Source organism: Cupressus sempervirens, chromosome 6 (assembly GCF_028749045.1).
Source record: "Cupressus sempervirens isolate cs-2001-9-10 chromosome 6, ASM2874904v1, whole genome shotgun sequence".
NCBI lineage: Eukaryota > Viridiplantae > Streptophyta > Pinopsida > Cupressales > Cupressaceae > Cupressus > Cupressus sempervirens.
The window spans coordinates 101,860,987-101,933,075 of record NC_143123.1 but is presented as its reverse complement, the minus strand read 5'-3'; the positions used below and the strand labels follow the sequence as shown (position 1 = coordinate 101,933,075).

General features: G+C 31.1%; 2 pseudogenes; both read left to right on the top strand.

Annotated features, from left to right (window-relative positions):
• The first annotated feature begins 16,385 nt into the window (after positions 1-16,385).
• LOC149551445 (small nucleolar RNA SNORD36) lies at positions 16,386-16,456 on the top strand (annotated as a pseudogene).
• Positions 16,457-30,392: 13,936 nt separating this feature from the next.
• LOC149551444 (ketol-acid reductoisomerase, chloroplastic-like) lies at positions 30,393-69,365 on the top strand (annotated as a pseudogene).
• The last annotated feature ends 2,724 nt before the right edge of the window (positions 69,366-72,089 follow it).

Below are 72,089 nucleotides of genomic sequence, written 5' to 3'. Positions count from 1 at the left end.
TTTGACCGATTTGTTCAATTTAAAGCCCCAAAATAACCTTCAGCCGTGGTGATGTACTATCATTTCATGTGCATGAGCTCTGAAATCATTGTACTCCACGTCTCTCTTTCACAGCAGTCAAAAACAGAAACGACTGCAACCTCGATCACGATGACTTGCGCGACTCGAAAGCTTTTCATTCCTCTATACAGACTACATACACATTGAGTATACATCCTACACCTGTCATACACTACACATGTATACACATTGAATATACAATCCCACAATAAGTATACCTCCTCCACCTGCCATACTCTCTGTCCTCTGTCAATATACACATTGCGTATACATCCAGCACATGCCATACAGTCAGCCTTCTATACATATACACATTAAGTATACATCCTTAACCTGCCGGACTGTCAATCTTCTATATATACATACCCTCTTCCCTCAGCTTTCCTTCAAGGCTTTCATGGCTAAGCATTTGTTTCTCCGTTTGCTCTGCTTGTTTCTGGTAGTGTTTATGCTTGTAGGATTCTCTGAAGAGAGGGATGGAATGAGCCCAGAACCCGCAACTCAGAATTTCTACATTGTACCTCCCCCTTTACATTCTACCACTCCTGTTAATGGATGTCCTTTCAAATCTCCACCTCTTTCACCTCTTCTTCCCCCTTCTTCACTTCCTGCTCCTCCATTTTACCCACCGCCACCAATTGTGCATTCTTCAGGTGCATCTCCACGAGGTCAAGGGTTTGAATCGCCACCAATTCCACCATTCCCTTCAAACTATGTACCTGCTTCCGCTCCTTCCTCTTCTCCATCTCCATCATTATACCTTTCATCTCCCTGCCATAACTCGCCTTTTTTTATCTCTAAACAAGTGATTTCACATTTCAATCGAGAAAATAATTCCAAATTTTGTTTATGTTCCAAAACGTAGTATATATGACTACAGTTTATTGTTTGTTTGTTCAGGTGCTGCAGTTGGAAAGCAAATCATAGTTGGTTGTATTATGAAAATGTTAATACAAATGGTACAAGTTTTTTTTGTTAGGAATTATTCGTTACTATGTCAGAAGATTTTTGAGGCTTTTTCATATATTGGTTATATCAGTTTGTAACTAACTGTAAAGAACTCTTTATATATCGAAAACAGTGCCATGGAGGAGGGTTTCCTTACTCATTCCTTGGTTTTATTCACAAAGTTGATAGGTTTTGTTTCTATCAAGTATAACGGTGACTGTGTTTTTGAGATGATGGTTGAATGGGATGTTGAAACTGTGAAATTATTTTGGAACTGTTTGCCGTTCATTGCTATTATTATGAGTTGAAAAGGAAGAATATCAGTCAAGGTTCTTGTTAAAAAAATACACCTGTTCTGATGTCAAGTTGAGAAATCTAAATATGGCCTCTGTTGAAGCACCATTCCATTCCATTTATAAAAGATTATAAATTAAATTTTACATAAGCCAGGGACCAAAGCTTGTTGCTACATTATTCAAGAATAGGTGAAATAGTGCATATGAAAAGCATGGTCAAATTGGTTGTTGGATCGTGATAGTCTTTAATATTAAAAGAAAGGGAAAAAAAAGTAGAAATTATGTATTGCTTTTCTGAAAATAAATAAATAAAGCAATTTTACTTATTTTAAAAAATATATAAGAAAACAAAAGAAATTATTATTTTATTTTAGTTGAGTTATTTTCTTTTGTAAGTTTAGTCATTTTAAAAACTTTAGTTTTATTAGTTTTTATTTATTTATTTTTATTAAGAAGTCATTTTGGTCATTTCAAAGAAAAAGGAAGATTTTTGGAGAACAATAAGATAATTTAGAATAAAGATTTTAGAAGACAAGTTATAGATTATACATTCAAAATCTAAAAGATTTTTTTAAAGCTTGGGAGTAAAGACTACAATTGGGTTTTCTTCTTCTTCTTAATAGATCAGCTTTGTATTTGAAGGTAGGTTTTCCTAATTATGAATAAATTTGTTTGTAGTTACTTGTGTGTTAGTTTGAGAATTTGAAACATGTGATTTTGCTACAACTTTTATTTAGTATATTTTATAAAAAATGTAAAGATACTTTTAGACACCGATTTAGATTTTATTTAACATATTTAAAAATGATATATGATTATTTTCTACAGACATAGTCAAATATTGACTGTCATGCTAAAACTAGACCTATTTGGATTTTTAATTAGAGACATGAAGAGTCAGTTATAACTTTTGAAAAATATATATTTAGGAAAATATATTTTTTTGTGATTGTAAATAAGTCTATTTCTTAATTTTCATGAAGTTCCAATAGTTCAAACAAAAGTTATGCTCTTTCTTCTAAATTGGTAACCAACAAATCTGAATAGTGCTACTAGGAAGATTCATATTTTACACCATTGAAATGAACTTTTCTTTAGGACTGGTAATAATGAAAAATGTGTAAAATTAAATTATCATTCCATCATATAAGTTGCCGATCTATATCATTCCATATGAGATTATAATATTTAAATTACAAGTTGATTTACACAAAGAAAATGCATAAAAATTCAATGTTATGAACTTTGAAAATGTTTTATCTTTATTTTAAATATTAGTGATTTAACATATAATAATTAATTATAAATTTATTAGATAATTAACATATTAAATGTATGTAAACTTTTATAACCTTTATATAATCAAACAAAATTTCTGAAAATAATATAATGCAAATCATTTGACGAAACCTTGAATTATTTGATATGTGTTTATTTGAGGTTTTGTGGTATTTTTTTTGGTGGTGGGTTTTGGAAATTTTAATGTGATGTTTTATTTTGTGATGGCTTTTATGTGAACTATTTAGCTGGCCAAACTAGGTTGTACACTAGAGGCATCTTTTAAGATTTCTTATATGACAGTTATTTGACTAGATGTTAGGATGCACTTAACGATTCAAAATTGAGGCTTATGCTTATGAGATTTTTATTTGGTGAGCATATATGATGACTTGGGTTTTGAGAACCAACTTATTTTTGGGTTGCCTATTAAGGAATCAAATTTGATCATTATGAGTGTTGTGATATGGAACACGATTGTGGTTTATGTGCTTAGGGGAGGTTGTCTAGGTACATGTCTTTGGGAATGGCTTGCAATAGGGGTTCGAGACCCAAAGTGGCCAGTACTAGGGTAACCTATTGTAAGTTTTGTAATAAGTGATAACATAGTAATTAAAATATCTTGCCTAACCCTTTTTCCTAGAGATACATTAAAAAGATAAGTTAGAGATGTGCCTCGCTTATGCTTTGAGTGCTTGTATAGGCTAAGGATGGGAATGGGATGATACCTAGTGAGAGGTATGACTGGTTTTTCTCATCTTTATGAGAGGGTATTTTGGTTTCGCACATGTCACATTGAGGGTCTGAGGTCTAGAGTGACTAGTCTAGGGTAACTCAACACTTGAGGGTTCGAGGTCTAGTGAGACACTAGTCCAGGGTAACTCAAGTAGTTTGACCATGTGATGACACTCCCTAGTATGTAGCCCGAGTCTCCTCTATAGTTTATTTATTTGCCTTTGATGGTGGTGTACTTTTTGTGGTATAATTATTCTTGGATGCATATACATTCATGGTTATTTACTTTCATTGATGGTGATTGGTGACTCATGTTGATTGTACTTTTGACTCGAGGTGGATATCTTTTGTGGACTTTATCTCATGATTTTGGTACTTGATATATACTTGGTATATGTATGTTGACTTGGTATGTGGTGTTGGTATTGGATGAAGTATTCATTGATTTGATCATCTTTTCTTTTTGAGTAGTTTGTGTTACCTTTGAGATAGATTTGGTTATTAAGATTCCTTGCCTAGAAATTTTTTATAGTTTGATTAGTTGTATGTGGATTGTTCATTATCTTCCCTGCATGGTGGGAGTGGAAGCCTTACTAGGTAACCACATGGTTGGCAAATGGTGTCTTCTTACCATTTGGGTCCCTCTAAAATTGACAAATGTTGGATGCTCATGGTTGCAGTTGTACATTTATCATTCTTATTCTTATCTCAGAGACTAGTATTCAGTTGATGTATGTATGATATGATCACCCATGATCTAGCTAGAAAATCCAACAACGATTTCACATGAAATGGGGATCGAGGATGTGGAGAAGCGTTGGCTGCCGGCTGGGCTAGGGTTTTTCCCCTAGCCTGTTCTTGGTGTTTGATCTTTACTATTTTTCTGTTCTATTTGGATTGCTAGCTACTGGACATAATTTGCGTCGGTGTTTTTGGAAATCTTCTGCAGTCAATTTTGGATTGGGGTTTTATTGTTTGCATGGCAGGACCTGGGATTTCTTCTCCGTTGGTGAGAACAAATGGTTCTTCTCCAACTATGCATGCAATGCAATTTGAATCATTTTATTCAAGGGAGAGCTCCAAGCTGAAAAAAGTTAATGGTTGTTTTTCGCGTAGCCATGATCGCCCTGTTCTGGTTATTCCTCCAACAGCTATAATGGAGGACATTGATTATTGGACCAAGCATGCTTTGATATGCAAGTTTCTTGGAATCCAGATTTCCCTATCCACTCTTGAGGCATGGATCCGCCGCTCTTGGTAGGTGGAAGGCGATATGGAGATTATGTTGGCAGGGAATAGTTATTTTTTTGTTGTATTCTCTTGCATGTCTGATCGTGATAGTGTTTTTGAAGGAGGCCCTTATTTCTACAACCATGTGGGGTTATTTGTCAAACCTTGGCATTCAAGTTTTAATTCTGCTGAGGATCTCCCTTCAACAGTGCCAGTTTGGGTTCACTTGCCTTGTCTTCCCTTGGAGTTTTGGCGTGAAGACATCCTTCGACAAATTGCTGCTTTGTTGGGGAAGCCGGCTGCGATCGCACATCAATCCCTCGATAAAAAGGTTATTTCTTATGCTAGAATTTGTGTTGAAATTAATTTAAATAAACCATTACCAGATTCTTTGGAAATTTGTTTGGGGGATTCTTCTTGGGTGCAGCAGTTAGATTATGAATCCCTCCCTTTTCATTGCCAGATTTGTCATGAGTATGGTCATTTACAGCGTCAGTGCCCCCGTAACTTGAGTTTCAAAGGAGTGGATGGTTCTACAGTTGGCAATGCTGGTGGTTTGATAGATACTACAGGGAAAGGACAATCTCAAATGGTTAATACTACCAAGGGGATGAATCCGCAAGATGCTACAGGTAAGGGTAAGGCTCAAATGTAGGATAAGGATGGATTTACCCTTGTTTTCCCTCAAGCTAAGGGACATGGTCAAAAGAGGCCTTTGAAAGAAAGATTATCTGATTCAGGTTTTAACCGCTTTGAGGTGCTAGATAGTATGGTTCTAGAGGAGGGTATTCCTCCTCCTATCTCTTCTGATCTAGTTTGCCTAGATGAGAGATCTGTTCCTAATGATGCTTGTGGGGCATCTCAAGTTGTAGTATATCAAAACTGTGAGGTTCCTGTAGCTCCTGTGACAGAAGCTCTGGTGACTCTTGCAGTGTTGGAAGATAATGATGTTTTTTTGGCTGACTTGGTTAAGGATGTGCTACCATCAGGTAAGGGCAAGGGATCTCCTCTCCCCTTGGGGTTGCTGCCTTGACCCTTTAAGCAGGCTTCTTCTACTCCCCCTCTAAGGAGTGGGCGCAAAACAGACCAAGAGAAGATTAAACTCACAGGAGATATATTGATTGAGTCTAGTTCAGTGAAACCTTTGGATTCTCATTTTCCCAATTCTACCCAATGATGATTATTCTCTCATGGAATGTAAGGGGGTTGAATAACATCCCTAGACAAAAGGCTATTTATAACTTGGTGGTTGATCATAGTCCTGATGTTTTTTGTATCCAAGAGACTAAGCTCTCTGTGGAGTCTATGGTCCAACATGCCTCTAGTATTTGGTCTCGTGGCCAATGCCAGTGTGTTGGGGCAACAGGCAATGCTGGTGGTTTAGCTATATTTTGGGATCCTCAAAAAATTTCTCCTCTTGGCTGGATGTCTTCTCGCTCAGCTCTCTCTATGGTAGCTTCTGCTCTAGACTCAGGAGAGGTAATCATGGTTACTAATGTGAATGCACCTGTTGATCTTCTGGGAAAGGAGGAACTTTGGGAACATATTCAATATGTTAGAAATTGTCATCCTTATCATCCTTGGGTGTTAGCAGGGGACTTCAATTCAGTTTTAAGTCTGGAGGAGAAGCATGGTGGTTTGGCTAGATTGGGGCCTTCTTCTGCTCTTCTTCGGCAACACATATCTCTTTTACATCTCTCTGATGTTAAGCCTTCTAATGGTCTCTATACCTGGAATAATTGCAGGACTGGTGGTGCTACTATCTCAGAATGTCTGGATAGATTTCTTGTTTCTTGCTTCTGGGTTAGTGGCACCCTTACTATCTCTTCAAAAATCCTTGATTGGAGGGGTTCAGATCATTGGCCAATCAAATTTTTCGCTATAGGGGCTTATGTTCTGAAGCATCCTCCTTTTAAGTTCTAGTTGATGTGGCTTCGTGACTCCTCTCTTCATGATTTTGTTTTTTGTTGGTGGAAAGATGGTGCTCCTGCATATGGTACTGCAATGTTCTCATTTTCTAAAAGGCTTCAATATGTTAAAAGGCAGCTCAAGTATGGAATAGGGAATGCTTTGGGAACCTTCACTTTATGAAGAGACTTGCTCAAGAAGATCTTGATGTCATCACAAGGGAGATTAGAGATCAAGGTTTCTTAGAGGATCTTGGCAAGGCTGAATCCCTTGCTTCTAGAGCTCTAGAAGAATGGGAACTTCGAGAGGAAATTTTTTGGAAGCAAAAGGCTAGAGTTGATTGGCTCCAGGAAGGTGATCGAAACATTTCCTTTTTCCATAAAATAGTGCAATCTCGCCGGAATCAGAGCACTATCTCTTCTTTGGTTAATTCTCAAGGTATCCAACTGAATTCCTTGCCAGCTTTGTTCCAGGAGGCTATTTCATACTTCTCTACCCTCTTCTCTGAGGACTCTCCTCCTGCTGATAATGAAGAAAATATTATTTTGTCCTGTATTCCTTCCCTTATCACTCAAGAAATGAATGATTATCTCATGCGTCCTATCTCTTTGGAAGAGCTAGAGGAGGTGGTCTTTGGCATGCCTAAGGGGAAGGCTCTGGGTCTTGATGGCTTTCCAGTTGAATTCTTTCAGGAATTTTGGGACATCATTAATCATGATTTGTTGGAGGTGGTTAAAGAATCCTATGCTAGCAAGCAAATGCTTCGAGCTTTGAACTTTACATTCTTGATTCTTATTCCTAAGAGAGAGGGTGCTAATCAATTGGAGTTTTTTAGACCAATTGCCTTATGTAATGTGGTTTACAAAGTTATTACTAAGTTGATTGCTGAGAGACTGAAAAGGTGGCTTTCCATTATTATCTCAAAAGAATAAGGTGGTTTTGTTGTTGGCAGACAAATTTTGGATGGGGTGGTTATTGCTACTGAGGCTATTCACTCTATGGCTACTTCAAGGGAGAGAACCATCTTTGTTAAGCTGGATATGGCTAAGGCCTACGATAGAGTTAAATGAAGCTTCTTAAGGAGTATTCTTCTTTCTTTTGGATTTAGCTCTGATTGGGTGAGTTGGATTATGAGTTGTGTTACTTCTGCCTCTTTTTCTATTCTTATTAATGGTCAACCTTCTCAACTATTTGGTGCTTCTAGAGGCCTCCGCCAGGGTGACCCTCTCTCCCCATATCTATTCATCATCATGGCTGAAGTCTTGGGCAGATTCATTAAGCATCAGGTGTCCCAGAATTCTATTCAAGGCTGGCGGTGGGGTAATGGCTTACCTTCTCTTTCCCATCTTCAATTTGTTGATGATTTTTATCTTGCCGGTCTTGCTAGGATCAAGGAAGCTGAAGCCTTTCAACATGCTTTGGACGTTTATTTGGAAACTTCAGGCCAAAAAGTTAATGAGCACAAATCTTTCATTTACTTTTTTAACACTCTTGATTCTATTCAACACAGGATTGTTGGTATCCTACGGTTTCAGATAGGTTCACTTCCTTTGACTTATCTTGGCATTCCTATTGCTGTTTCTAGGCAGCCATGTCTCTTCTGGTAAAATTTGATTACCAAGCTTAAGGATAAGGTAAATCATTGGAGTCATATATGGCTTTCTACTGCTGCCCGGGTTACTCTTCTTCAAGCGATTATCCAAGCTCTTCCTACTTATAGAAGCATGGTTCACGCTGCACCTATTTACTTTCTCAAGGAGTTTGATGCTCTTTCTCAACAATTCCTTTGGAGTGGTAATTTGCGTAGTACTAAATGGAGCTTGGTTAATTGGGCAACTGCTTGTAGGCCTAAAAAGGAGGGTGGTCTTGGTCTTCGATCTGCTCTATTGAGTAGTCAAGCTTTGGCTGCTAAACTTTATTAGCGATGGTGCTCTAGACAACATCAACTTTGGGCTCGTATTATCACTCATAAATATTTTCATGGTGCTGATCCTTGATCTATTTTTGCACTTCCTCTTGAAGGTCGTGGCTCAATGGTTTGGCATACTTTGAAGATAGGTGCGATGTTGGTGAAGAGGGGTCTGTTATGGATATGTAAAGGAGGTTCTCAGGCTTTGTTTTGGTTTGACGCTTGGGATGGATTCCCTTCCATTTTATCCATATACCCTCATCTTTAGCCTCTTTGTGACTCTTTTCTTGCCGCTGGATGGGATAAAGTGGCTCATTACAAGACTCCTTATCAATTGGGACCTGTTGTTGGTTACAGATGGAAGCATTCTTCTGATTGGCTTCCTTGAGGTACATACATGGATCATTAGGAGCTTTCTCAAATTATGGCCTCTAGAGAGTGTTCTTCTGTGCTTGGTCCAGATGTTTTGGCTTGGGGCGGTACCTTGTCTGGTAAATATCATGTCTCTGCTGGGTATCAAGAGATAACTAGACAATTATTTGGGGATGCTGAGGTCCCTTGGTGGAAGCAAGTTTGGAATAAATTTTCTTGGTCCAAGTGCAATTTTTTCATGTGGCTAGTGGCTCACAACCGTTGTCTTACCTGGGATAATCTTTGTAAACGTGGATTTCAGGGCCCCTCTTATTGTGTTTTGTGTGGTAATGGAGAGGAGTCTGTCTCCCATCTGTTCTTCCATTGCTCCTATTCTACTCAGATATGGCACCTTTGGTGGAGCGCTTGGGGTTGCTCTGGTCGGCATGCTTCCTCTTTGCTTGAGTTCTGGGCCCACTTGGGTAGTGCTCCCTCCAAGTCTTCTTCTCTCCATGCTGCTTGGATTGCTGGCCCATCTTTCATGCTTTGGCATATCTGGTTGGAGAGGAATCGTCGCATATTCCAAGATGTTCAGCTTGGTGTTTTGCATCTTTGGTGGGAAATATCACATTCTCTTTAGGAAACTATTCTTGTGAAGTGTGAGCTTGATGGGGGTATGGATCCGGTTGATCTTGCTATCTGTAATCGCCTCAATTTTCATCTGCAGAATGGGGTTGCAGCTCATAGGTTTCCTTCTATGTCCAGGCAGCTTCACCATCAGAGGAAGGGTCGGGTTAACCGGGATGGGCACTGGAATCCTCCTCCCTGTGGAGTTCTAAAAATTAACACTGATGGTTCTTCCTGTGGGTATCCTGGTCCAGCTGGTATTGGCGGAGTGGCTCGTTGCAGTTCTGGGGATGTTAAATTTTTCTTTTTAGTTCATAGGGGTGATTATACTAACAATCTCATGGAAGCTCAGGCTATTTTATATGTTGTGGAACAGTGTTGCTTGCTAGGATGGAGTAAGATTATTTGTGAATCTGATTCCCAGGTGGTGGTGAACATGCTTTCTTCGCAAGAGCTTGAGGATGTTAGTTGGCAGCTGGCTACTGTTGTTAAGCAGATTCTTTTCTTCTCTTCCTCTTTTCAGTTCATTAGGTTCACGTATATTCCTCGTGAATGGAATAGAACTGCTGATTGTTTAGCCAAATGAGCTTCTAGTCATGATTCGGGTTGGAATATTAGGGATAGGAGGCAACTGTCCTTTGAGATGGTGCAAGAATTTGATGATCTTGTTGCTCAGGATCAATCTCCTTGTTGAGCTCTCCTTGTTATATTCCTTTCTGTCTTAATAAATTTTTACCCCTCTTTTTGTAGATGTATGTATGATATCATGTATCTCATATTCTAGTGTGCTTGTATGTATTCTCGCATACCCTAAGACATGTGCAGTAGATGCTATCCATTAGTTGTATTTCATTGTATCAATTGTATTTATGCATTTTCTTATGAGATTAATATGTTATATTTTTATGATTATGGACATTGTACTTAAGACTTAAATAATTAATTAAAAATTCTTAAATGTGACTCAACATGAAGCAACACTTGAGGAATGAAATCTATATTGTAATTGCATGTGTAAATATTTTTGTTTGTGTATATTTCTTTCCCACTTTTACTTTGATGTCATAAAAAATTTAGAAAAAAAAATAGTTTAGTAAACTTTGTAACATATTAGGTTTATTTATTTTGGGTTCTTGAGTGGGGCATTATAAAGTTTCAAGTGAAAATGTTTCTCTTTGGTAGGATTTTAATATTGTTACTTCTAATTTATGCAGGTTAATCAATAGAAAAATGTGAAGATGATCTTTGGCTTTATTACCGGGAAGAATAAGCTAAGGAAAACTACCCATAAATAAAAGTTGGATGATAAGGAAGAGAATGAAGCTTAGGAAACAAAAGAAGAAGAATGGAAAAAAGAGCTCTAATATCTTTCAAAGGATTGGGAGGCTATCTCCAATTAATCATGGTATTTTTATTTCACTTTTTTTGGGGATTGTTGCTACATATGAAACCAATATGAAAAACATATTATGCGTTTCATTTTCTATAGTAACATGGATAGAACTCTAATCTAAAACTTTACACTCTTTGTTGTGATGCATAAGATTTTTAGAACTTCAATTTTAGATAGAAGAAAGGATAGTATTAGTATTAACAATATTTTAGTGAGTAGATGGAAAAATTGGATACATGATTTTGATTAACTTTTCTCTTTGATGCCTTTAGTTGATTTTTTGTTGTAATGACCCAAAGTCAGTTCTTCTAGAAATATCTATAATGTGATATTTGATATTATCTAGGTTCATGACCCTCTCCCTTCCATCTTAATCAAAATGAATTAACATAGATACCACTAAAAAAAATTATACTTTACTTAAGATCTCTCTAAAATTATTCTAGTAACATGTCCTAGCTACAATCATCAATACCAACTCAAAATTTTTACCCTAATTTGAATTTGTTCTAAGATCACAATCCTAATGATGTATAATTCTCTCTTTTTTTGCATCCTCTTTCCTCCAATTTTTCCCCAACTTTTTCTTTGGTTCAAAGCTAAGGAGTAAGATATTAACTAAATATTCTCTATACTATCATTTCCTTATTTCTCCTCATACAAAGGTTTTTATTATAAAAAATACCTAAAATATCTGGTCATTAGTTTTTTATTAAATCATGAGGGAGAGGACCTTGATCCCATAATAACAAAATAAATGCTAAGAAACAATGAAGGAAATCCTACTCAATGTCATGAAAATTAAGAACAAGCTAGAATGACCCCACCCACAAAATTAATTAAAAAAAATCAAATCTATCTTTAGGGGGTTTTTACCACTACTATTAAATTTAACATTGTTAGAGTTATCATCATATATCTAGTTCAAAGAATTTAAACTAACAATATTATAGTAACTAATATAGAGCATCATCATCGAGTATGTAAAGTTCATCAAACATAAGACTTTCTATGATAGAAACATGATCTGTCATAATTTTAAAACAACCATAGAACCAAAATAAGAAAATAGAGAAAAAAAAACCATAAAAGACATAGCTTTCTTAAAAACTCCTAAGCATAGGACAAACTTTTAAGTGAGCAATGCTCATCTTCAATCACCTCCTCACAATGGTCCTAATCTTTGGTTTCATCCTCATGCCTTTTCCTCTCAACTTTTTTGAACCTTTTTCTTCTCATGATCATAAAAAATAGATCCCTATTCATGATCCCATCTATCATCTTATAGATAGAGTTAATTGTATCTTTAGACTTGTTCTTGAATTTTGTAGATAATATGAAAAATTACTCAATATCCTTGTCATTAGTTAATGATGTAACCATGACCATGTATTTTAATTTCTAATAATTTGAAGGAAATGATTAAAAAATATGCTGTGTAGGATAACTTATTTTTTATATTAGTACTAAGAACTATGTAGACTAGGGAAGGTGACCCAACAATTAGAGCCCTAACTTTGTGCTTCTCAAAATCCTATATGGAAGTTTTGAGTCACTCTTAATCTATAAAGTATCTTACTTGACAAGTTCCTACTTATAACTAGGATTTAAAACCACATCATCAAATGTTATTCCATATCAACATGACTTTTGCCAAGGTTTCCAAATAGGTCCCAAAAATGTATGACCAATACTTGTGCACTAAGTCATATTTTATTAGTGTACTGATGTGACATCAAATGATTTAGTCCTTTATAGATCTACGCAATATATTCTATTCAATTATGAGTAATCATAATTAACAATAATAACTTTAAAGTCACAACTATTGATGCATTATTATAACAATAATATTGTGAAAGAATATTAACAACTTTTATTACAACTATTAGAATATGTTCAAATATTAAATGCTCTTCCCTACATGATCTTTAAAACCTAAAAACCTGCATAAGTTAAATATAATTCATAATCATGTTCTAATAGTTGCACACATATTAGTGGCAAGGGAGATGACTTAGTAGTAGAGAACTATAACTTCACACAAGTCTCAAAATATTATGTGGAAATTTAGAATCACTCCTTATGTTTTACACTAGCTTACATGAAAGTTCCCCCACTTGTAACCAAGATAACCAAATAAGAAATTGTATCAAGATGCTCTTTGTCAAGGTATTCTAAAAAGCCCCCAAAAAGTGAGACCAATACTTGTACACTAAACTATGTTTCATTGGTATATTGATGCATAGTATCACATGATTTGTTGCTTTTTAGATCTAAGGAATCCATAAATCATTAAATTATGAGTAATCATTATTAAAAATATAACTTTAAAGTCACAAAAATACTAGGTGTTAAACCAACAAGTATCGTCATAACCATTGGAACATTCTCAACTAGTAGGTACTCTTGCCTATTCCTTGACTATTAGGCCAGCTATAAAAATAATCTTTTTATAGATTTTAATCCATTATAATTGAATTATGATAGTGAAAGAGCATTGCAAATCTCTATCAAAGAAGTCTTCACCAATATCTTGAGTTGATTTTTCATCAGTATTAAATGCCTCACACAATTAAAAAAGTAGATGTAGAAAGACATTTAAAAATAAATATTATAAGTACTACACATTAATTAATGAAAAATCTTAATGAAATAATTTTACTAAAAATAAATTGTAGATGCTATCCAAGATATCTATTTTACTCTTATTTGATTTTAAGGGAAAAAACACATTTTTATAGTGGAATTATTAGTAGTTGAACAAAATAATATGATTATCATAAACAACATGACACTGTTGTTCAAAAAAATAGTTTACATGTGTGACACGAACACTTTTAGTTAACAACACATATTGTTATCTTTAATAGTTGTATACAACACAAATAAGTACATAACTAGACATACAATATTATTGATTGATTTCTACTAGAGTAACAAGAAACAAATACTATCATTGACAATTACGAAAAATAAAGTCTTATTTAGTAAAGAATTTATTTCATATTGTACATTTATTAAGTCTACTTGACCTTAATACATAATTATAAAATTTTTGATAAATAATAATAACTAATCATCTTATAACAAAATAAAACAAAATCAATATTAAGCCATTTAAAATATTCCAAACATAGTTAAAATAAAATTGAAATTGATTCCATTATAGATTGTAATTGCCTTTCAAGGTGTTCGTAGAATAAAGGTTTCATAAATTACTTTTATCAAAACTAATTAAAAATAAATAAATTCAAATTGGTATTTAGGAAGTGTCTACCACTACTATTAACTTTAACATTGTCAATGCTATCATCCTCTATCTAGTTCAAAGCATTTATGATAACACTACTACAATAACTAATATAGACCATCATTGTAGAGTATGTAACGTTCATAAAACATAAGACTTTCTATCATAAACACATGATTTATAATAATTTTAAAATAGCCATACAAAATAAGTAGATAGAGAAAAAAAACAACAATAAAAAGACATAGCTTTCATAAAATCTAGCTATCTTATCCCAATCATAGGACAAACTTTTTAAGGGACGAATGTTGGTCTTCAATCACATCCTCTCAATGCTCCTACTCGTTGGTCTGGTCCTCATGCCTTTTCTCTCGACTTTCTTCATCTTCCTCCTCATAACCATAAAAAGCAAAGCCCTAATCATGATCCCATCCATTACCTTATCATTCTTGAAAATTTTAGATAAAATGACAAAGTACTCAATATCCAGGTCATTAACTAATGATGTAAGCACTAATAGATAATATAATTGCCAATGATTTGATAGATTCCAAAAATGAAAGACCATTACTCGTGCACTAAGTTATATGTAATTAGAATTATCATATTTCTACATTAAGTTTTAAATTGTATTCTATAAGATAATTTTTAGATTACTTGTGCACTAAGTTATATGTAATTAGAATTATCATATTTCTACATTAAGTTTTAAATTGTATTCTATAAGATCATTTTTAGTCCCTGCCTTATAGGTAGGAGACTATAGTTTTTGCCCACCTTATTCTATTAGTATTTTTTTTGAAAGATGTAAGAACATTAATGAATGTTAATTTGTTTAGCCTGAAAATAGAAATTTTTATATTTTAATACTTTTTAAAAATTGGTCATACCAAATTTCGCCAGTGATTTTAAACAATTTAATAAAAAAGAAAATTTGATTAATATTATTGTTTAGCCATTGCTAAAAATTTGCATTGAAAATTGATTGTTATTAATGTTTACCTGTCTATTAAAATAAAGTGATTTAAATGGAGAGGCCACGTTCATTGAATAAAATGTAGTCTTAAATGTATTTTGTTGAGTTGTACATCATGTTTCTACATCCACACCTGCCAGTACAGACTTTCTTCACCAATACTTAGGTGATCTCCTTATTAAACTCTATTCTTAAATGCATTTTGTTATCTAACTCCGCACTTTGTTGAGGAATACTTCACCGTTCTCTTGATTAAGCTCTGATCTTAAATGCGTTCTGTTTTGGTTGTAGCATATGCTTACTAGTGCATCATGCATCCGAGAAATTGGCCATTCCCAAAATTTTATCATTTGTCATTAATATTTTGTAATATCTCAGTGTTTACCTTTCAAAAATCTTTAAATACCTTTGTTCTTTCATTGTTGCTATGTAACATTTCATTTTCTATTATGCGTATTTGAATTCTCAAGCTGTCGGCTGCTACATTCAGAAATATTGCCTTTTTTAATTCTCGACTCTTGGTTGGTGTATTTAGAAATAGTGCTTTCCTGGATCTATGCAATGGTACCAGGTATGAGAGATTAATGTTTCTACACTTCTGTTCATTTCTAGCTGAAGCCCTAAACTCTGCATTTTTATTTTGGGATAAGTGTTTGTTTTTCCTATGAATAATTGCTTATCTATTCCATTTTTTGATCTTACACTGTAAAGGTCTTTACCTCAAAAAGACCAATTTTGCAAATGAATTTTTGAATTTGAAACCTAGGTTTTTCTCTTTGCAAATTTAATCACAAAATTTTTGTTTACATAAACTTTTCCAAGGGTTTGAGCAATCTATTTCAGTGTTTCCTCTCAATTTCTCAGTAGAGGAGTGGCCCGTCTCTTAAGCCTGAGTGAAAAATGTAGCATTCTCGTAACACAAGAAGCATCCATAGACATAAACTCCACTTTCCCCACCTTCTCAGATATTTTCCTCCTCTTTCCTTCTGTCCTTATTCCATATTTATTATTGTCTCTCTCCACAACTACACCTACTCATCTTCCACAAATATGTCTTGAACTTGCTCTCCATCTATTGATTTCTTTGTTTCTAGGTAAAACGCTATTTTTTTTTATTGTTATCTGCTCCTCTGATAAGGTTACAAGACCCACCACAAACACTGGAACTATGACATAAATCATGTTACATGGTCAACCTATATTTTTTATGGCTATGTTGGGATTGTGCCTCTAGCTGCCTGCTTTGCGCTAAAGTATCTTTCCGTACCATCGGGCATTGTACAACTCTGATGCTTGTATAGCTATTCTCTCTTTGTATTTATCCTTGCTTTAGTGAGTATTCCATGTTCCTTCTAGTAAAGTCAAAGATGTCTAGCTTTTACTAACTTGACTTGATGTCTTTATGTATAGTTTTTACTAGCTTGATTTGATGTCTTTTTACCATTAAATTTAACTTTGAAGTACCAATATGAATATTGTAATACTGATTGAAGTGCTTATCAGTCATTCCGTTGGAAATATTTAGATGGGTGATAGTTGGCTATGCAAGGTTGATGTCAACAACATTTCTTGCCCTTAATCTTACAAGTCACATCAAAACTGCCAGTGAAAGATGGTTTCTTATAGTGGTTGGAATTTTTTTGTTGCAGTTGGACCTTTCTGTCCTACTAAAACTATATTTCTTCACAATTCTATTGGAGAAAAAATGATCTACTTTGGTTATAGTGCATTTAGTGCTACAATTCAGTAGAGGCTAGATGGGTTTTAATTACTCCCCTGGCAGTGTAGCTGATTGTTTAGGGCATATTTTTTATTATACACAATGGAAATGCCATTTTTAAATTCATGCTCTTATTTTTTCTGGTAAACAATAAGTGCTCCTTAAAATACACCTACAATATTTCCTACTAGGCACACCTGTTATTGCATAATTTTTTCTCGGTGTGTGGATCTTGTATTATCCTTGGATTGAATATTTAGATAAGCCCACATTATATATAATCAACATCATTCTTATCACATATAGATCATGCCAGCTTGTGTGAAGAACTATGGAATTAAACTAACGGTGTTAGAGACTAGTTCTATTTAATAATAGCATAAGAATGCAAAAATCTAAAATGGAGAAGTTGTGTGGAAGCTAATTTGGCATTACAAGCATTGTATGCTATTATTGATGTAGCATTGAGGGGTTAAAAGATAAAAAGTTACTATGTAGGTAGGATATTTGATCCTGTGATGATAGCTAAACAGTCCATGTTAAGGTTACTGAAATGGTGAAATCTTTTTTCCTTTGCCACTTAAGTAAGTAGAATTTATCTTGGTAAACGTCCTCTATAAGAAAAAGTCATAGCAAAAGTTTTACCAAAACATTTGCCCTCATATTATTGTGAATGCAATGGAAGGATAAGTTGAATTCATTGTTAAAGGCCTAGTTGTAAATAAATATTAAAATTTAATGTGTTGCTCCACAAATGAGCAAGATTGAAACATGTGTCTAAGAAATATTAACAAAGTTTCTGAAGTGTATGGTGTATTTTTTTTTATTTTAAAGATTTTCAAATATTATCTTTTTTCTAATTGGTCTTTCATAATTTTATTTAGATTTTAATTTATTTTTTCATTTCACAAATTAATAATTTTTCTAGAACCAATAAAAAAAAATAGAACAAAATATTTGTGCAATGTTAATGTTTTTAAATGCCATCATTACATGATAAGTGGATAAGTGGTTTCCTCCATGAGATTAATATTTTTTGATTAAATTATTACTAATATTCATTTTATTTTATTATATTAATATAATAAACTAATTCTCTTGTGCATTTAGATTAAATATTTATTTACTTTATATTATACATTCTATCTTATATATATATATATATATATATATATATATATATATATATATATATATATATATCATAATTATAAAATTATGTTATATTTTATTTGATATTTAGATTTATATATTTTAAATTAAATTAACTAATTAATAATATATTAAATTTTTTAAGTTATATTTGTCATCATATACTATTTTTTTTTTAATAATATATATTATTATTTTTAATTGTAGATAAACATTTTCATATTTTAATTTCTTTCTCTCTTCATTTGGTGATTTTTTTTCTCCAAAGTGTAATATATAATTAATATGATAGAATGTGCAACAATCTTATACATCATAATTATGGTAATTTATTTTGAAACATAAAAATAAGGAGTATAAAAAATAAACCTTTCAAATCTTGAATTCTCTTCATTCCTTCAAAACCCCAATAGGTTAAATCTCCATTGAATATAGGAGAACCACAGAAAGCACTACACATGGCTTACTATTTCATTATCAAACCAATATGAAATCAAGTTCATACTTTACAATAAGCAATTGCACCTTCGAAAAAAACATTTACTTCTGAAACAATAAATTCAAATCAATGACTTACTATTTCACCAAGAGGGAGGGACTCTAGTAGGGACTCTAGCTCCAACAGAGCCCTTTATTTTAATAAATTAGTTAAAATAATTTAATTGAGAAAAATACGTATATAATATTTTAAACATATTTAAAATAAAATTGAAATCGATTCCATTATAGATGGTAATTACCTTTCAAAATTGTTCGTATAATAAAGCTGGTTTCACAAGTTACTTTTCTTTATTCAGTCTTCTTTGGATTTTTTGTTTTATGCAATGCTGTGAGAGTATGTAAAAGTTACTTTTCTATTTTTTTTGTTTTCGATAGATGTAAAAATACACAGAATTGTACTTCGTTTAACAAGAGATCCCAAACCAATTTCTGGAATGGCCTTGTGGAACGTCTGCAAAGAAAGCTGGCAGGCTGGAAAGGGAAAATATTGAGTAATGCTGGGAACTTCAACTCCTCTCAGCCTCCTTGCAAGGCATCCCGGTGTATTTCCTATCTATTTTTCAAAGTCCCAAGCAGATTCAGAGATATCATTGAGAAAATTCAGTGTCTAATTTCCTATAGTCCGGAATTGAAGAAAAGGGTAAAATGAACCGGATTAGCTGGGAGAAAGTTTGCAAACCTAAAAGCTGATGGATTAACTTTACGAGTAACGAAAAATACCCGTCTCTATGAATAATAAAAAGACATCTGGCGAACTCCATTAAAAGGTCAAAACCCTAGGAACTTCAGTTTTCCAAAATCAGTCGCATAAAAAAAGTCACAAAGATTCTGCAACGTGCTGTGTGCATCTAAAGTAGTCCCTTAAACGGCAAACAAGAAGCTATTTCCTGAAGAAAAAACAGAGGCCAATAATAAAGAACAAAATGCTGTACATGATAGGATAAAGAGGCCTACAAATTTGAAAGAGCGAAAGGACAATGACGAGGAGAAAGACGCGAACAAGTACGCCGAGCACAATTTTGTCCAATGGAAGCTGCCAGGTCTGAAATTCATCAAATACAGACTCCATGAGAGCCTCAGGGTCCTCCGCATCTGTTAAATTTTGCTTTTCAGAGCTGCTCACTGCATCCACACAGCACGCCACGATCACCAGCAATAACAACAAGATCTTCACATATTTCACCATGGTAGCCAAACCCTAGAAAGTGAAGATTTTGAAGAAATGAAAACAACATAGATAATTAGGTCTAGCGGTAGAGGAGGATAGTATATAAAATAATTATTATATATAGAGGAGTATGGCGCGTTCCGTAACAAACTTCACAGGTTAAATAATCTGTATTTCATTGTAACAATATTTGACGTGTAAATGGCAAAAGCTGTCAAAGTGATAGTGGGATAAAGCCGTTTAGACATGTCACTATCATTTTGTTGTGGATGGATAAAACAGCCACGCTTTTCTTCATTGGAAGTTGGGACTGTTGTAAGAATATAATCATGTTTCAGAGAGATTTTTCTTTCTGAAAGTTTCAAGAATCTTAGGGTTTGTTTGGTTGCTTGCGGGATATTCATTCTCGAGTAGAAAATGGGTTACGTATTATTCTTGTTCGGTTCACATGCAGAATTCACCAACTCAATTTTTTTTTGTGTTTTCTAAAATAAAAAAATTTGGAATAGGAAGTATTCCAATTTCACCTATTTAGATGGAATAGCAAATGTTCATTTTTGGGCAAAACTTGGAATAAATATTCCATTTTTATTCCTATTCCAATTCCGATTTGATGCATTCAAATACAAAATTCAAAATTTTAAATTCCATTTGTATTGTCGTTGCCAAACATGGCCTTAATTAAGTCGTAATCTTAAATATAATTAAGTTGTAATTTTTTATTGAAATCTAACTATTTTAGTGTAGATTTTGATCATTAGATTTATTGCTCAATTAATTTTCTTTTGACATTTTAACAAGACGGATCTTCATTTTTTGTTTCATTGATTCTAAGTATTCTTTGCCATCATGCCATCATAGTAGTTGGAACTATTGATATGAAATGAACAGACAACTTCAAATCGACTTTTCTTTATATTAATCTTTATTAGTTCTATGTAATATTTAATATTTGATTAAAATCTATTTTTTTTATATATAATTAATTAAAAATTATTATTTGAATAGTCATAAAAGTGAGGATGATAATTTTTTTTTAATGGATCTTTCAAATTATATAATTAGAAATAGTTATTATATCTTTGTGTGCAATTAGTATGTAAAGAGATGTAGAAGATAATTTGTGAATATTCAGTCTTTTAAACTAAACAAATTTAATTACTATTGGAGTTCAATTAGAATTCAAGATTAGTGTGTGAGTTTATACAACATTCAATAAGTGTTAGAAATGCTATTAGAGTTCAACTATTTCTATTTAATTTTAAGCAACATAAGATTTTGTGTTGGTGAAGTAAATCATGTTTAAGGGATTATGAATGATTTGAAACTATTTATAATTGAAAATCAAGTTTCATAAATTTTATCTCATATTTACTTTTTCACTTGTTTAAAATCATTGAATTAAAGTTCAAAAAATTACTAATATTAAAATTGCATAGTAGTTCTAGATTTTTTATGGATAAGTAGGAGATAACAACTCAAATTGTGATATTGCTATCAATATTTAACTATGTTTTCTTTAGTCAAACTCATTGACCCATAACATGAATCCATCTCTCATGAGAATAAATAGCAACACTTCACATTCATTGGATCTAGGAGGTGAAGCACTTCCCCATCCATTCATTAGAAAGCCCCTTAAAGCTCATTACTTGATATATAGGAGATATTTTCTACAAGAAGTCAAATTGTGATATAGGTCATTTTTTATATTTTTATGTAGTAATCATGTACACGTTGTTGTGAGTTCTTTTAAATAAATGTCGTGAGTTCTTACTTGAGACTTGAAATAAATGTTGCCAGTTCTTAAGTAAGACTTTTGAAATAAATAATTTAGATAATGTTAAAAAAATTAGAGCTCTGAAGCACAAAGTTTGACCGATTTGTTCAATTTAAAGCCCCAAAATAACCTTCAGTGGAGATGTACTATCATTTCATATGCATGAGCTCTGAAATCATTGTACTCCACGTCTCTCTTTCCCAGCAGTAAAAAAAAAAATGACTGCAAGCTCGATCACGATGATCGATGACTCGCGTGACTCGAAAGCTTCTCGTTCCTCTATACAGACTACATACACATTAAGTATACATCCTGCACCTATCATACACTATACATATATACACATTGAGTATACAATCCCACAATAAGTATACCTCCTCCACCTCCATACTCTCAGTCCTCTGTATATACACATTGCGTATACATCCAGTACATGCCATAAAGTCAGTATTCTATACATATACACATTAAGTATACACCCTTAACCTGCCGGACCGTCAATCTTCTATATATACATGCCCTCTTCCCTCAGCTTTCCTTCAAGGCTTTCATGGCTAAGCATTTGTTTCTCCGTTTGCTCTGCTTGTTTCTAGTAGCGTTTATGCTTGTGGGATTCTCTGAAGAGAGGGATGGAATGAGCCCAGAACCTGCAACTCAGAATTTCTACATAACACCTCCCCCATTACATTCTACCACTCCTGTTAATGGCCATCCTTTCAAATCTCCACCTCTCTCACCTCTTCTTCCCCCTTCTTCACTTCCTGCTCCTCCATTTTACCCACCACCACCGATTGTGCATTCTTCAGGTGCATCTCCACCAGGTCTAGGGTTTGAATCCCCACCAGTTCCACCCTTCCCTTCAAACTATGCACCTGCTTCTGCCCCCTCCCCTTCGCCATCTCCATCTTTATTCCTTTCGTCTCCCCGCCATAACTCGCCTTTTTTTCTCTAAACAGGTCACTTCACATCTGAATCGAGAAAAAAAATTCTAAATTTTGTTTATGTTGATAAACGTATTATACATGGCTACAGTTTATTGTTTGTTTGTTCAGGCGCTGCAATTTGAAAGAAAATCATAGTCAGTTGTATTATGAAAAAGTTCATACAAATGGTAGATGATTTTTTTGTTAGGAATTATACGTTACTACGTCGGAAGATTTTTGAGCCTTTTTCATATACTGGTTATATCAGTTTGTAACTAAAAGACCTCTTTATGTATTGAAAACAATGCCATGGCAGAGGTTTTCCTTACTCATTCCTTGGTTTTATTCACAAATTTGATAGGTTTTGTTATTTCCTTTTCAATATTTGAAACATATTCGTAACTTAGCATGCAATAAAATTTAAATTTAGTCTTCAACAACCTTCTGCATTGAGTTTCTATCAAGTATAATGGTGTCTGTGTTTTTGAGATGATGGTTGAATGAGATATTGAAATTGTGAAATGATTTTGAAACTGTTTGTCGTTCATTTCTATTATCACGATTTGAGCTGAAGGTTAAGAATATCAGTCAAGTTCATGTTCTATAAAAAAAGATCTGATATGAGTTGAGAAATCTAAATATGGGCTTTGCTGAAGCACTCCATTCAATTTGTAGAAGATTATTAATTAAATTCTACATAAGCCAAAGTTTGTTGCCGCATTAATGAAGAATAGGTGCATTAATAAAGAATAGGTAAAATAGTGTATATGAAAAGGAAGGTCAAACTTGTGGTTGGATTGGTGACGGTCATTACGTTTTTACTTTTAATATTGAAAAATAAAAATAACAAATTTTACATGCATAAATAGTTGTTTGTTTGTATTCTAATAATTACAATTTTTTAATTTAAAGTGGAGCTATGCAAGTATATTGGTATCTGTAGAGCATAACTAGTAAACACTGCTTGAACAGAAGTATTGGCAATCATTAAGGTGTTTGTAATGTACAGATATCAAGACATTCATAGATGGGAATATAACAAAAAGTTATAGTAGCTACTTTTAGACACAAAATAAATCACACTTACAGTAAAATGACTCATAAAGATGGAAAGAATATCAAATAGATTTACTGAAACTTTAAATTTTTTTTTTATTGAATGTTTGATAATCACAATTTTACATATTATGTAAATTAATTAAAAGTTATGCCTCGGAAGCTAACTGCACGCATCGAGATGCATGACTTGAGCGCTGAACCGGTTGTTGAACGCATGAATGCAACACATGCGTTCTTGAGCGGAGTTGCGCATGCCTTCAATAATAGCATAGTTTAATTGCGATCATGCATGGTTTTGTCCAACTATTTCAGTCTATCAAAATATGTTTCTCTTCACAAAAATGAAAATAATGTATGTCAAGAATCATGCAAGGAATTAGTTTTGAGATCTCAGTATATCTGATAAAGGAAAGCATATCAAATTATCATTAACAAATATAGTTAAATTTGTACAAGCCAAACCAAAAGCTTCACAAGTGAGATTACAATTTTGAATTTCGCAGCTCATGGAACTAACCGCAGAAGAATATCGTCATAGAACAAAGAAAAGAAAAAGCAGCAGGAACAGAAAAAAGGACAACTCTCAACAGCAGTTGATCTGCATCTCTCTCCATTACAAGGTTAAAATCCCTAAAACCCTAGATTTCTATGATTATACAAAATAAGATCGGAACTTTGCATGAAAAGGTTACAATATTTCAAACTCTAGATTTCCCTAAACAACGAACAACGAGCTTATATTAATTTGAATTTTCTATTTAAATAATCTGCATGTAGCAGCTTTGAATTGAAGGTCACATGTTGCAGTAAAAATAGGTGGATAATGAAATAAATAAAGCGTAGTAAATAATGAGGTATGGTGGCTTGAGACCATTGACAGCAAACAAAAAGAAAATGGTTGAGAGAAGGACGCAACACACAAATTCATCCAATGGAGGTAGCAGATTCCAAAATTCTTGAAATGCATCAAAATCTACCGCCTTTGTTGAATTCTGATTTGTATTTTCAGATCTGCTCACTGCTATAACATATGCTGCTGCTTATAATAATAAGATTACCTTCACCCATTTAGCCATGACAGAATAATAAAATAACAGAGATTGGAGTAAGAATATAAAATATGTAATAAACTCTACATGCTCTTCTTCTCTATTCTCATTTGTAATGCGTAGGCCCCGGTAAACAAGGAAGTCTTAATTAATTATTATTATTTATTAAAATTAATTATTATTATGTTAAATTCAAGTAATCTTAGATAAGCTAAGGGTACTTTATGATAATTTTACATTTATGTGTTAATTTGTGATTTATTTTTTTCTTTGATTAATATATTTTTATATTATACAATTTTTTTTGCTGGTAGGTCATAATTTCTACCACCAAATTATCGATAGTAAGACTATATTAAAAACAATGAAAGTTGTTTTCTATCGGCCACTGCCAACCATGGAGATTCCCAACTACCATTAAATATGGAAGTTTCTAGCACCATCTGCCATATTATTTACATGTAATTTGAATAATAGTTTACAATAGATTGTTCCTAGTACTCTATAAATAGAGGCATTGTGTAAGGATTTAGGCATCGGATGTTTATCTGATCATTGTGGATCATGAGTGGATAGAATACTGTAACATTCTATGGATTTGTAATAGATTTTAGTTATGTTAATGAGTATGATGAGTCTTTGTGTTTTGCTTATTGATTTGAATGTTTATTGTTGCATTCGTGTTTGTCTTTCCACCTCCTACAAGTGGTATCAGAGAAGATTAAGATCTTAGGTGGTCTTGTATAATTAGAACTTTTGAAACCCATGATTGCATTTTGAAGTTGCTGGAGCAATCATTACTAGATATCACTAAGGTTTTACTGGATAGTAGATTGGATATCACTAAGGTTTTACTGGATAGTAGATTGTAGAAGGCCACAACCTAGAATGCCCCCAAAAAAATTGCTGATTATTACAGTAAGAAGACTAGAAGGTTTGCAAACATCATAAGAATATAGTTGCAATTATTAAGTTTGAAGATTTGCATATTTAATCATGAAGGCATTATGGTCAACACAAAAAATTGAATATTTAAGTGATAAAATAAATATTGTGAAGTTTGATGTAATTTGTGGTAGAAATTAGAGGGGAATGTTGGTAGGTCATAATTTCTACCACCAAACTATCAGCAGTTAGACTATATTAAAAACAATGAAAGCTATTCTCTGAAAGCTGTTCTCTACCGACCACTGCCAACCATGTAGATTTTGAACTACCATATTTAATATGGAAGTTTCCAACACCATCTACCATATTATTCACATGTAATTTGAATAATAGTTTACAATCTAGATTGTTCCTAGTACTCTATAAATAGAGGCATTATGTAAGGATTTAGGCATCAGATGTTTATCTAATGGATAAAATGCTGCATTCTAAGGATTTGTAATAGATTTTAACTATGTTAATGAGTATGAAGTGTTGTAGCACAATTTGATGAGTCTTTGTGTTTTGCTTATTGATTTGAATGTTTATCTTGCATTTGTGTTTGTCTTTTATCCACTCCACCCACCTCCTACATTTATAAAAATATATTATAATATTATAAAAATATTATATATATTATATTTTATAAAAATATATTATAATATTATAAAAATATTATATATATTATATTTTATAAAAATATTATATAATATTTTTATTAATTTAAATATTCTATATACTATAATAAATTTATTAAAGAAAAACTAAATTTATACTAACGGAAGTACTAAGGCATTATATTAATACTATATTTAGTTTCTAATATTTTTCATTATATTCCTCAATGTAATAATATAATTACATAAAGTATTTCTAACTAAATCAAATTCTATTATAAATAGTGAACAAGTACAATAGTAAATTAGGGTCATGTAAGATTAGAAGAGTAACTAAAGAACATCTAAAATTTCACAATCAATAAAGTTTATTCTAAAATTCCACAAAATATTTCTTAATATAGAAAAACTCTCATAATTATAAGAATTAAAACAATATATTTCTAACCAAAATAAAACCCAATGTAAATTGGGAACATCTAAAATCTAAAACAAATCATAAAACCCACCTAAAAGGAAAACATTCAACCATCTAACCTTATTACAATGACCACAAAATATTTTTAATTGAAGCAAAATCAGACTTACATCACAACTTCTTTCAATTTTTTTAAAATTAATTCTTTTAATGTAATTCATCATTTTTGACCAAACAAAAATCTAGGGCCAATACACAAGTTCAACTATAGAAAACTCTTACACATCATCTAAAATTATGAAGAAATTTCTACAACCTGATTTACCCTTTGTTTAGCTCCATTCTATCTTTGGTTACTTGTTCTAGCTATTGCTATAGTTCTTTTACCTGTTGTTTGTAGTTCTGAGCAACAAGAAACATATACGTGGGTGGAGTTGCTGAAGTAGAAAGATGCTATTCTATTTGTACTCTTAGAATCTTGTAGTTTTTGTCTTAACATCTCTATCTATTCATCATACCCAATTTCAACTTCTACATTTTCTTGTCTGATGAGGATTACACCTTGTTGCAAGTTTAGTTTTTCTTTCTTGGACTTACTTTTAGCTTCCAAATTCTCTAACTATTGATGCAATTTTTTCTCTTTATCCAACATCTAGACATACATCTCATTTCTCATATTCTTTTCTTCCTCAATGTATTTTTCTTTGTGAGAGAAGAGAAGATGAGCTTCTCTTAGTTGCATTTCTTCTTTTGTAAGAAATCTTCTTACTGGCCTCTCTACTATTTCTTCTTCTTCCAAAATCTCCTTCCCTTCTCTTCTATGAAATACTTAGAAGATGTTGGTGCCTCAAATTCTTTTTCTACCTTCACTTCCTTTGAGTGAAACTACTACCATTAGAAACTTCAATTGCCTTTGAGATTTTATGAAGAGGAGAACTATGGATAGAACCATAATTCATGCAAAGTATCATCTTCGTTACCACTACCATGGACATGAACTTGAGTGGCTTATGTCTATGAGGATTCTTGTGGATTCCTGAGGGACCTATGAGGTTTCTTCTTGAATTGGCTTCATTCTGCCCTAGATAAGGTTTTCTTTATATTCTTCTTCAAGAATAGGTTGTCACAATTTTTTTTTTTTTTTGTTATAGAAGTTTTAATTTTCTTTTTAGATAGAGTAGCTAGTTCATTAGGCTTTGGCACAGTTTGAAGAAATCTAGGGGAAAGTCTGGTAATAGTAGGTACATTTTCTTTCAATGTTTATTTTTGCTTCTCCTAAGCTCTAGGTATTTTCTTCTTCTTATCCATAGATTACCATTTATTTTTTTAAACCTTAGGACCACTATTGCTCCCTACCCGAGTTAAAAATTTATACCATGACTCTTCCCCTTCTTCACTTTGCATAAAATGGTGTTTCAGAATTGGAAAAGAGATTAGTACCTTACTTCCTTTTATTTTTTCCTTATATTATGAATTATTGTTGATAAGTAATGGAATTAAAATTGTGACAGCTTGACTCTAGCTTTGACCTTCATTTCCCATAATGAATATGATAGAATATTTTCAAACTAGGTTCGAGTATCATCACACACTATTCAATCACAAGTGAAATTATTAGGCCTCTCATCTTTTTAAGCATTATAAATTTTTACAATCAATAGATTTGAGGTTCCCCTAGTAATTATTTCACCTTCTATTGAAATTATTGAAAGTTGGCTTATAATCTTTGTGCTAACATGAAATATTCTTCCACAAACCCGAGTAACATTGACATGAAAATTTTGAACAAATTCATCCACTAACTCTTCATCAAATCCCTTGTACATGCTGATGAAATCCAACCATCCAAGTCTCTATAATCACTATCCAACTCCAATATCTCTAACTTTTCTTTCCTCTTCCTACCCATTTTAGTAGTATTCAAAAAAAATAATTTTAGAAACTTGACATAAACACTAAGAAAAAAACCCTTTAGTTTTCATTATGATTCCTTTTAATAGATTAGAGCATTTCCTCAATTAAGTTGTCTTTTATGAATGAAATAAATCTTGACAACTCATCATCAAATCTATTTTCTCAGAGTTTGGTGGTGCTAAAAATAAGAGAGTACCTAATGATGTGACATTTACCTTTCCCCAATGCATTTTCATTTCACTTCAAATATTGATTGCACTTTATTTTGTTATTAAATTGCTCAAAGCATACTTATTAATGATAAATACAATGAATTGTACTAAGATTCACACTATGTTTATCAATGACATACAAATTAAAATTAATAATGGAAAATGAATAATGAATGCTTAACTCATCTTGTACAGCCTGAGTTGGCCTAGTGGTGGAGAACTTGTACTCTTGAAAGAGAGGTCACAAGTTCAAATCCCATTGAGGAGTGCCTCTCGAAAAAGAGTATAAGGTAGTCCCATATCTTGTCACCATACGTAAACCCAAAAACTATGGCATAGTGTCGTGGACTATAAAACCCCCTTTCCTTTCTTTTCCTTTCTTAATAAATGCACATCTTCCTAAATATTACCAAATCTTGTCTTCTACCTAAACATTCACTTGAGGATGGTAGGGAGATGATTTCCTATGAGTGATTTGATATTTCGTCATGAATAACTCTATCATGTTTGACATAGATTGAGGCCCTTGATTAGACACTATAATTTTGGGTGCTCCAAACCTTTGGAATATATTCTTGTAGAGAAAATCTGCAACTTTGTCCTCATGAGCTATTGGCAATGCTTTGACTTCTGACCATTTAGTTACATAGTCTATAATCACCAAAATATGATGATTCACTTTAGAAGGTGGATCTATTGGTCCAATAAAGTCAATACCTAATTTAACGACATTCATCATAATGCTTTACATAAGATGAGACATCCCTAGTCAAGGTAGGCTAGAAAAATAACCCAATTCTAAGATTTTCTACACTGCTCAGACAACTGAATAATGACCTCCTCCTTAAGTATTGTGGCACTGAATAATGACCTCCTCCTTGAGTATTGTGGCACGCGTGGATAACATCATAGTACTCATTGGTTCATGTTGTAAATTTATTGTTTATTATTTGTTCATTATTAAAGTTTAGTTATTGATTTTAGATAAATAAAAAATAACATTCAAGTATATTAATAAATTTTAAATTTATAAATAGTTATTTGTTTGTATTCAACTTTATTAATTTCTCTAGGATACAATTATTAGAACATTTGAATATAAGTTTTAACAATTATTTTAAAATGACATATTTAAGAGAACGTATAACAGTCATTTTTAGACACATAATAAATCAAATTAAATTTGAATAAATTAATAAAGATTAAAAGAATATCAAATTGATTTATTCCTTAAAATAAGAAGTTACACAATTAAATTAGTCATAATATTTACTATACTTCCCTTGTGAAAATTCATTCTACATTATCATCATAAGACTGAAAAACTCTTTTGCTTGATTCAATTTAAAAGTCTTATGAAAATCAAATGATATTATCTGAACTATCATATGGAAAATACTTATATACACAAATTAAATTATGTCAAAATACAACTAAAAATTGCATTCATGCATAATTTTGTCCAAATATTTTAATCTATCAAAATATTTTTGTCTTCACAAGAAATGAATATTTCAAGGAATAAAAGAATAAATTATGTCATTAGCAGTTATGAGACCATTGACCATTGTACGCTACAAATATCGTTTAATTTGTAGAATTTGTAGAAGCCAAACAAAGCTTTACGAGTGAGATTACAAATTTTTGATGCTCACAGAGCTAAAAATCTAACAATCGCAGAAAAATATCGTTACAGATCGAGGAAAAGAAAAGCAGCAGGAACTGAAGAACAACTCCCACGGCTGCGTCTAACTCTCTCCATTACAATGTTAGAACCCCTGAAACCCTAGCTTTCTGTAACAATACAGAACAAGATCTGGACTTTGCATGAAAATATTTAAAATCTTTCAAACCCTAGCTTTCCCTAAATAATGACATAATAAACTTGAATTAACCTGATTTTTCTAAACGAAGCGGCATGCAGCAGCTTTAAAGGTCACATATTGCAGTAAAAATAGGTAGATAATGAAATAAACAAAGCGCTGTAAATGACGATGCACGGTGTCTGGAGACAATTGACGGCAAAGAAAACGAAAGCGATTAAGAGAAGGACGCAGGACACAAGCTCATCAAATGGAAGCAGCAGATTCCAACCTTCTAGAAATGTTCCGAAATCGTCTGCCTCTGTTGAAATTCGACTTATATTTTCAGATCTGCTCACTGCAACCACGAATGCTGTTAGTAATAATAACAAGATCGTCTTCACATATTTAGCCATGGCAGAATAAAAACATAAAAACGGTAGAGATTTAAGAAAGGTAGAATATGAAATAAATAAGTATTTTCTATTCTCTGTTTTTTTTGTTTTTTTGGTAGAGACGCTTTTATAGGTGCCTTGGCCCTGCATGTCTCTCCTACTTAACGTTTACTGGGGGAGAGGAAGTGAGGGCTAGCTTGCAGTCCTTATATTCTAAGACCTTCTTTTTTATCAACTATCAAAGGTTAATTTAATGATTAACTAACATGTCATATGAAATTCAAGTAAAATGATTAACTAACATGTCATATAAATAATAACGAACAGTTATAATTTTTTTCATAAAGGAAGATTTCAAATAATGTTGGTCCTAAAAAAGACTCACAAGAATACTTATAGCTTTTTACGAAGTTTCAGAAATCAATAGATTTAAATTTAAATATAATCTAATACTCTAAATAGAAGCTGAAGTTGAACCTCTTTTCTCAATTTAAAAAATCCCCCACCTCAGTTCAGACTTTAAACAATATTTCTTGGAGTTCTTAAATGATATTGATTGGTTCAATTTGAAAGTAATCAAATGATATTGCATTTTCTGATCTATCACCTCAACTAAATCTTCTAGTTATTATGGCATAAGTTAATCTTTCATCCTTGAATCCTTATAGTATGGAAAAATATGTTTAAAGGAAAAATCATGTAAAGAATAAATAAAGTGGACAAGAATCAGACATGAGGAATCACCTTGGTATTTTTATGAAGGAAAGTATATCAAATTATCATCAAGCCACAAAACTAAAAGCTTCAAAAGTGAGATTACAAATTTTGCTGCTTAAGGAGCTAAAAATCCAACTACAACGCAATGAGAAGATCATCATAGCTCTAGCTTTCTACAACAATAAGTTCTCTGCAATATAGATTAAACTTTTTGCAACAATATAGAATAAGCTTAAGATAAGTGAGGGCGACCAAAATGAAAGTGATTAAATTAATTCATCTTTTACTTTCTATTCATTTTTGGGGTGGCTTAAATATCACACTCTTATTAAACTAAAAATATTTTTTCAAACTTAATTTCTTCCTCAGTGTGATGTTTAAGAATTTTTAATGTACTAAAATCTTCAACTTATACTTGCATCCTCGTAGTAATAATAATAATATCATTTTCACATGTTTAGCCATAGAAAAATAAAAAACAACGTAGATTGAAGTAAGATTAAATATAAAATAAGAAAAAATTTCTATTTTCTATTCTTTGTTTTCAATATGGAGGGAGGTTTTTATAGGTGCTATAGCTGGCTTTACTATAGATAAACTACCATTATATATATGTGTGATATGAAAAATATTAAAAACTAAATATAATATTAATAGTAATTATCAACTATATTATATTAAATATGATAGAAATAGAGTTAACATTAATATAAATATTAAATATAATAAAAATAGTAGTATAATGAATTAATATGAATATTATATTTAGTTTTAAATATTTTTCATTTTAATATATATAGTATTATCTAATTAATAGTATAATCATCTGAAGTATTTGTAACTAAATAAGATTTTTTTATAAATAGTGGACAAGTAAAATTAATTAAAAATTAAGAACATTTGAGATTAGAGGAGATCGTAGAGAATATTTGAAATTATACAATTTTCTAACATTTAAAATTATAAGAATAGTCACAAAATAGTTTTCAATAAAGAAAAATATACTATAATTATAAAAATCATTGTAATATATTTTTAATGAAGTAAAATCTCAAAACCTATCTTAAATGGAAAACATCCAAACATAAATTACAAACATCTAAACTAATTATTAGAATGATTACCAAATACTTTAACAAAGAAAAAATAATCTTAAATGTCAAACATCTAAAATTACAAGAATGGCTAAAGTATTCTTAAACAAATAAAATACTAGCAATTGCAAGCTTTTGTCCTTGCAAAAATGATGCAAGAAGGAAGAGGGAACTAGGGCCAATGGCACACCCAGCTCTCTGAACCACCCTACAAGAGTTAACACTACATAAGAAAACACAAAGAATAGCAGCCAAAGGAGGAAGAAAAGGAAAATACTCTCATTGATTCTTTAAATATTCAACATACATGCCCAGCTATAAGGCTTTCTGGGTTACAGCCAAATGTAAATAATACAACTTCAAATTCACACTTCCAAACCTCTTCGTAATCCTCTTCTTTTTCTTCTTGTCCCCCCCTTTTTTAAAAACTCAATCCTAGCCTTTCTTAAATACTTGTCAAAATGTCTTATAGAAGCTTCTAGAACATAGAAAATCTACAAGTTAGTTCTCAACAAATATTAACTACTTATACCAAAATTAAATGTGAGCAAAGTTAGCCCAAATAGGAACTAGACATAGATAACTCAGCAAATGAAAGCATTTTAAAAATGGCACTCAACATTCATACAAACTTGGCACCCAAACGAATCACTTGGCAGTAACTCCAAACTCAGCATCCAAAGAAATCACTCGGTAGCCAAAGGAGCTCAACAAACAAAGGAATCGCTCAGCACCCAAAGGATCACTTGGCAAACAAAAAAGATTAGTAACTAAAGGAATCGATTGGCACCCAAAGGATCACTCAGCAACAACTAATAGAATGAACAAAAGTGCAGGATTAAAGGAAACCCATGATGCTCTTGCATCAGACAACCAGGGTTGGAGAAATGATTCTCTTGAATCATGCAAGTGTCACAACTTGAGTTGCATCCAACTCAGATTTAGAAATCCATGTAACATCTTCAAGTAGTCTATTCTTCCACTTCACCAAATATTCATAGTAATCTCTTCCTCTTGTGCTCTTGCCAACTCTCTAATTCAATATCTATTCAACTTCTTCAATATGCTTCTTAGGATAATCATCTATTACAAAAACTTTGTCATGTAACTTATGATACTTATATAGATTAGCAACAGTGAATATATGAGATATATCCATGTCATCAGGTAACTCAACTTCATAAGCATTATCACTATCAAACTTCTTCAAGATTTTATAGGGTCCAAACTTCTTCATCTTTAGCTTACTGTATGTTCCATTAGGAAATCTTCCTTTCTTCAAATGAACCATCACTCATCATCGACTTGAAAATCATGATGTCTTCTAGATTGATCAACATTCTCCTTATACTTTTGATTACTTTGTTCTATCCTCAACTTCACTTCCTTATGCAAAGATTCCATAAAATTAGCAAATTCTTCTCTTGCAAACTTCTCTTTTCTTCACCAGTAATATCTCTCAAATCTGATACTCTTTTAGGCTTCATTCCAGTAATAATTTCAAAAGGTGTCTTTCCTATATTCCTACTCACAGAATTATTATATGCAAACTTAGCTTGTGCCAACACTATTTCCCAATTACTTGTCTTATCTCCAACTAAACATCTCAGCGAATTATCCAAGCTTCTATTCAAAACCTCTATCTATCCATTTGTCCGTGGATGGAATGTAGAACTAAATTTCAACTTAGTACCCATCTTCTTCCACAAAGTCTTCCAAAAATAACCAACAAACTTACTGTCTCTATCAGAAATAATACTTCTTGGTAATCCGTGCAATCTTACAATCTCCTTAAAATTTTTTTTAGCAACATGCTCAACATCTAATTTCCAACCTATAGAATTCCTCAGTATACTCCTTCACAATCATGTCCTTTTGTCTCAAATTTTGCATCTTTCTCAGTAAGCTAACTTGGTAATTAGCAAGAATGATTTTGTTCTTTACATTGTTCACCATCTTTAGCCAAGTTTTGATCTTCTCCTTTCCTCTCCTTTGTCTATCAATTTGCAAATGCTCCCACCATAGTGATGCATGATCTTTCAACCTAGTATCTGCAATATTCACCTTTCTATTATCAGGAGTATTCATACTCAAAGAACTTCTCCATATCTAAGATCCAATCTAACACAACATTGGTATCCAATTTTCCATCATAAGAAACAACTTCTATAGTAGGCTTTGAATTTCTGTAGACAACACTCGCAACAATCTTTCCTTATCTTGATCTTCTTCAAGTTTCAGATTCAAGTTTGGTGCTACTACTTCATCATCACTTACATTAGCAAGATGTGCTCCTCTAAAAGTTATTCCCATAAAATATCTATTATGAAAAACTAATAAGAAGCGAACATGAAAAAAATAACATGTATAAAGTGAAGAAAAAAATATAAACTAAAATAATTATAAAAACTAAAAATTTAGATAATGGAAGTCTCAATGCTTCACCTCTGTGAGCATCGCCTATATCTAATGACTACTAAGTGTTCTATTTATTATCATGAGAGATAGATTCTTGTAAATCACTACTCATTAAACATGAGTCAATGAGTTTGACTCAAAAACTACATAGTTAAACCGTGATAACAATATTGCAATTTAACTTGTTGCAAAAAAAATCTCCTACTTATTAATTTAAAGTCTATTAGTTTAAATATATGAATAAAATCATTTTAAAAATAAAAATAAGCTAATTTAAAATTTAGTGACTTAAATATATATTGAAAAAATCATTTAAAAATTAAAAAAGCTATTATGAAAAAATTAAAATGAGAAATATTAAAAAATAGCAACTCAAAATATTAAAATATTGACTAAAATAAAAATCAATATTTTAAATGAAAAACTATAATAATTTAAAAATAAATTAAGACAATTTAAAAACTAAAACTTGAATCATACAAATATCTTAATTGCTAATCTATTTGCTAAACTCAAAATCAATATTTAAAATGAAAAACTAAATTAGTTTAAAAATAAATTGAAACTAAAAAAATTATAAAAACTAAAAAATTAAGTAATATAAACTTTATTAACTTAAATATATGAATAAAATATTTATTTTAAAAAATCTAAAAAATTTAATATATAAAATTAATATGAGAAATATAAAACTAGGTTATAGATACCTCTATATATATTATGTCGAGAGTAATCGTTCTTGAGGCGCATATTTTTATTTAATCCCAAAGTTATTTTAATCAAAGTTGAGATTTATGAAAATAAAAATAGGCACCTCGAGAACGATTACTCTCGGCGTAATATATATAGAGGTATATATAAGCTAGTGGTAGTCGTGGCGCAATAGGAAAAATATTTACTTTTTATTTTTTATTTTGATAAGGTTACTATAAAATTGTTAATTAATTTTTAATTAGAGTTGTATGAAGTTACTATAAAATTATGCTTCAAAATATTTTTAAAAATTTAATATAAGGAGTTTAATATAGATTAAAAAAATATTTTTTATTTTTGGAATATTGTAATGTAAAATGTTATAGTCATACATAGATATATGGTTAGGGACAAAGTTACCATTATAGTTAATGTTAACCTTAGGGATAGAATTAGGGTTAGGGTTAGCATTAAAGTTAGGGTTGGAGTTAGGGTTAGGGTTTGAGCTATGGTTAAGGTTAGGGATAGAGTTATGGTTATGGTTATTGTTAGAGTTATGGTTAAGGTTTAGATTAGAGTTATGTTTATGGTTAAGGTTAGGGTTAATGTTATGGTCATGGTTAAGGTTAGGGTTAGAGTTATGGTTATGGTTATGATTAGGGTTAGTGTTAGGGCTATAGTAAGGCTAAGGTTAGGGTTAGGGTTAAGGTTTGAGTCAAGGTTAAGGTTAGAGTTTAAAGGGTTAGGGTTTGAGTTAGGATCAAAATTAAGGTTAGGGTTAAGGTTAGAGTGCAATTATGGTAGAGTCAAATCCAAAGTTAGAGTTATGCTCATGGTTAAGGCGAGGGTTAGACTTATGCTTATAGTTAGGGTTAGGGATAGGGTTAGAATCCAATTATGGTAGAGTTAGAATTAGGGTTAGAGTTAGGGGTAGAGTTATGCTTATGGTTAATGTTAGGGTTAAGAGTAATGCTCATGGTTAAGGTTAGGGTTAGAGTTATCATTATGGTTATGGTTAGGGTTATAGTGGGGATAGGGTTAGGGTTAGGGTTTGAGTCAAATATATCTTTTAATTTAATATAAGGAATTTAATTTAGATAAAAAAATATTTTTTTGGGATATTGTAATGTAAAATGTTATAGTCATACATAGATATATGGTTAGGGACAAAGTTAACATTACAGTTAATGTTAACCTTAGGGATAGAATTAGGGTTAGGGTTAGCATTAGGGTTAGGGTTGGAGTTAGGGTTAGGGTTTGAGCTATGGTTAAGGTCAAGGATAGAATTATGGTTATGGTTATCGTTAGAGTTATGGTTAAGGTTCAAAATAGAGTTATGTTTATGGTTAAGGTTAGTGTTAGAGTTATGGTCATGGTTAAGGTTAGGGTTAGAGTTATGGTTATGGTTATGATTAGGGTTAGGGTTATAGTAAGGCTAGGGTTAGGGTTAGGGTTAAGGTTTGAATCAAGGTTAAGGTTAGAGTTAGGGTTAGGGTTTGAGTTAGGATCAAAATTAAGGTTAGGGTTAGGGTTAGTGTCCAATTATGGTAGAGTCAGATCTAGAGTTAGAGTTATGCTCATGGTTAAGGCTAGGGTTAGAGTTATGCTTATAGTTAGGGTTAGGGATAGGATTAGAGTCCAATTATGGTAGAGTTAGACTTAGGGTTAGAGTTAGGCGTAGACTTATGTTTATGGTTAAGGTTAGGGTTAGAGTAATGCTCATGGTTAAGGTTAGGGTTCGAGTTATCATTATGGTTATAATTAGGGTTATAGTGGGGATAAGGTTAGGGTTAGGGTTAAGGTTTGAGTCAAATATTATTTTAAATTTAATATAAGGAGTTTAATTTAGATAAAAATATATATTTTATTTTTGGGATATTGTAATGTAAAATGTTATAGTCATATGTAGATATATGGTTAGGGACAAAGTTAGGGTAAGGGTTTGAGCTAGGGTTAAGGTTAGGGTTAGGGTTAGATTCTAATTATGGTAGAGTTAGATTTATAGTTAGAGTTAGGGGTAGGGTTAAGGTTAGTGTTAGGATTAGAATTAGGGTTAAGATTAGGATTAGAGTTAGGGTTAGGGTTAGGGTTATAGATAGGGTTAGGGTAAGGTTTTGGGTTAGGGTTAGGGCTAGGGTCAGGTTTAGGGTTAGAGTATGAGTTAGGGTTAGGGTTATAGTTTGAGTTAGGGGTAGACAGAGCATTATAATTTGGGTTAGGATTAGGGTTAGGTTTAGGGTTTGAGTTTGAGTTATGGTTAGAGTTAGGGTTAGAGCTAGAGCTAGAGTTAGAGTTAGGGTTAGAATTAGGGTTAGGTTTAGGGTTTGAGTTACCAATAGAGTTAATTTTATAGTTGGGTTAATGTTAGAGTTAGGGTTAGGGTTAGAGTTTTGAGTCAGTGTTAAGGTTAGAGTTAGGGTTAGGGTTAAAATTAAAATCCAATTATGGTAGAGTTAGATTTACAGTTAGAGTTATGGTTAGGGGTAGGGTTACACTTATAGTTAGGGTTAGAGTTAGATTTAGGGTTAGGGTTAGAGTTAGGGTTAGGTTTATATTTAGAGTTAGGGTTATATATATAGAGAGAGTTATATCAATGTTAAGGTTAGGGTAAGGGGATTGAGTCAGGGTTAAGGTTAGAGTTAGGGTTAGTGTTAGGGTTTCAGTTAGGATTAAAGTTAGGGTTAGGGTTAGAGTCTAATAATGGTAGAGTTAGATTTACAACAAGAGTTAGATTTAGGGTTAGAGTTAGGGGTAGGGTTAGGGTTAGGGTTAGAGATAACGGTAGACAAAGGGTTAGGCTTAGGGTTAGGGTTAGGGTTAGGGTCAAGGATAGGGTTAGGTTTAGGGTTAGAATATGAGTTAGGGTTAGAGTTAGAGTTATAGTTAGGGTTATAGTTTGAGTTAGGGGTAGACAAAGTATTAGAATTCTAGCTAGGATTAGGGTTAGGTTTCGAGTTATGGTTATGGTTACGGTTAAGGTTAGAGTTAGGTTTAGGGTTACAGTTATAGTTAGGGTTAAAGTCCAATTATGGTAGAGTTAGATTCAGGGTTACAGTTAGTGGTAGGGATAGGGTTACAGTTATAGTTAGGGTTAGGGTTAGGGTAAGAGTTAGAGGAAGGGTTATATTTAGGAGTTTTCTTATGGTCACAGTTATAGTTAGGAGGGGAGTAAGGGTTGGGATTTTAGATTATATTTATTATTATATAAGGTGCCCTATATAATAATATGTATATTCTCATGCTCATGGATAAGGTTAGGGAAAGAAGTAGGACCATGGTTATTAGTGTTACATTTAGAATTTCATTTAGGAGGGCATTGTTGGCTATTTTTTCCCCCTATTCAACCCATCACTGATGTCTGATCTGAGAGACCTTAAATGGGATAGGTTCTTTGCAGAGGGTTAACATCGCTAAAGTTGGCGGCTAACATTTTGTGTTGGCTCAGTATCTTCATTGACCAAGCTGGATCATTTTTTCTTGGTCAGGTTGATTCATGCTGTGAGATTCGACAACTCTTGTTTCTTCGTGAGGTATCTTCCCATCTTCCCAAAAGTGCAAGATGTTGCCATGCATTCCCATTCTAATGTTTCTTTATACGCTAGTGTCTTCGAAACACTCTAAAGCCTAGAATTGCACCAGATGCTGCCATGCATCTCCATTCTGATGCCTCGTCATGCTACATTGTTTCTTCAATTCTCTGAAGCCCAGAATTACATCATGCTACCACACATTGCCTTTCCAACATTTCCTCACTCCACAATGCTTTCATGAGTCTCTGAGACCAAAAATTGTGCCACATGGAGGGGGTTCACACCTTTTGTGCTATTTGCTTCGTTCGTTGGGAGGAATCTCTTCACTACATCTTAGTCATCCATTGGAAATAAAGCCAATCTTGATCGATGAATGTGACTTAATCCTTCATTGGGAGGAGTTTCCTCGTTGCATCTCAGTCATCCTTTTTGAGGGGAGAATTTACATCGATGGTTGCGACTTAATCCTTTATTGGTGAGGATTCACGATGCATCTATGCCGTCTATTTCGAGAGGAAGACCTTCATCGATGACCATCATTTGTTTTTTGAGAAACCAAATTCCCCCCTATGGTCAACCTTGCATTTTTTGTGGGAGGTTAACACATCATGTTATCCCTTTTTGCAATTTTCTACCAGTGACATGAAAGTCTTTCCTCTTCTTTCCACGAGTCTCCATTCTAGCGCCTCCTTACGCTGCATTGTTTCTTCAATGCTCTAAAGCCCAGAATTGCATCATGCTACCACATGTCACCTTTCTGATATTTCCTCACTCTGTAGTGCTTTCGCAAGGCTCCAAGACCCAAAATTGTGCCACGTAGCAGGGGTCCCCACCTTTCATGCTATGGTTACAATTTAGATTTTAGGGTTATGGTTAGAATCAAGGTCAATTCTAGAGTTTATAGAATATTTAGAGTTAAGATTAGGAATTAAATATACATGAGGGTTAGCATTGGGTTGTATGATAGTTACAGTTAGGATTATAGTTAGATGTATCATTTAGATTAGGTTTTAGTCAGGGTTTAATTAGACTTAAGATTAGGGTGAGGATCAAGGTGAAGTCTATATTAGGGTTCATATCATGGTAGGATTGAAACTAATGTTAGGGTTAACATTGAAATTATGATTAGGGGTAAGGTGAAGATTTATATTTGGTCATGATTGTGGTTTGTGCTAGGATTAGGGTCTAAGCTATGATTAATTTTATGATTGTACCTTTAGGGTTAGGGTTTTGTTTAAGTTTATGATTATGTTTACAACTATGGTTTATGGTTCAAGTTTAAAGGTGGGAATGTGATTAGGATCAGGGATTAGTAAATTTTTTAAGAGTTCGGTTATAGGTTTACACCATGGTTAGGACCTTGGGACTGGATTTAGAGTTTAATATCATGGTTATCCCTATAGTTAGGTTTAGGATTTTGATCAATATTTTGGAGTTTGTTTTTACATTATGGTTAAGGGTTAGATTTTAGGGTTAGGACTATAACCAATATTAGTGTGTAGGTTTTTGGTTTAGATTATGGTTTGGGCTGAGATTTTCGTTATGATTAGAGTTTAGAATATCAATAGGGATATGTTTTAATGCTATAATTATAGTTTAATGTTGGATTATAGTTAGATTGTACATCATTGTTGGGGCTAGGGCTAAGGTAGGGGTTGCTGTTAGGGTTAACTAAGGATGACAATTAGGATGATTTATCTTTTCAAGTAGAAAAAAAAATCATATTGATTGAAAAACAAAGAAATTATACTTCAAAAATATTTTTCTATGTCATAATAGATTCATTTATTTTAATTATTCTATTAGTTAATTAGTTGTTTGATGTTTCAAAGTAAACATGGCTTATTTTATTTAAATTTAAATAATATTATTATTTTGAACTGAATTTAGCTTAATTGATAATGATCATATTTATATTTCTAATATTAACTCCAATTTGATCATAGACCAAATATATTTTTGGTATTTTTGTAAATGAACTTGCATAACACTTCCCTATTTCAAAGTTAATAAAATATCATTTCTATTGTCTTAGATTTGAGATTAAGTATATTAAATAAGTAATAATAAATGAACATTATGATTAATACATTTCTAAAATAAAAATGTATTACTTAAAAACTTGTTTACTTTAAATGAATAAAGTACTCATTTACTTGTAAATTTTAAAAATAGAAATTAATCTACATATATATAAAATATTTATTCTTTTTCCTATTTGCATACAAATTCATTAAAATCTAAACTTTAAACTACATAAATATTTTTAAAATATATATCCATCAACAATTAGTTTAGAATAAAGTAAAATCTAAAAATTAGACACATATAGACTCTTTTTAATTTCTAGATACATGTTTTTCTAATTTATTTCTACAAACATGCAACTGATATTTCTATTATCCATTTTTTTCCATTCTAAAAAAATCTAGATGTAAATAGTTTTTTTTTAGATGCATGCAATCTTTCTAATTTTTTCTACATACATATATTAACGTTTCTATTTTATATTTTTTTTTACATTATGGTTATTTCAATCAAAATATCTAGATGTAAATAGAATTCTTTTCAAAAAATCTAGATGTATATAGAATTCTTTTAATTTTTTACATACATAAAATCTTTCTAATTTGTTTCTACATACATAAAAGAATAATTTCTATTTTCTATTTTTTATTTTCTATTTAAAAAAAAAAGCTATCATAAAGATTGATAAAAAAATTGATTGCATATGCATTCTTTATTTTGTGCACTAAATGCATTAATTTTTTTCATTTATCTAATGGTTTTGAACGAACTTTGTCTCATCTTGGCATTGCATCTTCCAAAGTAAGCAATATCAAGATATAAAATATCAAAGTTGAAAATATTAAAATGAATGACTAAAATATCAAATGCTCAGGATGCAAGGCAAAAATAAACTGTGTTGAAGTGTATTTCATTGATTAAATGATGACTTTTATATTGAATTACTAAATTACCAAATCTACCCACCCCATTGTAAAACTTAATTGCTCTATTTCAAACGTGATTAAATTAAAAATAGAAAATCTACACAACATAGATCTGTTTTGCATAATGTAAATTTTAAAACTATGTAAAAGATTTGTTGTTCTGCATAATATAGATTTTAAAACTATGTAACAACAATTTATTCCTGACTTCCAACTATTTGTATCTTCTCTAATATAAATTATTTTGTTCATATCATACATTATATAATGAAAGTAAATCCATACCAATTAATATTAATGTAAGTGGGAAATAATTTTTTTTCACATTGATAGAAGAGTATGACAGAATCCAAAATGGGTTTGCCGTTGATTTGCATTCTTGCATCAATAGTTTAAACTGATTCTGTACTCATGAATCACACCGGCTAAAATACACTGAAAAACAATCCATTGCAGGGAGGCGATAAATATTAGTAAAGAACTTAAAGAAGACACACGGGTATACTACGAAGTGTTTTCAGAAGTGATCATCTTATTAGCTCCAAGCTGGAACCTCACAAAACAATCTATCATAGAAAAATCTAATATTCATTTAGGTTTTTTTTATAAAAACATTACAAATACTATATTTTCAAAACAGAGAGATTGATCCTATCAACACTCAAATGAACAAGACTCATTCTTATTAACAACATTTACAGAGAAATAAAATAAATAAAATCTGAGAAGACCGAGCAACTCTGAAATTTTGTCCAAATACAATGACCCAAATCAAAGTCAAATAGAAATTGAAATCAAAAGGCTCCAAAAATTCAATGTTTCAATTTCTCATGGATCTTTTGAATTTTGCAAAGATTTTAGTGCGCTTAGAGACTGGAAGATCTATAAAAGAAATCCTTCTCCTCAAATTTGTCATACCCATCTCCAAAACCAAAAAAATTGTCTTCATATTCCATCTGCACAAATCGTCAATATTTCACTATAGTCACGAATTAGCTCTGTATTAGCCAAAGATTAAATTACAATAAAGAAATCCATAGCAGAACCCACTAAAAATTATAATAAAGTATAAAATAATTTTGGTAGAATATATGATTCGACCACTGCAATTGTATGTGTTAACTTTATCAACCTTGCACATTCTTGAAAAACCTCTCTTTGTCATTTGTGTCTCTCCCTATCAAACAGTGAACAGAAATCATCAACCTCATTGCACATTATAACAAATGTATCGAATCTCCTATTGCTTCACCTTCAGAATGAGTTCCACAATGAAAGATATATTGGCACAATCGTAACGGAAGACTCCCCACTCCCTTACATTTCATATTTTTCAATTCGACTGCAATTATAACCGATGATTCTTCACCTTCTAAGGAATGCAATGAGATTAATATTTTATTCCAAACCATGCAGTTGGCATTCTATTTCAATTGTAATGACAATTTCTGTTATGGAATATCAAATATTTCTAATATCAATTTGTGTTGGGCCCTATTTTTTTGGGTCCTACTTTTTCAGGCCCTATTATTTCGGCCTCCATTTCAATTGTATAGAACGCCTCTCGGTGTAAATATAGTAAAAAATATTCTATTCGCTAAACTAAAAATTAATATTTAAAATAAAAAACTAAAACTTCAATCAATTTTAAAAATTAAAATTAAATAAAAAGAAACAAAAATGGAGATAACAACTAATTAATTTTTTAAATAAATAAAAAAAGAGAGAGTTAAAACTATAGATAAATTAATTTATAAATTAAATACAAGAGTAAAAAATGAAATAAATAAATAAATAAATAAATAAATAAGAAAAAAACAAGAGTTAATTAAATTAAATAAATAGGAAAAAGAATGAGTTAAAGTTGGAAGAAGATAAATTGGTCAGAAAATAATTAACACCACAATTTTCCAATAAAAAATTATAACACCAAAAATTTCCCGAATTGCCCCAAAATATTTTAAACCAAATCTATTAAAATTCATCCGAAAATAATTCTATTAGATTCAAGATCATAAAATACTTTGAACAAAAGATAAACCTACCGTAAATTGGAAACAACTAAAATGAGAAAAATTAATCTATAAAATTATAAAAGTTTTGACAAAATACTTTTAACCAAAGGAAAACACACCCTAGTGTAACCACACGGCTTAAACATGCAAGCTACACACTAAGCTGTGAGATAAAGACAACCGCCACTATTTAAGTTTTAAATTGTATTACAGTCAGCAATTCTTCATTAAATCATTTAATAGCCTCTCTATTTGGCGGTGACCAAATATGTGTTTTTTAAATTTAATTTTTTTCAATGTAAAATCAATTTCTTTGACAATGGCACTGTTCAATTTTAAAACCATGAAATCCAATTTATGGCTGTTCTTCATTTAAACCATTTAATTTATGTTTTGAAACAAAGTGAATGGACATTGTAGTTACTACAATATTTCAATTTGACTTGCATATTTAAAAAAAACTTTTATCGGTAATGATATAAAATTTTGGGAGGGTAGATTAAACAAATGGGTTCTCATTCAGTTCACTAATATTTATTCATTATAACAAACATATAACAAGTACTACGTAGTGACATGTACTTACCATTTAGTTATAGTTAATATAGTTAACTAGCTTTTATATATATATATATATATATATATATATATATATATATATATATATATATATATATATATATATATATATATATATATATATATATATATATATATATATATATAAGCTAGTAGCAATCACGGCGCAACAGATAAATTATTTTTTAATTTTTCTTTTTTTGATCTGGTTAGTATTGATTTATTTTTTTCTTTTTAAATTTAGTTGTATAAACTTACTATAAAATTGTAGTCATATAAACTTAGTATAAAATCATTCTTCAACATTTTAAAAAAAAATTCTATATATATTGTTTATTTGCATCACTTTGATTCAATCTTATTTTAAGGATATTATTAGGTAAATTGTTATATTTAAGAGTAGAGTTATGGTTATGGTTAGGGTTAGAAACAGGGTTAGGGTTAGCATTAAGATTTAAATTAGGGTTAGGTTTACAATTAGAGCTAGAGTTAGGGTCAGGATTAGAGTTACAATTAGAGTTAGAGTTATGGTTAGGGCTAGGGCAAGGGCTATTTTAGGATTATGACTATTTTTAGGGTTAGAGTTAGGGTTAGGTTTAGAATTAGAGTTTTGAATCAGGGTTAAGGTTAGAGTTAGGGTTAAGGTTTTAATGAAGACTAAAGTAAAGGTTAGGGTTAGCATTAATATTTAAATTAGGGTTAGGGTTAGGATTTTAATTAGAATTAGGGTTAGGGTTACAATTAGAGCCAGAGTTAGGGCCAGGATTAGAGTTACAAATAGAGTTAGAGTTGTGGTTAGGGTTATTTTAGGATTATGACTATTGTTAGGGTTAGAGTTAGGGTTAGGTTTAGAATTAGAGTTTTGAATTAGGGTTAAGGTTAGAGTTAGGGTTAGGATTTTTGTCAAGATTAAAGTAAGCGTTAAGGTTAAAGTTAGAGTTTTGAGTTAGGGTTAAGGTTAGAGTTAGAGTTTTGAGTCAGGGTTAAGGTTAGAGTTAGGGTTTTAGTGAAGATTAAACAAAGGGATACTGTTGGGATTAGAGTCTAATTATGGTAGAGTTAGATTTATAGTTAGAATTAGAGTTAGGGGTATGATTGGGTTAAGGATTAGGGTCAGTGTTAGTGTTAGGGTTGGAATTAGAGTTAGGGTCAGGGTTGGAGATAGGTGTATAGAAAGGGTTAGGTTAGAGTTAGCTTTAGGGTTAAAATAATTTTTAGGGGTAGAGTTAAAGTCCAATTATGGTAGAGTTAGATTTAGGACCACAATTAGAGGTAGAGGCAGGCTTATAGTTAGGGTTAGGGTTAGGGTTGGAGTTACAAAGACATTTAATATTATGATTAGGGTTAAAATAATTGCTAGGGTTAGAGTTAAAGTCCAATTATGGTAGAGTTAGATTTAGGGCTACAATTAGAGGTAGGGGGAGGGTTATAGTCAGGGTTAGGGTTAGGGTTAGAGTTTCAAAAAGATTAAATATTATGATTAGGGTTAATGTTAGAGTTAGGGTTAACGTTAGAGTTTTGAGTCAACTTTAAGGATAGATTTAGGGTTAGGGCTAGGGCTAATATTAAAGTACAATTATGGTAGAGTTAGATTCGCGGTTAGAGTTTGGGGTACGGTAGGGTTTTGGTTATGGTTATGATTATGGTTGGAGTTAGAGAAAGGGGTAGAGAAAGGATTAGATTTAGGGTTATGGTTAGTGTTAGTTTTACATATTGAGTTAGGGATATGTATAGAGTTACATCAGGGTTAAGGTTAAGATATGAGTTTGAGTCAAGGTTAAGTTTAGAATTAAGGTTAGGGTTAGGGTTAGGGTTAGGGTTTCAGTCAGCATTAAAGTTAGGGTTAGGGTTAGGGTTATATTATAATTATGGTAGAGTTATATTTAGAGTTAGAGTTAGGGGTAGGGGTAGGGTTAGTGTTAGTGTTAGGATTAGAGTTAGGGTTAAGGTTAGGGTTAGGGTTGGGGTTAGGGTTAGGGTTAGGGTTAGAGATAGGGTCAAGGTTAAGTTTAGCATTACAAATAGGGTTAGAGATAAGGGTACATAAAAGGTTAGGGTAGGGGTTAGGGTTAGGATTAGGTTTATGGTTAGAATCTGAGTTAGGGTTATAGTTTGAGTTAGGGGTAGACAAAGCATTAGAATTATGGTTAGGATTAGAGTTAGGTGAGAAGTAGGACCATGGTCAAAGTTACAGTTATTGTTATGTTTAGAATTACATTTAGGAGGGTAGCTCGTTCTCCTTACACATGCCTATTAGTATAATATAACAATATAAGGATTAAAATGTTCCTTATGTAGTTTTATAAATTTATTAGTTACATTTATAAATATACAATTAATTAATGTTAATTATGCTTAGCATGAATAGTGTACAATGAAGGAGTACTAAACATTATTGAGGTAATGATTACACTTAAAATGAGTATAAAATGAATATTATGCTTTAGAGTGGGTTAATAGTTAGAAATAACACATCAATTTTATACATAATTTAATGATCAACATATTAATGATATATCTCATGTAAAATCTTTAATAATACAAAAACAAAGGTCAACAAAAAGCATTTCAAATATTTGGAAGTATAGTTGAGAAGAATTTGAGATAAAAAGTTAAATCGTTTATTTATTATTTCGATACATAGATGGAAGGAGAATAATATCTCCTAGTACAATTATCTGGATAAAGTAATAAGTGAAGATTTGAAAAATGTGAAATCATCATATGGACCATGTGTATAGCTCTCCATAATGATGTAAGTACATCACATATTCTTCAGATATTAAAATTGTATTACGACCTTTGTTTGTAATATGATCATCATAGACGTCTTTCATCATGGATAGAAACGCATCTACTTTTGTAGATGTGTTGCGTACATATTTGGCAACATCTTCCATCTCCATTATCTCTATCTCTTGTACATGATCAATAGATAAAGCTGCATTCTAAAGTGCTTCTACCATAGTTGTACAACACTGTTTAATTATGCATGCACACTTCTGAAACTCTGTCTCAAAAAAATCATTTGACTGTACAGAAGAAGTTGGGCTAGTATCGACAATGCTTGATTGTGTATTAGAGGCTTCCATGCCTGAAAAAATGATGGAAAACAATTTAGATAGCATCATCACGAATAAAAGAAGAAGAACAAATGTATAAAGATTAATGCCTAAAATTTAATATTTGTTCTTTTAAAATTGCATATAGAAAAGAAACATAAATTAAAATAAATATATGGTTATGCAACAAAATTAAAAGTATAAGTCTCATTTTTCTTATTTAAAAATAAATAAATTGGTATTTTAATAAAATATTTGGAAAATGGCGGCATTGCCATCCACTTTTCAAATGTTAATATGTAAAGATTAATTTTAATCTAGATGTAAATTACAAAACTGTTATAATTGAAATAGTAATCTAATTTAGAATGATACTCTAAATCAATATACTACTCTTAATGAAAACATTAGAAATATGTTGAGATATAGTTAACATTATAATAAATTGCTTACTATTATAATATTTAAAAAATGGCGGCATTGCCTTCCATTCTTTAAAGATTGATGCCTAAAAGTTAATATTTATTATTTAAAAATTGCATGAAAAAATAAGCATAAATTAAAATAAAATATATGGCTACTCTAATTTTCAAGTAACAAAATTAAAATTATAAAATTAAGTTTTTATATTTAAAAATAAATAAACTGGCATTTTAATAAAATATTTGAAAAATGGCAGCATTGCCATCCACTTTTCAAATATTAATATGTTATGATTAATTATAATCTAAATGTAAAGTACAAAACTATTTAAAGCAAAATAGTAATCTAATTCATAATATTAATATACTAATCTTAATAAAAAACTATTATAAATCAAACTACTTTTGCAAATGAAAATAGTAATCATTAAATTTATAATCACTTTTTTAAAAAATAAAATATATTGATATGGCGGCATTGCCATCCATATGAAATATTATGGAAAATAAATACAAGATTAATCTAAAAAATACATTGAAAAATATGAAAAACAATAATGCATGAAACATGCAAATGTAATTTTGTATAGAACAATGTAAAAATTAAGAAATGTCATATAACAAATAAATTACAACTAAATGTAAATACTGTAACTACTATTCTAAATGGAAATAATAATCAAAATGCAAAATAAAACTTAATAGGGAAATTTTTTTTAACAAAAAGCTTACTTTGCTTTTTGGATCTCCTTGTTGATCTTCAAATGTAAAATGCTTTTCTAAATGATGTATCTCCCTTTCTTCTTCCCAAAAAAGTTTGCTCTACCTCTCAAGAGCAATGAAAGCTTTACTCAAACCCTGTCTTCTGCAAATATGTTCTTCTACGAATGAAGAGCAAAAATGAGAGGATATGAGTGTTTTATAATCAAAGAAAAAACTCTTCATCTCCCACGAAAAAACTATTCAATTTTCACTAAAGGAACTCTTCAAATTCCACATCTCCACTCCTCCACTCCTCTACAAAATTCAAATTAATTACTAAAAAACGCCAATAAGACAATATTACACAACGAAATTAAAAAAAAAAGTGTGTCTACATGTCGTTATCTTTTTTTTCAAAAAAATAAAATAAAAAAATAATACATTAACCCGCCACGTTATTTGTTTCATTGAAAAAATAATATTAAAAAATAAAATAAAATGGGGTGACAGGCCATCACCCCTGCCACCCCATGTGGCGTTGTTTTATGTGGCAGCAAGACTGCCTGTCAGCGGCAGTTACTGCCACCTCTGACATGCATGTCAGGGGCGGCAGTAACTGCCGCTGACAGGCGGTCTTGCTGCCTTACTCCGCAGCCCACAGCTGGCATTTTCTTTTTTATTGACATTGTAACTGCCGTGCTGTGGCTGTATAGAATGCCTCTCGGCGTAATAAAGTAAATAAATATTACATATGGTAATAGTTGATAGAATACATATGTATATGTATTATATGCAATCATATTTAATAGAATAGATTTTTATTCTTTTAAGTGAGCTTTTGTTCAAAATTTTCAAACTTCATTAATCATTATTTTTATATTTTAAATTTGATTTTGTATATTATAGGTAGGTAAATTAATGAAATAAAATAAAGATATAAATTTTTGTAGATATATTATATTAATTACTTGTCTTATCTCCAACTAAACATCTTAGCAAATTATCCAAGCTTCTATTCAAAACCTCTATTTATCCATCTGTCTATGGATGGAATGTAGAACTAAACTTCAACTCAGTACCCATCTTCTTCCACAAAGTCTTCCAAAAATAACCAAAAAACTTACTGTCTCTATCAGAAATAATACTTCTTGGTAATCCATGCAATCTTACAATCTCTTTAAAAAAAAATTTTGCAACATGCTCAACATCTGATGTCCAACCTATATAATTCCTCGGTATACTCCTTCACAATCATGTCCTTTTGTCTCAAATTTTGCATCTTTCTCAGTAAGCTAACTTGGTAATCAACAGGAAGGAATTTGTTCTTTACCTTGTTCACCATCTTTGGCCAAGTTTTGATCTTCTTCTTTCCTCTCCTTTGTCTATCAATTTTCAAATGCTCCCATCATAGTGATGGATGATCTTTCAACCTAGTAACTGCAATATTCACCTTTCTATTATCAGGAGTATTTTCATACTCAAAGAACTTCTCCATATCTGAGATTCAATCTAACACAACATTGGTATCCAATTTTCCATCATAAGGAACAACTTCTATAGTAGGTTTTTAATTTTTTATAGACAACACTTGCAACAATCTTTCCTCATCTTGATCTTCTTCAAGTTTCGGATTCAAGTTTGGTACTACTACTTCACCATCACTTACATCATCAAGATGTGCTCCTCTAAAAATTATTCCCATAAAAAATCTATTATGAAAAACTAATAAGAAACGAATATGAAAAAAATAACATGTATAAAGTGAAGCAAAAAATATAAATTGAAATAATTATAAAAACTAAAAATTAAGCTAAAGGAAGTCTCGATGCTTCACCTTTGTGAGCATCACCTATATCTAATGACTACTAAGTGTTCTATTTATTATCATGAGAGATAGATTCTTGTAAATCACTACTCATTAAACATGAGTCAATGAGTTTGACTAAAAAACTACATAGTTAAACCTTGATAACAATATCACAATTTAACTTGTTGTGAAAAAAATCTCCTACTTATTAATTTAAAGTCTATTAGTTTAAATATATGAATAAAATTATTAAAAAAAAAAAACTAATTTAAAATTTAGCGACTTCAATATATATAAGAAAATCATTTAAAAATTTAAAAAACTATTATGACAAAATTAATATGAGAAATATTAAAAAATAGCAACTCCCACAATATCATATTGACTAAAATAAAAATAAATATTTTAAATGAAAAACTATAATAATTTAAAAACAAATTAAGACAATTTAAAAACTAAAACTTGAATCATACAAATATCTTAATTGCTAATCTATTTGCTAAACTCAAAATCAATATTTAAAATGAAAAACTAAATTAGTTTAAAAAATAAATTGAAACTAAATTTTTTATAAAAAACTAAAAAATTAACTAATTTAAACTTTATTAACTTAAATATATGAATAAAATATTTACTTTAAAAAATCTAAAAAAATTAATATATAAAATTAATATGAAAAATATAAAAATATAGTAAAAAATAGAACTCCCCCCACAAATAATAATTTAAAAACAAATTAAGACAATTTAAAAACTAAAACTTGAATCATACAAATATCTTAATTGCTAATCTATTTGCTAAACTCAAAATCAATATTTAAAATGAAAAACTAAATTAGTTTAAAAAATAAATTGAAACTAAATATTTATAAAAACTAAAAACTTAACTAATTTAAACTTTATTAAATTAAATATATGAATAAAATATTTATTTTAAAAAATCTAAAAAAATCAATATATAAAATTAATATGAGAAATATAAAAATATAGTAAAAAATAGAACTCCTCCCACAAATATTCTATTGGCTAAACTAAAAATTAATGTTTAAAATAAAAAAACTAAAACTTCAATCAATTTTAAAAATTAAAATTAAATAAAAAGAAAGAAAAACATGAGTTAAAAGTGTAGATAACAACTAATTAATTTTTTAAATAAATAGAAAAAAATAAGAGTTAAGACTATAGATAAATTAATTTATAAATTAAATACAAGAGTAAAAAATGAGATAAATAAATAAATAAGAAAAAAACAAGAGTTATTAGTGTAAATGATAGCTAATTAAATTAAATAAATAGAAAAAATAATGAGTTAAAGTTGAAGGGAGATAATTTGGTCAAAAAATAATTAACAACAAAGATTGATAATTTTCCAGTCAAAAATTACAACACCAAAAATTTCCCAAATTGCTACAAAATATTTTAAACCAAATCTATTAAAATTCATCCGAAAATAATTCTATTAGATTCAAGACCATAAAATACTTTGTACAAAAGATAAACCTACCGTAAATTGGAAACAACTAAAATTAGAAAAATTAATCTATAAAATTATAAAAGTTTTGACAAAATACTTTTAACGAAAGGAAAACACACCCTAGTGTAACCACACGGCTTAAACATGCAAACAACAGACTAAGCTGTGGGATAAAGAGAACCGCCACTATTTAAGTTTTAAATTGTATTATAGTCACCAATTCTTCATTAAATCATTTAATAGCCTCTCTATTTGGCGGTGACCAAATATGTGTTTTTTAAATTTAATTTTTTTCAATGTTAAATCAATTTCTTTGACCATGGCACTGTTCAATTTTTCAACCATGAAATCCAATTTATGGTTGTTCTTCATTTAAACCATTTAATTTATATTTTGAAACAAAGTGAATGGACATTGTAGTTACTACAATTTTTCAATTTGACTCGCATACTTTAAAACAACTTTTATCAGAGGTAATGATATAAAATTTTGAGAGGGTAGATTAAACAAATGAGTTTTCATTCAGTTCACTAATTATTCGTTATAACAAACATATAACAAGTGCTACATAGTGACATGTACTTGTTGTTTAGTTATAGTTAGTATAGTTAATAGAGTAAATAGATATTACATATAGTAATAATTGATAGAATACATATGTATATGTATTATTTGCAGTCATAGTTAATAGAATAGATTTTTATTCTTTTAAGTGAGCTTTTGTTCAAAATTTTCAAACTTCATTAATCATTATTTTTATATTTTAAATTTGATTTTGTATATTATAGGTGGGTAAATTAATGAAATAGAATAAAGATATTAATTTTTGTAGATATATTATATTAATTAAATACAATTAAGATGTCAATACACTTCAATAGTTACATACAATTATAGTAATTTATTGTTTGTCAAGATTTAATAATTTTAAATTTTTTAAAGAAAATTTTTGAATAAATAATAAATATTTTAATTTTTATTAGAATGAATTAAGATTAATTTAAATTCTATTTTATTACAATCTCTACAAAACGAAAATCTTGTTGTTGAAAATGCAATATGGAGAACTCCGAAAAAAGGGCTCCTATAACACCAAAAGTATTGAGGCAATCATATAATTTCTATGGTTCGCTAAAACTAAGGAGAAATTGAATACAACAGTAGTTTCCTATGGCAAATAAAATAACAAATATAGTCATGCAATATTTCTAGGCTGTCAAATCATTTATGTAAAAATAAGGTTTTGCTTTGAAAAAAAAAACAGAGATTAAGGTGATAAACATTACTCATAATTAGTGAAGGCTAATAAAACAAATAGAAAATAACTCTTTTTATTGGCACAAACATTGCAAATTTGTGAGGCTAGAGGAGCTCTGGTTCAAGTTAAAACTCTAGATGCTGATCAAATCAAACAAGATAAAGTGAAATGAAATTTGTCAAAATTTTCATTGTTTAAACCAAAGAATGAAAATTGCTTCAAAGAATATCCCCAAAATTTAATGCGTCAACATCAATTGATTATAAGATTCAAACTGCTTGACCAAATGCTTGTGACTCTAGTGGTTGAAGGATATAGAATTATTTTTAAATATATACACCTCTTAATTCATATTAATCATGGAACTTTAAGGTGAAATGATAGTAAAGATCTAAATTGTGACATTGAGTTTCTCTAAGAAACTGAGATTTCTAGTGAAGGTTTCTCATTTATGAGTAATTTTATCTTGCCTTTTGTGCATGTTATTTCTATGGATGTTGATGGTGCCTTTGGTGGGCTTGCAATACTTTAGAAACCTAACTTCCATTTCAAAACCTATTGCAAACAAGTTAAGAATTCCCAACATGTTTCCTTCTCCAACTCCTAGTTTAGGTTGAAGTGGACTTTGACTAATGTTTTCTCTCCTAATTCTCTTGCCTTAGGGAAAAACTTCTAGTCTAATATGGTCATTGTTAGGTCCTAGTTCCAAGTTGACAATTGGATGACAGTGAACGATTTCAACACTCCCCTCTACTCATTAGAGAAACAAGGTGGTAATAGGAATTTATGGGATTCCATGTTGGAATTTCATGATTTTTAGACTGAAGGCAGCCTCATTAATGTGGAATTACAAGTTATTTTCTAAACTTTATCTAATATGTGCTCTTGGGATCAACTCATATAGGTGAAACTTGTCAAATATTTATCGTACAATAATTGGGATATTTTTAATTATTTCTTTATCTCCTCTACTATTAGATTCGGTTCTAGTGGGGTCTTAAGACTATATTAGATAAACATCCCTTCATATTTGAGGTTATTTGGACCTACAATCTTGATTATATCTATTATATTAAGGGATGATGGAGTATAAAAATAAAAGGTATTGACTAGTAAATTGAAAAATGAGAGAAGTAACATTAGACAATGGAATATAAGTACTTGGATGGGACTTGAATATAAATAAAGAAAAAAAAAATCCTTTTAACTAAGTTGAAATAAATAAGAAACCTTGTGGATATTACTGTCCAGAGTTCAATGGATTACTAAGGGTGACTGGAATACTAGATTCTTTCATCAATCTTCTTTGAACAAAAATGGTTACCTTATCAGGGAACCTTTTCTACAATGGTACACCTTACTTTCTTGTGGGAAATTGAAAATGAAGTTGTATGTTATTTTAATGATTTCTTGAATCATCCTTCTCCTTGCAAACCTAACCTAGAAGGCTTATGTAAATCTCTATTGGAACATGTTTCTTGATGCATCTCTTTGGAGGATAATTTACTTATGGAAAGATATGTCATGATGGAGTAAGTAAATATTTTCATCTTTTCCCTTAACCCTCTTAAATATGTAGCTCTAGATGGGTTCTCTCCTTTATTCTTTGAGAAATATTGGGAAGTGGTTGTCTAAAAGATATATTTTTAGGTTTCAAAAGAGTTCTCCTCTTTGGGTTTTATCCTCAAGAAGTTCAATAATACATTCATCATTGTCATTTCTAAGGAAGTTAGAGCTAATAGAATGAAGGATTTTCAACCAATAATTTCTTGCAATAATGTTTATTAAATCTTCTTGGAATTTTTGGTTTCTAGACTAAAACCCTTTCTAGATATCTATGGATAAAAGTACAAAACTATGTCACCTTTTAGGCTAACTTATCAGAATGACTGAATTTAAGTGTTTCTATCTAAAAATTAATTTTGTTAAAACATATGATCTATATAAATTTATTCTAGTTGAGTTATATATGGTCTCACACTTTTCCAATTGAAAATGGCTATTAAATGCATGTTTAATACTAGCTTGTATCCAATTATTAAAGAAATAAAATTATTTCAATAAAGTGGGATTTCAATAACGCTTATTATTTTTCATGATATTTTTTAATAACATATAAACACCATTTTATAGATTTTAGAGTCAAGAATATTCTCATATAGAATTTATAGTGTTTTAACTAGATATAGTATATTGTAATTATAAAAATTCTACAAGCATGTATTTTAACACTCAAAAAGATGTTAGTTTTGAGAAAGAAAATAATATTAAATCATATACAAAAAATCTAAAAATTATATGAAGTTCTAAAGGAGAGAGTCCTTGTCTAGAATGTATAATTTTTCTCTTGGTTAGAATAGATTTGTTTTTGAAAAATGTGGTGAGAGATAAAAATTATCAATTTCAGATGAGTTGAAACTTGAATCATTATAAAAGAGAAAATGTAGGTCTAAAGATGATTTTTATTTTTGATTGTTCTAGCTATATATGCTATGTATAACATAGTCTGAGATCAAAAGGAAACAAATTTATTTCCCTGTAGTTTTGTGGTGGGAACTAGACCTCCAATTTTTAGTGTTTTTCAGCAACTAAATTTTTTTCTATAAAAGTAACGAAAATATATCAATTCTTATTCCAAATAATTATTAAAAATTATAATCATAAACTTCATCCATTTCCATACATTTCATTAGTTTACTTCATTTACAAATTTAAAATAAAAATATCAATTTTATGTCATTGAAGGTGAACAGTTGTAAAGCCTTTTCCTTTACAAAAGGGTGACACAGGTTTGTGCTTTCACCCCTATATCCACCTAAACCAAAAAGGTTTTCTACAAGGGAGCCAAATTATGGATGTTATTCTCAAAGTATAAGAATTTTGGCACTCTATAGACAAAGGCCCAAAAAGGGGCATGATTCTATAGCTAGACACATGTAAAGCTTATGGTATGGCCACATGGGACTTTTTACTTGTTCTTTTGTAGAAATATTTATTTAGCTCCTAGGTAGGATCCTTAATCTCTTGGAAGAGTTTTCAAAAATCCTAAATTCTTGGCACTACTTAATGGCTCTTCAAAATATTTTTCTAGGTTTCTAGTGGTTTAAGACAAGGTGATCCTATTTCTCCATATCTATTCATTATATTAGTTAGAGTTCTTGGTAGAAACCTTATAAAATTGGTCTCTAATGGAGTGGTTTAGGGGTTTAGACCCTCCCTTGCTCCTTCTATTATGTTCCACAAGCATTTTGTTAGGTAAGTACACCAAGATGGTGTGCGAAAACATGGACATATCATGAAAAACAAGTCAAAATTATCTATATCACAATCACCTTAGGTAAATTTTTGATCAAATTTCAAAGTGATGATTGGCTTAGTAACAAGCCATAATATGGTCACATTTTTACCTACTCAAAACACAATCATGTTTTGGCTATTATGACTATTTTTCTCTACTATGCATAATACAACCGCACTTTGTTGAAATAAAAGAGTGATCATGTTTAGGTTTGGTAATAGACATTTTAAATGACCCAAAGACTTGGGTTGATGTTTTCCCTCCATTTTCATTGCTTTAGACATTTTTCATCTTCAAAGATCAATTCTGATCTTTGACTTCACCAGGTTTGCAAATTGTGAAGTGGGTATCTCTAAAATTATTATCATAATCTTGCACATTTTCTTACCTTTCTAACCATACAAGTGTTTTAATTTTTGGACAAGATTAGCATTGTGAAGTTAATTTTTCTACATTAGTGTCTTGATAGTCCTCTCAAACATATGTCTACTATTATTTTAATAATTTTTTATCTACTTAACCAAATAGAACATAAATTATATATTATATTTCTATACTTGATTCTATAGACCTTTTTAAAAAAAGTGTTGATTTTAGATTATTTTGATGTAAGTTATCTAGTGCATGAAGAGGTACTAGAATTTCAGGATGAAGTCACTTCAAAAAATCATAGAAAATTACTTAATCATCAAAAAATTATGAAAAAATACACAACTTCAAAATCTCACTTACACAACTTCAAAATCTCACTCTTACCTATCATCCTAACTAAGGGTTTTTTAAAATACTAAATATAACTATATGTTTTGTTGAGCACCTAGAAATAAATATGTTACGTTTTTCAACAACAAATAGGAACATTTTTTTGTGCACTTGGGGTTTGACCCTCTTAATCTTATCCTTTTAAGAAAAACAATTAGTAGTTTAGAAACTAGATTTAGAATAGTACAATTTTTATGTTTTACACATTTTCTCATTTTGAGTGCATGACCCTCAAATGGGTCTTCCAATATTAGGTTTACATGGTTTTAGAGAAAAAGTGTCCACTTTGTACTCTCCTTTTTGCACACCATCTTGGTGCATTTACCTTGTTAGCGATATAATTTTCTTCTGTGGAAGCAACAAGTGCAAGAGCCAAGGGTTGGAAGTTTCTCCTCAGTGATTTTTCCTTGGTCTCTAGTTAGATACTAGACTTTTAAAAAAGTGTGATTTTATTCTTCAACACTCTGTGAAGATTGCAAAACTAAATTGTTGACTTGTTTGGTTGCCAAATTTCCAAATTTCCCTCAGTGTATCTTGGTATGCCTTTTTCTATAGGAAAAATGATAATTCTATTTGGTTAAATCTTCTTGAGAGAATTCAACAAAAGTTGGCATCCTAGAAAGGTTCTCTTGTTAGCAGTATTGGAAGATTCAAATGCTTATTGTTTTCATTCAAAGTTTTTCCCAATACATTATGAATTCATTTCATATGCCAATATTTTGGGCAAAAAAATTGGATGCAACTAAGATAATCTATGTCTTTCATTAGTTGATTGGGATATGGTTTTCTCCTCTAAGGAACATGGAGGCCTGAATGTTTAAAACATAGATGTTAATATTTATTTATTTTATATATTAAAAAGAAGTAAAAATGAGTGACTGGCCCAAAATAAATAATAATAAAGTGACAAAATCACTATTAGTTGATTTATAGCCCACATACCACAACCATAGCCAACACACTAGCCACCCATATTCAATATTAAAAATAAGAAATTATGAGGAATTAATAACCTACTATCACTTTACATATAGATGATAGTAATAAAATAGTAAGAATCTAAGCTACCAACATTATTGTTCATAGCTAAACTAAAGGTTGAACTAAAAAGAAACCATGTTCAAATTTTGGAAAGTTTTCATAAAAAAACTATGTAGGGTCTTCACTTAACCATCATTAAAAACAAAAAAACAAAAAAATGAAAGCATAGATTGAGGCTAAGCCCCTCATTCTTTCTTCTCCTCCATGAGGTTTTCTTTGCTAGTAGCACATCCAAAAAATCATCAATAAGGGACCTTAATATTTATTTATTTTTTATAAAGGAGGTAGGGAGAAGGCGCTGAACCCAAAGTTACATACAAAAAGGAAAAATCTAGGGTCATTATAAACAAATAGCTTGCTAGAAAAACTAGAACTAACAAAGAGATCACTCCCACAAAATAATCATAAACCAATATGAAGAACCGCCGTAATTTTTTGTTAATAAAAAAGGTTGATTAAAATATTATGATCTTACCTGGACTGACTGGAATGACATTGTGAAGGATAAATATTTAAAAAAACTTAAGTCCAATATATACTTCTTATAGCTCCTCTCATGAATGGATCTAACAAATGGAATAATCTCCAAAAAATGACCCTAATCTTAGATTAGGGTTACTTCTACTTGATTAGAAATAGATAGGATGAAATTTTTGGAAGGCCCTTGGGCCACCCAACTTCCTATAGAATTTCATCTAGTGTTCTTGTCTCTAATAAATGTGTTAGTTGAATGACTAGGCAACAAAGTCAGTAATTATGGAGAAATCACAGCTCTCCCCTAGAACTAGAAATTTTATAGTAATTGGTTTGATAATGTTCTTAAAGATATTTCTATATAGTTTTAGATTTAAGCAAAAGAAATTTTTGAGGGCACTCGAAACCACATACAAATAGATTTTACTAGGGATCTAGAACCCCATTGAATAGAAAATATCTACCATAGATATTATAAAACAAAGTCTAGCAACCAAAAAGAAAAATAAAATTGTACCCAAAATATTCATTTGGCATATTAGGAATTGGATGCCCTAGAAAAAATAGCACACATGGCTAGAAAAACACTAAAATTGGCTCTATAGAATAGAAAGTGATAAGGATTTAAGGCTCCCCCAAACCATAATAGAAAGAATACATGGCTCCCTAGGCCATCAAACCAAATAGATGGAGTCCCTCATATTATATATCATTAGAAGACTTTGACTCTACCCATGGATTGGAACATCCCAAAATCTGCCTACTATAGTAACTAAAAACATCTAGCCACCACCTGAATGTGCCCTTGAGGCCAAAAAATATCCTTCTATTAAAAAAAATACATAAAAAGTACCAAATCATTCGAAGTAAAATATGAGACTTAATTAGGATCTCAACACTAGCCAAAATGGATGGGATACAAAACCTCACATTCTCCTCAACCCAAAAAGTAGTAGCATAAGCCAACAAACTTATAGAATGATAAATGGTAATCATATTTCTAACCCAATAGAAAAAATAGCATTTAGGCTTGGTGATTAGAGGTTGAACCAATAACATCCACCTACATAAATTAAAAACAACATCAAAACTCTCCTCCATTTCTAAAAGAGAAACACCCACCTCAATAGGGACAAAAAGGAGGATGACATCCAAACAACATTTTTTCTAGATCCAACAAGATGCCACAAGGCCAAGTAAAACAGAAGACTACCAAGACACACTCTATACCTCAATAGGCTAGTGAACTACATGAATAAGATGTGCCTCTAGCTCAAAATGAAGTTCCACCTCCATAGGAAGACACCATGATAAGACAAGGAGAAAGGAGATCATCAACTACCACTAAGCCAAGAAGTGAGATCCCCCTCAATAGAGATTAAAAACCACCATAAGAATAATGATGTTGATATAAATATGGCCTAGACTAAGAACCCTCCAAATAGATATCATAGAGAAAGCTAGGACAACAAAAGAAAAGGTCAGAGCATAGATAGTTGGAACCAAAGCCAATAATTGATAAATTCCCATAAAAACTAAGGAGAAAAAACTCCCCCAAAAAATAGAATGGCTCTAACTGTGTAGCATAAATATGTCCAAAAATCCTCTAGGACTCCAAAGATACAAGACACAACTAAACGGGCCTCCAATAACCCTCAATATCTATAGGAATAATAAAACAATAGGCCTTCCCAAAATACCTCAACACCATCCACTACAAACAAACCCTAGAAAGGAATACCAAAGGTGCCACAAAAAACTAGAGGTAAAGGAAACAAGGACTATCCAGACACCACCATTAAGGAAATAGACATCAAAGGGGAACAAAAAACCTCCCATACTCTCATGCACAAGCTTACCACACTATCCATAGTTTCAAGAAATAGAAGTGCGAAACCCTCTTTATCCGGATCTTCATTTTCTTCCCCCTCATCACAATCACTAGATCCTAGAAGCCTAACCCTCACTTTTCTTCTCTCTCTACTTTCTACTAATGATATTTATTTATAGGTAAAGTTCATTTACTCTTTTCTCTCTTAGGTTCTATAGAATAGACTAGCTAGATATTCTGATTTGGAAGAATTCCACTTCTAGAGTTTACTTTGTGAAATCACGAGTTCAACTCTTGTCCTCCAATGGGCCTTAAGAGTTTGAATACATAAAGATTTAGAAGATTAAATTCCTCCCTAAAATAAAGATTTTCTGGTGGACAGTTTGTCTCCAGAAATATCCTCACTCTAGATAATCTATAAAAAAGAGGAATACAATTGGCTAACATATATATTTTATGTGGATAGGAAGAAGAAACTATATCTCATATTCTTTTTAATTCTCCTTTTTCTTAGGAAATAAGACAACATATTCTTTCCCTATTTTAAATCTAATGGTGTTGGAGTAATACCCCTAAGCTAATGGAAGATTCTTGCCCCTACTCTAACCATCCTTTTACAAAATGAAATTTAATGATAGGCTCTTTTATATGGGAGTCCATCCTTATGGAAGGAGTGGAATAATAATATATTCATAGGTAAAAGAAAAGATGCTAATATGGTATTCCATGTATTGACCAATAATATCAAAGATAATATTGTTTTATCATTCACTCTTTTGATCAAAATTTTCCTTGAGGATCTATTGATTGGGATGTACCTAGAAGTTGTAACCTTGTTGAATGCTTAAAACAACACAATTTCCTTAAGATTGGTTTAAGAAAAATCATCAAAAAGGTCCCATGAATTAGGATGGATCAAAGTGAGTTTTGATGCATGAGTGTGGGCAGCCTCATAAGAAATTCAAGAGCCAGTGTGTTAGTAGTGTATGGTATCAATATGGGAGTATGAGATACTTACATGGTAGAGATTATAGTATTTTTTCATGGGTTCACAATTGCACATAAGAAGGGTTATAAGGAAATTAAGTTTGAAGATGATTTTACTAATGTTATCAATATTTTAATTGAAAAAGTTGATGTGGGCTAGCATAGTAGAGATACCATCAAAAAATTGATGAGTTTTCTTGACACAACAGACAAGGTCATTTGCAAACATATCTTTCGTGAAGAAAATAATGTTGCAGAAAACTTTGTGACTCTTGGTAATTAAAAAAAATTACTAAAATTTTGGAAGATATTAATTCCATAGCTATAGAGGCTCGTGCAGTGATTTCACAAGATATCACCACTTCTTTCAATAATGGTGATGTAATCAATGGAGATCATTAATTGTATTTTTAATTGAGATTTGAGTTGGTGTTCCTTCTCCGCTTCCCTTCTAGAGGTTTCCATTCTAGGAAGTTGGTGGTTCCTTTTCATCTCCAATATTGTTTTTCATAAGCATTTTACAACTTTCATTATTTACTAGGTCTCTATTTTTGGGAAAAGTATAGAGAAGGGATGGCTTTGGTTAGTAATGGGTGGTGAGATGAATCAAATTAAACTTGATATGTGCCAGGATTTTAATAGTAATAGAAGTGCATGAAATATTATTAAGGATGGACAAATGTTTAAATATGTGGAGGGTATGTAGGGCTACAACCTAAATTTGACCCTAACAATCATTGAATCTTGGGAGAATGTGAAAGTCATCATTGGGGTTTCTCCTTCTCTAGTTACAATGGGAACCAAAATTTTATAAAAAGTTTGGAAATATTAATTCCATAGCTATGATATTAAAGAGATGAGACTTCAAATTTACCTTTTAATCTTTTTTTTGTCATAAAAAATTCTCTAGCAACTTAAATTTTGGTCTGTAACCCACAAAATTGCCCATTAAAGACAAATGCATTAAAAATCTATATTATGGTCAATCATAGAACCTAGAACCAATATACATAAACTTACCATTTATAGATCTAAAATATTATACACTATGCCAAGGGAGAATTTTTACATTAGGTTCAACCCTAGAAATGGTTTTCCAGGGCCTTGAACTTTTCTATATGTCCCCCATTCCCTCTTATTAGGCATCAAACTAGCGCTGCCATTTGGGGTTCCAACATTACTCTTGTGAACCATAGAAACACCATTCAACCCACCATTAGTTAAAATATTATTCTCATTTTTTATTGGGCCCATTTAATATTCATGTGATGTCACACATTCTTCCTTAGGGACCTTTTTGAGGTCAACTTGTCCCTACGGATTACTCATTCCTCCATGCTTTTGTTAGCAAACCCTTCATCTGCATGATATGTATTTTGGTCCACCTAATACACCCTTGCCTTTTTTTCCAAGAACCCTAAATATTCCCATTTTCATTTAACACCATCATCAAAGATCCATCAACCAAAGAATAGATAGCAACCTATCCCTCACTACTTAGTGTACAAACCCTTACTCCTTGTCTCTCCCATTAGAAATATTTAGGTAATTGTATAGGGTTTTTTTAGTTTAAGTTTTGATTTCTTTTTGAAGAGTTCATACATGTGAAGCATGACCTATGATGTGCAATTACATTCTCAAGCACATTAATAATGCATTTGAGAGGCTTGATGTTTTAGAGGTATTCATGTAGCCTGATTTGATTATATTTTGTAATTTTTAATATTGACTAATACATTGAACATGGATGTTTTTGGAGGATGCATTTTTTCATTCTTTTAAGATTTTTTTAAGGTAGATCTTGTATCATATTTTGACAATATGTTTTCATATCTCTTGAATACAAATTCTAAATACTTGTTTGCATATATTTTTGTTTTGTTTTATGTGGAAATTATAATTATATGGATATAAGTGTCCTTTCACCAAATCCTTCTTTTAATATACTCTAAAATTCACATAAATTATAAATTTGATCATTTTATGAGTGTTATAATTAGGTTAAATACATTATGATTGAATTGTGATCACTATGATGGTTGGTTCCTAAGTTGAAGAATGTTGTAACTATCCCACTAGTAAATCTTATACCTATAATCTGAGTTGATTTTTTCAAGACCATAGGTCCTAGTGATTTTTTCTCATATGAAAAATATTAATTAATGAAGCCTATATTTAAATGTTTACTTAAGGAGAAATAATTTTTTTTGGTGGAAAGGGATCTATTTCAATGTCCACTTCAAGCCAAATATATTTTTTGCATGTTGAAGCATATATTTTAATGTTTAATTTTGACCAAACACTTTCTTTTTAGTAACTTTGAAAGGATAATCCTTGAGTGAGTGTTAATAGGAATACCATTCCAATTCCTTTGAAGGATAACATTCATAGAGGAAAAATAAAGTGCCAAAAATATTTACAACATATAAAAGAAGAAAGAAGACTAAAACTCATTGTTAAATAACTTTTTTAGGTGTAGGATTTTAATATTAGAAAAATATTTGTCAATCTTGAATTTAAATAATATTACCATTTTTAGTAATTTATTTGTTTAAGAATGAGTTTTCTCTATTATTTCCTTAAAGGATTGATTGGCTATTGGATTTAAGGAATTTGGGATTTCAGTTACAATTAGAATAAGAATTTATATTTTAAATGGGATTTGGGAATTGTAATTCTAGACTTGTTTGGCTCAAGAAATCTAAAATTAGAATTGAAATTGCATAAGTGATTTATTTTTCATAATCAATGTTATCAAATAGACTCTGAAGATGAGTGTACTTGGATTTGATGTTTTCCATTTTGAATTTCAAATGTTTATGTATTTCTTCATTGTGGTGCAACCTTCTTGAAACAATCCATATCTTCCTTGCTCATCGAATCTTTTTTTGGTTGTTGTGAAAACACTAGAATAGAACATTTCAATTTAAGAGATATATTAATAATTAAATAATATAGAAATTATAAAATATTTAATCAAATCAAAAGGCAAGAAATTCACCTTTTTCCCTAAAAATAACATTTTAGAATTTTTTTTAGTATTTTTTGTGGTAGCGACACATGAAAATAGAAGTTTATCCCTAGTTGTAAAATTAAATCCCATAAGTAAGTGAATTTAGTAGCCATGGAAGAGGTGGAAATAGACCATAGCTAGAAAATGAGATAACTTCCTCTTTAGAAGAACTACCATGAAGGTGGAGCATCTTCATCCAAGTCATAGGCAAATGAAACCATGCCATACTGACTACTCAAAAAAAATGGAATGACTTCCACATTCTAAGAGACCACATCCTTTAGTGGTTGGGAATACAAAAGGCCTCACATCCCTCTACAACATTACATGGACCTTTCCTTATAACATTTCCACAATGACACCAACATCCACATTCTCTTTGTCAACCACCCCCTATTAAACTAGCTCTCAATGATCACCTTAATTCAAAGTGGATTAAAAAATTTGATCAAATTTGTGAAAATAAAAATGGGAATTAGAATGACATTAAACTAAAAACTATTTTTGTGGATTGAAAAATTATCATTTTGGGGCCCAAATGGTATACAAATTCTAATTCCCAATTCCAATTTGGTGCCCCAAGCTGACAATTTAAAAAAAGTCCAATTTTGATTCCCAATCTAGTTGAATTCCAACAACCACACGAGCCCTAAAGGTTTGCATAGGTTAGATAATCATTCCAATGAAATTTTGTTCCAAGATCATGTCTACTTTTAAATATTTAAGATTTATGATTTTAAAAAATTGTCAAAAAATAAAAAATAAAAATTGAATGCTTTACAGGCTCCAAAATGGCCTAAAATATGTCTAACTACCTAGTTTATTTCAAGGTGATACAAAACATCTTGAAATTTAGGATGTTTTAAAGGGTTCATTAATTAGACACCTAATTTGAAAGTTATGGTCTTCAAGAGGTGGGTCTCTTCAAAATAATACATGCAAAAACATGTTGAATACATAAATGAGTTTTAAAAGGGAGTTATACATGTTTGTGTATGTGTGTTAACACATAATAGAGAGTATTTGTTGGAGATAAGATCAATATCTCTTTAAAATTATATTACAACCTATTATTGATTTTTTAATAATATATAAAAGAGATTTTGGACTATCACTTTCTATCTTGAATGGAGTTTTCCTAGATAAATAATTATATTTTAGATTAAGGGTGAAAACAAGTTTATAGGGGACTAAAACCTCAAATTTTTTTACATCAAAATAATCAATAAAGTTCCAAAATCCATTAGTATTGTAAAACAAACATGGCCCCTAGTACAAAAATATTCAGAACGAAAAAGGATCCAAGCCTAAAAAACTAAAAAAATAACTAGAGCACAAAAAAATTAAAAACCACCAAACTTATAAAACTTTATGTAACACCATTAGGTTGGTTCCATGACCAACTCCTCTTTGATTTCCTTGATCTTCTTGATGGATACTTGGATGTCTATCTTTCTAGGCTCCTTCCTCTTGGTTTTCATCTTCCTTTTTCTTGCACGGGTTCTTTTGGTTCTCCTAGGTGTTTCCTTAGTTAACTTTGTGTCCTCTAAGTCTAGTGCCAATACCTTCTTATAATAATGATCCACTTTTTCTTGCATCTTGTTGAGACATTCAATGGTATATTCTAAAATCCCTTGATGACTTTTAATCCTCTCATTCAAAGTGTTTTCTAGGATCTCAATTTTTTTTGTCAATGCATGGACAACATTGTCCTTTTACCCCTCATATTTCATCCATCTTAGAATTTAGGGATCTATAATTGATATTCTGATTTTTTATTACATTGAAGAACTATTTCTCCCTATAGAAAGTGTAGAAGGAAATTACCTTCATAGAATGTAGGGCACTTAGGGGTTCAACACTAAGATCCTTAAGGTAATCTTCTAGGAGTTTCACATTAACCTCATCCATGTTTTCCCTACTGGGTAACATAACTAATGCATATAGAATGGGAAAATGCTTAACATAGAATGTAGAGAACAATCATATTATATTCATTTCTTGGTCACCATATACAATAGTATTTAACAACAACACACCTCTATGAAAGGAAATAAAGGTTACATATAGTATATGAGGGGTTTCTTGGCAAGCCGTTATGATCATGTAACTCCCTCGGATATGCCAACCACCTAACTACCTATTTTCCCAACAACATCATCCCCCTCAAAAGAAAAGTCATCCCCTGACAACTCAAAAGTAGCAAAATCAAGAGACAACATACAAATTTAAAAGTAAAGATAGACTAGGGAGTAGGTTGAATCCTTGAAGTGTTCAGAAGCTGGGACAACTCATAAACCTAATTGGTGTGGATACATAAGTCCTTTTGCGTTTGTGTGTTGATCTCCACAACCTCCTTTAGTAGAAGTGGTGCCTTCATAGCCTAAGCTTGAGCCACCTATGATCCCTTTTCATTCATTTCCTTATCTTGCAAGGGTGCTACTCACTCTACCACCCATGCTACATGATTAGCCAATTAAGTGGCTAGCTCCTCTTGAGCCTTTTCCCTGACTACCCTAGACCTTGTAGATACAACCCTCTCCACTTCTCTATCTTCCTCTAGATGCCATTAAGCATAGTAGGAACCTTTATACATCCCTATTATCTCATTTGAAAACTTCTTTATAGCTATGTTGCATGGTCTCAACTTGGGTTTTGTAATTCAATCAACCAAGATCTCTGGCATTTCCATGGCTAGACATCCTCTAGCCTCATACAAAGACCTAAAATGCTCAGGACAACCCCTCTAGGTATAGGCTTGGATCAACTGTAACTCTCTTCTATGGGTCAAAGCATGTTTTCCAATGATTTGACCTCTCTACAACACATCCTCTATCACTACTATATTTGGATCTAAATTGCGATGGTAGGGCATCATAATTATGATAGAAAACTATTGCCTAAGTGACAATACCAAGAATTGGCTCCCATTGAATAGGCATTATAATTTTGGCATCACATATTATGATGACAAGCTTGTCTATTGCAATTGTGATGCAAATATTGTCATAATTTGGCAGATGACAATATCAATATCAAATTGTCACATTGTCATCATTGTGATAGGTAGGCATCACAATTACAACTCCTTATAGTTCCATTATGTCATCACCATAGTGATGCCCACACTCTATGATCAACAGTCATCCTTTAGATTATCCATCACAAGTGTAATAGTGTCATGGATGTGACAACAATCCATTAGATTTAGCTGTCACAAGTGTGACAAACATGTGATGACACTATTGTTGGTCAAATGGCAATTTGTTGGGTTAGCCATTGCAATTGTGATGGCTTGCTGAAATATTATTATTATTTTATTAAGATGGTATAAGAAAATAGGTCATCTTTTATTAAGGAATAGTTTTCTTCTTCTTCAAAATGTATGAGTTGGAAGGGAAAAATGCAATCTACATCTTCAAGGATGATGGTTAGGTCACCTATCTGCATGTTAGTAGCCAACTTATTCACTACAACTATTTCTTCTCTTAGTTTCTAGGCCAAGATTTTTACCAAAGAAAAGACCACTCTTGCTGGCCAAGATGATTTTATTTTGAGAGGAGGTAGAGATCTACTCAATCTTCTTGCTAAGGAATTCATGGGCATCAAGTATATTGGAGTCATTATTTGGGGTTCTCAAGGCTTAGTTCAAGCTCCAAATCTTTTTTCAAGGCACATGCAACATGCATTTTAGAGAAGATTGGAACACCTAGTGAGATTATTGGCACTATATCTGGTAGTGAAATTGTATTGATGTTGATGTTTGATACTACACAAGAAGACAATTATCAGTATATATTTTCTACCATGAAACCAGAGACCATTCTTGGTCTTTCGCATGGAATTTTACTTAGAGAACTCAAGTCTAGTGGTGTTGATTTTCCAAAGGATATAAGTGTAATAAATGTATATCCCAAGCATGTGGGTCTATTTGTGATGATTATATATACAGGACAAAGTGGTCAATAGTGAATGAATAATATCTAGTTTTGTTGTTCATTAGGATGTTGATTAGAGAGAAACTACTGTTGCTTTAAATTCAGCATTTATATTTATAACTACCCTAAGAATTATAGGATAGTACAAGAGAAATATATTTAGAGAGCATAGAATTGCGTTGGGAGTTGTACATGGGATTTTGAGGTCTAGTTTAGAAGATACACTAAACATGGAATGAATAAAGAACTTTCTTACAAAACTACTATATAAGGTATAAGTGGGGCCATATAAAAAAATAATTCCACAAAGGGATGCTATCTATATTCAAATCTCTAAGTGAAAAATGAAACAAAGAATTTGAGACAACATATATAGTGCTTCATATTACCCTTGCATAGAAATAATGTATGAGGGTTATGAGGATGTAGCTTTTGGTAATGAGATCATGAATGTAGTCATGATTGGGCATAGATTTATCATAAATAATGGTCTTCCAACTTTTCCAATGGGAAAATTTGATCAAAATCAAATGTAAAGAGTTGGTGAATGAGTGTGTGTAGTAGGACCTACTTGGTGAGTTGGGTCCTCTCTATCTATTTACTGCTAGTGTTTATGTGGCATTGATTATGACACAAATTAAGATCCTAAAGAAGAAAGAGCATTCATACTCTGAGATTTTGTGCATAATGCAATAGAAGTTTCTAAAAAACTAAGAACAACTTTGGATATCATTTTTACAATTGATGTAGACTATGTTAGGCCATGATTATGACATTGAAACCTAAAAAAAATATAGGTTAGCTATTGGGGACATACTTGGTTGAGAGTAATGTGTGCTTCAAGATCCATTACAAGAGTGTTATCAAATATCAAATGGCATACTTGAGGATGTAGCAATTCAAGGTGGTTGTAGGGAAAGTGAACAAGCCCCTAATCCTAATGCAATACAACAAAGAGACAAAAACCTTTGTGTGTGTGTGTGTGTGTGTGTGTGTGTGTGTGTGTATGTACATGTGCGCATACAATGAATGAGATTGATATGAGTTGGAAGTATGATACCCATTTTAGAAAAGGTAGAAACTAATGTAGGAATGGTAGTAGGTGAAGGACTATGGAGAATCATAGAAGGGTCAAGAATTTTCAACCATTCTTATTATAGAACACCTCTAAACTAAAGAAAAAATAAGTGGAGGCATGGGGCAGTTGGGATAATCTATTGTTTTTTTGTTAACAAATGAAGAGGAAAAAGATCATTTGCATGAATAAGATCAAAGAATGATGAAGAAAATGAATACAAAATCATAAAGGAAGGGACAAATCATGGATAAAATTTCCAATGGAGTGTCAAAGGTAAATCTATCAAGAGGTCCAAGAAAGGAAAAGAAAAAACCATAGGTGGAGTGTTCAATCGTAATGAAAGAAAGGAGGGGATTTTGAAGAAATGGATGGAGTAATTGACTTACAATTTCTCTTTTTATGTTTTCTATGTTGATATGTATATTAGGAGTGTCAACCCAATTTTGACTATACTATGGGCTTAAAATTACAAATATATAAATTGAACACAATAAGTGTTTAGCAAAGAATATTCCCAATTTTGAATGTAGAATAGGCATAGGATTATTTCAATCAGATGTTAATTATTATCAAAACAACCAACATTTAAAAATAGTACCATTACCATTTCTTGAATCCCATAACACTTACATTATGGAATTGAAAAATGCAATGAGTATACATTATAATTTGAAATCATTAGTTTTTTATTCATGAAATATAATGGGTGTACTTGTAATGTGATGTTTTTTGAATTAATCTATGATTAGTCATTACACAAGTTATCTACACATCATCAAAAATGTATTTATCATTTCTCCGTTCTCTTTCTAGTCAATGATATGGGTTCATATGTTATTGTCTGCTTTTACTGAGCCCTAAAATGCTTAGTTTTTAATTGTTTTTGGTATTCTTTTTCTAATGGCATCATGTTCTACTTCTTGCAAAGGCTTCCTACATATGATTTTACATGTTTCTATGTGTATGTATTTTTGGTATTCTTGGCTAAGAACTAATTCAATGAGGACTTTACCAAAATCCCTACAAATATCTGAGAATTGAAAGTTTCAACATTGGCTAGAGTCTCTAAAAACATTCATTAGTGTTACAACATTCTTGTGACCAAGATGTTTAATGAGCATGGAAAATAGAAAATGACTAGAATGGCCTGCAAATTAAAATATTCACATATAAATTATAATTTAACCAAAGTATTTTGAAAGTAAAATTCAAAATTCAAATCAGTAGATATCATATATAAACCTAGCTAGAGATGTAGCCAATGAAGTTTGACTTTTGCATATTGTAATTTGCTACAAGGATTATAAATTGTAAAATTATAAATTTTACTTGCTTTCTCCATTAAGCTTTGCATGTCATGTAGAACACAGATGCAAGTCAATTCTGAAGGGACTAGTGTTTTCCACTATCAAAAAAATGAAACATAGGTTCAAGTACACGATGTATTGTGGTGGCCTTCTTTGCTAATTTGGCCATGTTTTGAAGATAAGTTTTTGCTTAGACTTTAGGATCCTCTACTTCCTCCCTGTAATATTATTCAACATATCACCACACTCAAAAGAAATTGAATCAATTTATACTTTAGAATAATCTAATATCATTTGTTTCCACTATTCAAATTCTTCTTCATGTCTCCCAATTTACAACAAAAGTTATCAAATGAAAAAAAAACATGATTGTAGATAAATAGAAACGATAGAATACCTTAGAGAGGAATAATATGAGGCAATCCCATACTAAGCCATTCTTTTGAATACTTTATACATTGCAATTAAATTTCATATATAAATGAGTTTGACTATGGCATCCTTCTCCACTGCCTGAAACCAAGAGTTTCACATATTTATTTGTCATGCAATCATAGGTTAATGTTGAGCTTCACTTGGTTTTGAGAATAGTTTAATATTCTCTACTAATCAGGGCCAACGACATGAAGGTGGAACCTCATTCTCCCCCCAACCCCCCAACATCTAAATTCACCATTAACATCTAAAATTCATTCATTCTATTAATAAAATGTAACATTCATGAATTATCACATGATAACATTCAATAACACATTAGTTTCATTAAAACATTCACATTAACATTGAAACATAAGATTCATTAGAATATTCACATGAACATTAATAGAACAAAAATAAAACATTTATACATAAACATCAATCATTATAAAATAAGTTACATAAGTTACATGAATCATTTCTTTTTTCTTTTTTCTTTTTTTTTTCCTTCCCTATATTGTTGTATATGCCTATCCATATTGTCATCGATATTTCTTCTCACTGATGAACGTGCACTTGGTTTCCTTTACAAAGGAATGCCCTCTGCAATAAGAAATA